Source organism: Helicoverpa zea, chromosome 14, assembly GCF_022581195.2.
Source record: "Helicoverpa zea isolate HzStark_Cry1AcR chromosome 14, ilHelZeax1.1, whole genome shotgun sequence".
NCBI lineage: Eukaryota > Metazoa > Arthropoda > Insecta > Lepidoptera > Noctuidae > Helicoverpa > Helicoverpa zea.
The window spans coordinates 2,945,277-3,017,365 of record NC_061465.1 but is presented as its reverse complement, the minus strand read 5'-3'; the positions used below and the strand labels follow the sequence as shown (position 1 = coordinate 3,017,365).

Genomic DNA, 72,089 nt, shown 5'->3' with positions numbered 1-72,089 from the left:
CAGCATCTGTTGTAGGTCCTGCAGCGTTTCCGCCATGATGACGATATCGTCAGCAAATCTCAAGTGAGAGATGTGTTCGCCATTGATGTTGATGCCGCGTCCTTTCCAGTTCAGCGTCTTGAACATATCCTCCATTGCATTAGTGAACAGTTTCGGGGAAATAACATCCCCTTGTCTCACTCCTCGATGCAACGGCCTTGTTTGCTGATTCTGTACTTGGACGGACATTGTAGCGGCTTCGTAGAGACATCTCATCACTTGGATGTATCGCCAATCTACTTGACAACGCTGCAGGGACTCCAGAACAGACCAGATTTCAACCGAGTCAAAGGCCTTCTCATAGTCCACAAATGCTAGACACAGGGGCTGATTATACTCTTCGGTCTTCTGTATAATCTGCCGCACTGTGTGGATGTGGTCTATGGTGCCGTATCCGCTCCGAAACCCAGCCTGGAGCAGGCAGGTGGTTGGAATTCGTCGAGTCTTCGCGCAAGTCGGTTCGTGATCACTCTTGAGAACAGCTTATATACGTGGCTTAGGAGGGAAATGGGTCGATAGTTCTTCAACTGGGGCATCCTCGCCAGGGGCTTTTCCATTTTTGAGCTGTCTCAGAGCGATCTCGATTTCTCCACTGCTGACTTCTGGCAGGTCTTCGGTGAAATTGCGTGTTAATGTGGCTCTAGAATCCTAATTTCCGGGATCAGGTCGAGATGCATGCGATGCGTACTATAACCAGCCATAGAAATTTTCCACTTCCGAAAGGACTGCCGGCACCGAAGAAACGACTTCTCCACTTGTTGTGGTCAGCTTCGTCAAGTGGCTTCTTCCAAGAGATTGTACGAACACCTTTGACCCCCGATTCAGCTCAATTGCTCTTTCAATGTCAAGAGTATTGGAGCACCGGAGGTCGCGTCGTACGTGCTTGTTGATCTCTTGGTTTAGAGCCCGCTGAGCTGACGAAGTGACAGGCGGGTTTTCACGTCGTTTCTTCATAAGCCCTAATGTCTCTTCCGAAAGCTTTGATTTCTTACCCTTACGCTACATGTTACAGAATTTCGAACCTTCCTCCCTGAGGATCCGAACCACATATTCGTGGTTCTGGTTAACGTCTGTTGTGGTTCCCACGGCGGCAAATCGGTTCTCCAAATTTGACTGGAACTTTTCAGATCCTGTCATGGTTTAGAGCAGTGTTGGTCGGAGACTGGCCTTCATCAGACGGGAACGCTCAGCCTTGAAGTTGATATTCAGAGAGCCTCGGACAAGTCGGTGATCGCTACCGGTATTAAACCTATTGATCACGGAGACGTCTCTGACTATGTGCTTCTTGTTCGTCGAATGAAGTCAATCTCATTTTTAGTCATAGTGTCGGGGCTTTGCCACGTCCACTTCCTTTGGGGCTGCTTTTTGAAAAAGGAGTTCATCAAAAAGAGCCCCTCGCGTTCGAGGAAGTTGACGAGCATTTGCCCCCTATGATTCCTGCTTCCAAATCCATGGGATCCTACTGCCGATTCGCCGCAAATCTGTACTCCCACTTTAGCGTTAAAGTCCCCCATGACAACGGTGTAATGGGTCTTTGTAGTGAAGTGGAGGGCCCTTGATATATCATCAAACATATCCTCCACTTCATCATCTGAATGTGTCGAGGTCGGTGCGTACACTTGCACTACCTTGAGGCTATACCTGTCGGTGAGCTTTATGATAAGGTACGCTACCCTGTTCGACACACTAGACACCTCCACAACGTTATCAGCTAGGGACTTATTAACCAGAAACCCAACGCCACCTTGGGATTGTTGGTCTCCCTCTCGGAAGTACATTAGGTGACCTGATTCGAGGGTTATGGTGTCCTCCCCCTCTCTTCGAACTTCACATAACCCTAATATATGCCACCTAATCTTCCCAAGTTCCACCTCGAGTTGCGCCAGATGCGAGTCAAGCCGTAGCGTGCGGCCGTTGTACGTCGCAAGAGTCAGTTGTGTTTGGTGGCCTCCCGTAACCCGGAGATTCTTCGCACCCCCTGTCCCGCCGTAACCACGGTCGCCACCGTGACCGGGAATAGCGGGACTGCCGGGAACTAGGGGCCGTGGCTTAATGGTTCTGCACATTGAGGAATTTAGCCTACTGCTATCACGCTGGCCAGATGGGTTGATAGAGGGTTTTTTTTCGAGTTTTCCTTCTCTCGCACGGAGTTCGGTGCATTTTTGACTCCATTAGTCGACTTCTACGACACCCACTGGAAGAAGGGGGTAGCGACATATGTATTCTTAAGCCGTCGCTACACGGCTAAAGGTTCAGTACTTTGTTACAAGTTCAATAATTAAAAAACAAAAATAAATCTACACAATAAATCGACAGGTTAATCTGTATTTATTTGCAAGGTCTTACAATCAATGAATTTAAACTCCGTTTTGATTAACGACTCCATAGTTTTCCGTAGTACAAGCGATCGCTCCTCTTCTTTGTTTCAATTCATCAATGCTTGCCATCACGTTCAAAAGTTTCCTCCTTGACATAACCTTTCTTACAAACAGTTTTGCTTCGTTTGGTTCCAATTCAGTACGAGAAGATTCCCTCGATGGAGGCAAGTTATGGTACATAATCAAGTAGTCTTCGTTCACTATTCTGACTACACCTTGGTTTTTCTTTTCCACATCTCCACATTTACAAGTGAGGTTCAATGCTGGCGTCACGTCCGTAGCTTCATCGACTGCCATAAAAGGTATGAAATGACGATCTACTACTATTGGACTTGTTGGGACCCTCACATCCATTTGAACTGAAGTTACGTTGGTTCCGTCAGAGAGCGTGCACTGCACATCTTCAGGGTTCTTAGAGAATTCGAAGTGAAAACAAGATGCTTTTGATGATGATGATGTAGATACTGGATAATAAGCGACTAATATCCAGTCACCGTATAGATCTTGAATGTCTGCTGCTTGTGTGACGATTAATATAACCGATAGACTTAAGAACTGCCACATGTTTGAATTTGTATGAAGACGCAGCCAATATTACCAGGTGTCCCACTAGCACTGACTAAAGTATGGAATGCCTTGCATTTAAATAAGGACCTAAATGGATAAACAATAATTAAAAGCACAGTTAACCCTTGCCATGCAGATGATAAATGTTATGCATAAGATATGCTAAGCTTTTAGAGTTCCACAATCAAGTTTAGAAACCTTTATTTTTGCTGTATGTGCCTTTTTTTCTTTCAGTTTACTTATTTGCAAGGTTAATTTATTAATTTAGTTTTCATTTACTTGCTGTTCAGTACCAGTAAATGATCTTTTATTTTGTTTTCTCATTCATTCATTGTAGATTCTTCACATAAAAAATTGATATAAAAAATACGAGAATTCTAAATATACGTACCACGACTCTAGCTTGGCTGCTAGTTAGAATAAGTATAGCTAATGGTGATACGGTAATTGAGGAAAAAACAGAAGGCATATCATTTCCAGTGCAAGGACCTTAAAGATATAATACTGGTCTGGTACTAAAATATCTGAGTTTGAGGAAGCACTGTGTTGAATTATAAGGAACTCTAAAATCACGACACGATATGCATAACGTTTATCAGAAGCATGTCAAGGGTTAAATGTAATGTAATGACTGGTTTTTCAGCATGATCTTTATTTAAATGAATGCGTTTTATATTTTCATCAGTACAAGCCAAACAGTACGTAACATCGGCTGTGTCGTTATATAATTCTTTAAACATGTGGAAGTTCATAAGTCTATCAGTCATCTTAATCGTCGCCCAAGCTACGGACATAAAAGAACTATATGGCAGCGACTGGGTACTTGCCGCCATTTACCCGGTGCCTCGTTTTAGTATTCCAATACATTGCACACGGTATAGATTCTCCAAGAATCCAGAAAATGTACAGTGCACGTTGTCTGATGGAAGCAGCGCTTTCTCAGTTCAAGCAGAGATGATGAATGCTACTGGAAGTTTATTGGATACTTCTACCACGGCCATGATGGTGGTCAAACATTTCTCACAAGTGACCCCTGCCTTGAATCTGACATCTGATTGTGGTGGCGAAGAACAGCCAGCTTACAGTGTAGTGAGATTTGTGGATGAAGATTATTTAATTATTTACCAAAACTTGGACTCATCTAACGGAGTGGACCAGAACCAAGCGGGCCTTTTTGCAAGAGATATTATGTCTCAGAAGAAAATAAACAAAGTAATGTCGACTATTGAAGAATTGAAACAAAGAAGAGGAGTTGTAACGTGTACGACAGAAATTTACGATGGATTAAATAGTAAGGATGGATTTAATAGTAACGAAAATGAAATAGATTATTAGTTGTAAGAAAACAGTTATGAAAACGTAAATATATTATTTGTTGTTATAGTAAATATATTTTTTTAATCATGTTATTTTATTTACCTTATGAGAATGACAAGGAGAATTTGTGGTGTTATTAGAGTGGATAGAATAAAAAATGTAGAATTAATGTGAAAGAATGTTACGGGTAGTCAGAAGCCAGGAAATCTGCCAACCCAAACCAAAGGTATCGTTTAAAAGTCAGAAAGGCAGTAGCTCCATGTAAAACGCTGGTACTCCAACATAGTTGGGAGAAGGCTAGGCAGATCAGGTGGCATGACTGCTCTATAATAACCTTATTAATTAGTTTATACTTGCAGATTTATCAGTGGCTTAAAGTACTTTTATTCAAATGATAACCTTAAATAATAGGTTATCACTAGGATAAAAGAGGCTTGTGGTCGTGAGCCGGGTCCATCGATGAAAAGGTTAAGCAGCACTTAGCGTGGATGATCCGTACGTCATCTATATCTATATCTATATACATATAATAAATCTGTAGAAAAGTAATTTTTGTACATTGAAGAAATTGACAAAAAAAATAGCCAGCATGTTAAAGGATAACTAACAGAACCCATTTCCATCATTTTTGTCATTTTTGTCTGTTTGTCTGTTTATCTGTTTGTTTGTTCGCGATTCACGTAAAATCTACGAATTAAATGCAGACAATGCTTATATACAAAAACTCTACGTAACTTGGGGTATTACTTAGTTTTTGTTTCATCGAAATCGATTCACTCTATCAAAAGATATGATTAATTTTGTGAATTCAAGATGTAAAATATTACGACACGCAATCTATTTGTCAAAACTGTACATTTGAATGTTGTACTTATATTAGTTGATCGGCCTATTATTAATCTTTACACAGAAAATCACACCTTTATAAGTAACTTCGGAAGAAAAAATAATAGCAGCGTTTTACCTGAAATAAAACGCATATTAAATACTTACCTTATTTGAAGCTTACTAGTTTGAGATAGGCACCTACGTGTTTTCCGCTTTTATCTCTGTCCTTTTCTACCCCATATCTTGCATCTCTCTCGCACACCGACCAGTTTCACTCCCCACCAGGCAGGAGGCGACGAGTGTTCTCGGCGGCCACAGTTCGTCATTGAGTCGAAAACACCAGGCAGAAATTAAAATGTAAGCTTCAAATAAGGTAAGTATTTAATATGCGTTTTATTTCAGGTAAAACGCTGCTATTAAATTCTTGACCGTTATTTGAAGCTTACTAGTTTGAGACGTGTTTGTTATCGCCTGGTGGAAGTGGACGCCAATGTGAGCAAAAGCACAATGAAATTGTGTATGTAAATAGGTACTTAGGTACACGAGTAATCACATGTAAGTATGTGTATTGCGTCCTGGAATACTAATGTAATCAAAGTTAACTGGTACTGGTACTCAGCTACATCCTGTTAGACTGGAAGCCGACCCCAACATAGTTGGGAAAGGGGCTCGAAGGATGAGTAATAAAAATTAAAAGAGAGATGCAAGAACAAAAGCAAAAATTGATTTCATTTTCTAATAGTAATTAACAAAAACATTGCGATACTTCTTAATAACAATAGTAACAAAAAAATATAGACATTAATCAGCTGGATTAATTAAATAATCGAGATAACTTGCTACTTCTATTTAGTGGGTATCTTTCCCTTCTGTAAAAATGGGCAAATGTATTGCCTGATCGCCAATTACCCTTGGCTAATATATCGTCCAAAGGTATATTGTCAACACAGATTTTGACGCTACCGCCGAGTGGAAGCTTCCTGGGGTTGTAGTTATTCCTGCCTCTTTTAACAATGTCTTAATCCACCCGCATCATCGTTCGGGTGCCTGCCTTTGGTTGGCCTCTAACGGATATAAATAAATTTAAGGAATTAGCCGATGTCCGTCTATCTTCTAACAAGGCTTTAGTCTTTCTGACCCAATACACTGGACTTAGATTTATATTTTCCTGATTATCCATCAAACAACAACCCGACTGCCTATGACTAGAACTGTCGGTCTTAGAGCCAAAGACTGGCCATAAGATTAAATTATCTTTGTTGTTTTTGAAATGTTCTGGGTCTATTGCAAGCAAGGAAAGATCATGGACTCGCCTTTCCGAAACAAGCTAGCAAAAGAAAGAGCAGCAGTGTGCCTGGAAGTTGCAAATGGATTATTCTCGTCTACGTTTACTGCACTTAAGTAGGTTACCAATTGGTCAATATTCCAGATGGACGGCTTCCCGGGGAACAGGTTTGCTCAGCGCTATTGATTTTAAAATGTGTCCGACTAGAACGTGTGAGCCTAGCTCTAGAGTGGTTTCTGCATTGCATAGTGTAGCTATAACTGACTTGTGTAATAAAATAGTATTGTATGCTAGTTTATTTACTATGTGTAAGTCCGCTAAAAATTGGGTAAGTATAGGTCCAAATAGGGATTCAAGGATTCATAGGATCCAATTTCATACTTTTCGCCCCAATTTAACCATCGACTCCAAGCTGATTGATGAGTGTTGCGTGTGGATTGAAGAAGACTTCAGTCGGAGAGACTCCTTGTCCCCCCCCCCCCATTTCCTTGACCTTGGCAGGGGGTATCCCCGTTGCTGTGTCTATCGGTTTCTGCTCGAGGTTCATCAGTGTGTAGGGTACTGCTAATGATCGGGACTTCAAATCTGCTCGCCAAAATACCTGGTGCCACCGAAGGAACTACTATGAGATTAACTCCCGTTCCTGAATTGAGATGACTGAGGACCTACGGTATAAGGTAAGGTGGCGGTAATACCCATGCTAGCGGGTAAGTCAAAACTTGAGAAAAATGCATCGTGGAACCCCGCTTTCGGGTCCTTCAGATCTAGGGGCACGTAGTACACAACTATGTGTCCCTGGGCTCGCTTCGAGGCAAATAGGTCCACTGCTGATACAAGATGCCACTCCGGTGGAGGTTTGTGTCGGGAGAGATGGTCTGCCTGACTGTTGAATAGGGCTGGTATATGATTCACGACGTGATAGATTTGATACAGCTCAAGATAACTGAATACTCTGTACGTCAAGTTCGGTAAGCTCCTTGATCGGGTGCCACCTTGATTTCTTAGATATGACACCACAGTCCCATTTCTGCATTGAAAAATGGCTGTTGATCTCTTTAGCAACTTGCCGTGATTTTCCAGTTAATACTGCAAGCATCTCTTTCAGATCGCAGTGAAAGCCTTTTTCTCTCTCGTTCCATGAACCCATTACGGGAGTTCCGTTCAGTTGTGCCCCCATCCTACATCGGAGGCGTCCGTGGTTATAAGGTGACAGGGAAGTGGCGAATGAATATCCAAGGTTTGGTGGCAGCTGACCAGCCACCACTTTAGATCTGCTAAGGTATCTGCTGGTAGGTTCAACATTGCTATACTCCATTCACCGAGCCGTAAGCCCACAATGTAACCAAAGAATGACACTTTTTCAAAATGGTGGGTATAACCCGACCGATGACAAAAACGTCACATTTTTATGTAAAATGTTCTTAGTATCTGTGGTCTTCAATTAAGTAGGGTTCTATGTATGACAGTCAAGACTTCTAGGTTCATTTTACATGTAAACGATTTACTACATATTTCATTAAAATTAAGAAAATAATTTACGGCATTTATCATACATATTTGATTTCAATTAAGTTTGAAAAGATTGCATAAGTTCCACAGACATCGTTCTAAAATATCATTTCTAATGTTGTCAGTATATTACTTTCGTAGTTATTTTTATAAAATATGATCATTACTTCAATCGTGACTTATAAGAACCCTTTTTATGGTTTGTTCACCGTTTGGCTCACGGTTCCATGAATAGGGTAGGTATAGATTGCTGTTCAACACTGCATTGAGGAAAGTGAGGAGAGCCCGGTAATGCAGTCTGCCGTATGGAACAACGAAAACTTGCGAAGTTTAAAAGTCCTATCAAGCTATGCAGGTCTTCTAAGTTTGTCGTGCTGTTTGTCACGTAGTGCGTTTTGTCATTATCTTGTTGATAATGCTTGCGATTTATTCACTTGCCATCCAAAACATGGTGCAAATGATCCCAAAGTAGGCAAATATATCTTGGTGAGCCACCAGAAAATCGAGATACACAATTATAAGTAACCCTTGAGTTTTCAAAGTTTGAGCCACCCAAATTGGTCACTGTGGCGAAGGTCTTGGGTGCCGTGCTTAAGCCAAATGGTAGGCACGTAATCTGAAGCAGTCTTCTTCTGTATACTAGTCGAAGAACATATCTGTGACCTTCGGCTACCGGAAGGTAGAAGTAAGCCTGGGCGAGATCCACTTGCACAGCCATTCGTCTTTCTGAAGAAACTCTAGCACCCGAAAAACATTTATTAAACTGAAGGGTTCCGTAATTATGAACTTGTTGAGAACCTTGAGATTGAGTATTGGACGGTTCTTTCCGTCGCCTTTTGGGCACAAGAAACATATTGGAAAGAAAGCTGGCAGAATTTGCAGCTATCAATAGAACTTTTTGTTTTATCATTTGGGATATGACGACATCCATCTCTTTGGACTCTCTGGTCAAATCTGGCATTATCTATCAAAGGTGGCTTTTGACCAATGGTATGCGATACCCAGTTATTATTTTTAACAAGAAAGGCGGAGCTCCCATTTCTTTCCATTGGTCTTGATATAATGTTAGGCAACCCGCCTGGAAAGTCATAACTTACGTGCCTTGTTGGACGCATCAAAGTCCGCCTGCGGTCCTGGACGCTTTCTGTTTCCTCTGTTGGACATGGTTTCTATTGTAATTTACTCGTGATATCCCAAGGGAGCTTTTAGAGTTTTGCGTCACACGCCATTCAGCGTGAGTGTGATTACCATTTCCCTTCGAGGGAAGGTTATAATGGCGACTCTTCGAAAGTCGATCCAAAAAGCCACCCTGCGAGGGTAGATTGCAATGATGGTACGACCCGCAACATGCATGATTGGTACCCTGCGAGGGTCCGTGATAATGAGCCGACCTCTGCGGGGGATGGCTAGTATACTTACTGGTCCCTGCTTTGTAATGATGCTGCTACTCGCAACATGCAAGATTGGTACCCTGCGCGGGTCCGTGATAATGAACCGACCCCTGCGGGGGATGGCTAGTATACTTACTGGTCCCTGCTTTGTAATGATGCTGCTACTCGCAACATGCAAGATTGGTACCCTGCGCGGGTCCGTGATAATGAACCGACCCCTGCGGGGGGTGGCTAGTATACTTACTGGTCCCTGCTTTGTAATGATGCTGCGACTCGCAAAATGCAAGATTGGTACCCTGCGCGGGTCCGTGATAATGAACCGACCCCTGCGGGGGGTGGCTAGTATACTTACTGGTCCCTGCTTTGTAATGATGCTGCGACTCGCAAAATGCAAGATTGGTACCCTGCGCGGGTCCGTGATAATGAACCGACCCCTGCGGGGGGTGGCTAGTATACTTACTGGCAGTCCTAGGCGGAGCGTACCAAGTCTTTCAAGGCCGAAAACCATCACACGCCGTGATAATGAGCCGACCCCTACGGGGGGTGGCTAACAGACTTACTGGCAGTCCGAGGGGAGCGTACCAAGTCTTTCAAGGCCGAAAACCATCACACGCCGTGATAATGAGCCGACCCCCATGGGGGGTGGCTAACAGACTTACTGGCAGTCCGAGGGGAGCGTACCAAGTCTTTCAAGGCCGAAAAGCTTTCTTGACACCACCAGCCCTCTTCAAGTGCGGTAGTGACCAGTCCGAACTAAGGAGATGCTGGTTGGACCGCACCTCACACCATTCTTTTTTGTCAAAAAGTTGAACGCCTTGCAGGATTGAACTAGGGCCACAGGTGCCTTAGGAACTTCGGGCTTGCTTTCTTTTCCATAGCCACGTGCACGGGCTGTGGTAGCTTTATTATTTACCGCATCCATATTTGCTTTATAAGTCACTCATTCTGAAAACAAATTACTGAAAAAAAAAAGTACACGGAAAAAACTCGTGACAAAAAAGGGGTAGGTGTACAAAATATTAACACTTGATTTCGCAAAATCGAATATCGAACGGTAAAACCGTTAACAAATTGTATAAAATATTATAAACTCACCTGTGTTCTGCGAGAGCACTGAGTTTATTTTTCAACGAAATACTACAGCGGTTGGTTAGACCAACCTTCTCGGGCGGAAAACAAGACGCCAATGACGAACTGTGGCCGCCGAGAACACTCGTCGCCTCCTGCCTGGTGGGGAGTGAAACTGGTCGGTGTGCGAGAGAGATGCAAGATATGGGGTAGAAAAGGACAGAGATAAAAGCGGAAAACACGTAGGTGCCTATCTCAAACTAGTAAGCTTCAAATAACGGTCAAGAATTTAATATGAAAATTTTGTTTAGCCAAGGTTAAAGTAGCTCCATCTGTGGTAAATAAAATACATCATCAATTTGTCAAAGGAGCGAGGTGGTAAATGACAATATTACCATACATTCTTTATAGAGGATTATTATTTCAACAGATGGAGTTGTGTATTTTCCGTAATTCACCATATTTTAACACGAAGTGTAATTTTTCGATAGACATTTCAATAGTGTTTGTCAGTTTGCCGTGCCACATCAAAATCCAACTATAATTATTACCTTGATGAAAGGAAAATTAATAGTTCTCGGCCAAATTTAAAACGGTGCCATCTAAATTATTTTTTGAACATTATGTCAAAAATGATGACTTTAGTGGAACAATTAATTATCATTTAAAGTTACAGATGGAGTTCATATCAGGATCTTTTCATAAACATAGTTTAGCTTATCTTCCACTAATGTGGTGGCCTTAAAACAAATTACTTTGAGTGAGTAGTATTAAGTAGACCTTAATTATTTTATTCTGATGCAAAATATGTAAACTTAATCCTAGAAGAAATGAGGATCTATCTCTCGCAAGCGCTGCTAAGCGTGAGGTAGGTAATGTAGGATTCTGTAGCTTTAAAAACAAGCCCAGATACAAAGTGCAGATAAGAAATGGGAGCTTTCTCGATTTAATACCATACACACGTAAAATGTTTTGTGCGTCTGAAAACGTACAAATTACGCGCCGCATACCAGAGACATGTTTACTTTCAACTTCTGATCGCAAATACACTGTTCACGATTACGAACAGTCTCAGTAAGACCCGAGCCAAGTCTAAAAAAACACCTTTTATATAAAACTACGTTTGATGTCATTTAATCACAAAGACAGAATTGTTCTCTGTTGCAAATCCTATCCACCTATATCCTATCCTAATCCAGAATGCATTGCAAGTGTGCATTGCACAAAAACCAATGGTATCCTATTCGAGAAGTCAAAAGACTTGACCTGCTAACGTCAGCTTCTGCGCTAAGCAAGTGTTCTTAATAGTACCATCAGAATTAGGTACATTCATCGTTGAATGAGGTGAATAAATTTTCAGAAACCACAATAACAGTAGGAGCCAAAGCGTATGATCGCTTCATGGAGCTCTGATTGGCCCCAGGTGACCAGGTCAGGTCTGATTTGTTCGTTCATCAGATCTTTGAAAGTGTTTCGATGGATACTTACTGTCGTCCTGTTTAAGTGTGACACAAAATATGGTACATAAACGTCCTCCGCAAGAGCGAAATTTTCCCGGTGTGCGGTAGTGACGCACAGTATAAAACACTTATGTTTCTTTTGATTTGCTGGCTCCACCAAGAAATGGCAAATTGCGAGCGTACATTTTGAAAATCTTGGCAAAACTGCAGGTTTCAAGTACGAACACATGAAGTGGACTCGCACAGATACGTTCATTTTGCCTATTCGTGAACTAATGCAAACATTTCGGTGGAATCCCGGCTTAGGCCACCACATTAGGCGTGCGCGATCCTCGGCCGTGTGAGTAGCGCGGGCGCCGCGCGTGCGTCGCGAGCGCGTTGCGTGAGCGTCGCGTTTTGCTGCCCTGCGGCATTTAACGGCGGTTTAACTGCTAAGGCGTTTAGCGGGCGGCGGGGATAGCAGGCGAAGGGGTAAGAACGCAACTCGAGCGCCGCGTGCTCGCCGCGAGCGCGTCGCTTGCACTCTTCACACATGCCGCAGGGCAGCAAAACGCGACGTTCACGCAGCGCGCTCGCGACGCCCGCGCTACTCACACGCCCGAGGATCACGCACGCCTAATGTGGGGTCAGCCTTACCATAGTGAGTAAGTGCACAGAAAATCCCCGTCATACAAGTGTTTCTCCCCAGTAGTGAAACTATCCTACCCTATGCGCCTGCTGATGATGATGACTCATTTTATCATCCATCCAGCTATTCCCCAAATATGTTGGTGTTGGCTTCCAGTCACCGAATCTGTTTGAGTACCAATATTTTGCTTGGAGCGACTACCTATCTACCTATCTTCAATCCAGTCAACTACACAAGACGATATCCATGGTAAGACTGACAGACTTTCTGGCTTCTGATTAGTCGCAGCAGCTGCAGAAAATGTACAAATGACAGCTTTGTCAGACTCAAAGCATATAGACATAGATTATAGCTGTTTCCTGTGAAAATTACTTACGCACCATACGTAATAATTTTCCAAATTGGCTGACTAGATCCAGAGATATTCACAACGTCACAAACTTTACTTCTTTTGTTTAGATAAATGGTCACATCCACAACACAACCTTGATCAATGAATCTATGCGACTGCTAAGTGCTAATCCTAATTATACTGTCACGTGAAAGAATGCACCTACGGGATAAGTAGTATTTTGACTATTCTATATTGCCCACGCAGACGAAGTTGCGGGCAACAGCTAGTATTATATACTTTTATGTCTTTGACACTTGTTACGGGCATCCAGAATACAGAAGAAGAATCATCGAGCCAGAATCTTGTCAACCAATCCTAACAGTAGGGTCACCGGCTAACGGATTGAAGAAGTCAGATAGCTAGTCGCTCCATGTTAAACAATAGTACTCAACTGCTTCGGATTAGGCTCGAAGTCAAGTCCAACAAAGTTCAGGAAGGGCTTAAGGCGTGTGATTTATGCTAGTAAAACATAAATAAAATAATTTAATTTATCGTTCATACTAAAAATATTTACAGCAGCCTTCAGAGTGGCAAACATCAAAAGCACTACATGGCATACAATAGATATTTGACAAGACAAGCAACATGCCTCCAACTATGTCTGTATCATACGAAAGATTTACAACTACAATAGATTAAAGAAATATTCCGTTAGTTGCTTTTTCCTGTACCTTAGTTTCTCGATAGTTTTCCTTCGTACACATCAAAGCTCCTCTCCTACCCTTCAGATTTTCAACGTTGGCCATGAATTTACCTAATTCTTTTTCTGGGACTACGTTCTTCATGTAGAGGTATGCATGATTCGGTTCTATCTCTGCAGGTGAGATATTTTGATACATGACGAAGTAGTTATCATTAACAGACCTGACCACTGCACGATCTCAAATGTTTTCTTCACCAAATTTGCAAGGGCCTCGTAAAGATGGCATCACATCTACAGGAGTATCGATAATCTTCATAGGCATTGCATAACGGTACAGTAAAATTCTATCAACGTCTGTTATAGAGATTTCTACTGAAGTTGCGTTACTTCCATCAGGGTACGTGCAGTGGTTATGTTCAGGTTTTTCAACGAAGGTATACCGTATGCAAACAGGAGTATATCCAGTGTGTGGTGCAGGATAATAAGCAGCCTGGATCCATTCTCCATAAATTGTGTCTATGTCTGCTGCCTGAGTCAGTACTAAAACAGCAAGAAAACTTATTAATTTCCACATGGTTTTTACAGAAATGTGAGATACAGACGGTTGAAGAGCAGTATTGTTACAATTGCTCTGATTGAAGTCTGGAATATAAGATATACACCATTACGTTAAGATAGATCAATTAACGTTAACATTATTTTAATTATTAAAAATACTATTAGGCTACGGAACCATTGACGAAAATAAGAAAACAACACAAAAATATAATTTGAATGCATTTTTTCTGTAAGGATAAATTAATATTGTATATCTTTTTGAATTGGTGCCTTGTGCAGCCGGTTTTTATAAACTGCATACCTAATGTGAAACTATGATTAAGGAAAAACTGACTGATGATGATGATACTTTTCTAAATCTTAAAGTACTCCTCACTATAAATAATAGAAATATACCAATTATAAGCTTCATAAAAAAGTGAGTCACCTATATAATTGGATATATTTCTTTTGTTTTATAGACAATTAACGGGACCTTTCACTACTGCTGATATGTATCTGTATCATATTGTTAACTATGATAATACTATTAGCACCTGCTGCTTTGTCTGTATACATTCTGAACAAAAAAATTACAAACAAGAACCTTCTTTCGTGAATTAAGTTAAAAGTGTGGTACACCAGCACAGATAAAATAGACCTATGCATCAGTCCATCAAACTTTCGATTTTTGCTTGGTTAAGCTCCGACAGTCGCATATAAGGTCAAATAGCTCAACAGTGATTAACTTCTAGATAATAATATTACGTGTGACTTTAAGTACCTACTACAGGTGCGACAATATTGAATATAAAAATAAGAATAAAATAAATGCTATTGTGACCTGGTTCGTTTTATGATAAAAACTGTAAGTTATTATCATTGTTTCCATTGAAATCGTTAGTATTCATATATCGAAATGTTGTTTTAGCCACAGTTTCTTAGTATTCGCAGCAAAATCCCAAAACAACAAGATAACACTCAGTATGGAAAATAATTGCTTTATCTCAAAATACGTCCAGAGAGGTTATGCTCTTACAACTCATGTCAGTGCAACTGTGACAACTCAGAATATCAGTAGCGTTCATAATTTTAATCATGTTAAAAAAAACATCATGTTTATTATTCCTCTTCTTGGCGGTGAGTCAGGCAGCGAAAATAGAGGAAATTTACGGAGATTGGGTTCAGGCAGCTTTTTACCCCGTTTCTGGGTACATCCCTGTCTGCATACGTTTCTCATTTAATAAGGCTACTGAAGATATGCAGTGTTTTTACTCTGATGGAAGTAAGGCGAATTCAGTCCAAATGTCTATGATAACAGAACCTGGTGCTTTATATGGACAAAGTAGTATACCTGTAACGATAGTTGACACTTATGAAGAAGTGATGCCTGTATTAAACCTAACTTGTAAATGTGGGGACAAAGAGGTTCGGGATGCAGTAGTAACAAGGATGGTTAACGAAGATACCTTTGTCATGTATACTAATAAATCGCCTGAGGGTTCTTCAGAGGACAACTCAGCTTACCTGTTTACAAGGGGTCCGGTGTCTTCGGAAAAATTGTATGGTTTGATGACTAGCATTGAAGAACTGAAGAATAGACGCGGAGCCATGATGTGTGCGACGGAGAATAATGGCGGATTTAAAAAGAATTAACAAGTTTTGTGAAGAACTCGCTGATGGAAAAGTTTGAATAGCATTTGTTTGTGTGGGAAACATAATTGTAAGTGCAATTTAATGTGAGCTCGTTGTGGATTTGCATCATTATTTCAATGACTAAATATATTATTGTTTGACTAGCTGAATGTTAGAACCATTAATGCATTTTATCTTATTTTCATTTACATTGTCTTAGCAGGTTGTATTTCAAAAAATATATTTAATAAAGGTCTCCTTAAACACTGAACACTCTCCTTAAATACTTGAACTAGTTCAAGAAAACACCTAGAGTTCTTCCACTTTACGAGCAAAATATTAAATGCTATAAAACTCCACTGTGTATGTTCTAACTAAACGATACTCATTTAGCTGACTGACTAGAGAACTTTTTTTTTATCAGGCGGAGAACATAATAACCACAGTTGATGTACCGAGGAGTTATAAATAAAACACCCATTTTTTCTTGAAGTTTTATTTGAATTATTCCTAACCCTTTCTAACTCACATAAAAAACTCGTAATCCAACACAACAACACAAAATACATTCTATGCTCACAAACAATTTAAATACCGCTATAATTACTATACACAATTTTTTTTCATTCAAATATTACACGTAATGTACATAGTTCAGTTTATCACAAAACAACGTCCTCCACTTTGAACCCACCATAATTTTCAGTTGCACACATCATAGCACCCCTCCTTCCTTTTAGATCTTCAATGGTAGTCATTAATTCATAGAGTTTCTCTGACGACACTGGATTCCTCGTAAATATGTACGCTGAGTTCTTTTCAGTCTCAGCTTCCATAGCCCGTGGGCTATTTTGGTACATCACAAAGGTATCTTTATTCAACAGCCTTACAACGGCCCTGTCTTTAACTTCTTTGTCTCCACATCTAGCTGTGAGGTTCAATGCTGGCGTCACTTCATCAGGAGTGTCAACTATCATCATCGGCATTGTAAACTGCTCTGTTAAAACATTAGAATCAGTCATCATAGCGACCTGGACTGAAGTAGCGTTGGTACCATCAGAGTACATGCACTGGACATCTTCTAAAGGCTTGGTGAACGGAAAGCGAATGCAGACAGGAACGTACGCTGATATTGGATAAAACGCAGCCTGGAGCCAATCGCCATAGAAATCTTCTATCTTCGCTGCTTGACAGTAGACTAATAGAACAGAAAAAGTTATCACTTTCCACATTTTTTATGCAGATTATTTTAAAGTCAACGCGGCTACTGGTTCGTCTGGTTTCACTTTTACTGATCAAATTGTGGAACGTCTGCGTTTATATTAGGATCAAACAAGACTGGTTGCAATAAACAGGGTTAGACTCTGAATTCTTGTTTGTTTTTTGATATTGTGGTATGGAACGACTGCCCGAGGATATATAATTATCGTGTCGTGATTTTTGTGGGTACCTGCGGTAATTAATTAAGGTATGAATTTCGGAACTAATGACTGATTAATGGTGAATTGAATCATTTTGATGGATGCAGCCTAAACCTAAACAGTCTGTTTTAATTTGTTACATCAAGGTGTTCCACCATTGGTGGTATTTTAGGCGAATAACTTGTTTAGAAAGTGTATTTTTAGCTTCACTTTTTGAAATAAGTGCACAAAACAAAATAGGCAAGTAAGGCAAAATAAATTAAAACAAAATAAACAGTATTTTTAGATTATTTATTTGGTTTATAATAATGACCAAGAATTACGCTTTCGAGTGGTAGTTTGCATAAATCTCTTTAGTACACCATTTTACACCATCTTGGTCCTTAGTTTCGTCAATTTCTTTAATCAGATCAACAAGTTCTTCATTAGTTGGTAATTCACTGGCCATTAGTATATTTTTCTCATCACTTTTAGTCGATAGCGAATATGTCAACAAAAAGTTTTCGTTCACAACTCTGAATAAACCACGATCTTTGTATATTTTTCCTCCACAGTCGCAAACGGTATTTATCTTCGGTCCATTCTCACTTAGTTTGTCAATCACTAGCATAGGTGTTGAGAATTTTGGCAGCGCATGTTCGATTCGTCCATTGCTGTCAATGCGTTCCAACAGTCTAGTTTGTACTAGAGTACTGTTGTATCCATCTGTGCAGGTACATTCGACGTTAGGCTCCTCTGGCGAAAACTCAAACGTTAAACACACACTCGGGACCCGAGTTACAGGAAACGTCATAACAATTGTGTAGTTGCCGTACATGTCGTTTACGGATGCCCCATAAACGACACTCAGCGTCACACTTAAGATTAGTATTTTCCACATTTTTAACACTTTAATTGATCAAACGAGCGATACAGCTGCTGATTAATTTGGTACTAGGAATTATCAGGTTAGGTTTTATATAATATACGCTCAGTTATTTTGACCTGTGATATCTTCAATAAAACGTGGAGCTATATCAGCAGTCAGAGTAAACAAAAAATCCCATATTTTCGATAACAAGTGATTCTAAAGTAAACTTAGGGACGGACGTAACAGTATTTTTTGACACTAACAATATTTATCGGGTTTACTGCTCCTTTTCTAATTAACCTTTTGACTTTGGGTAATTAACTATCAGGCAGATATCATTTAAAATAGAGTAACAAACCTAATTCACTTATGAAAGCCAAAAGATTCATGAAAAACCTCGGTAGTCAGGCAAATATCAATAATCCTGTATACCCTTCAAGTTAAAACCCACATCCAAAAAATATTATTGCGCAAATTGAAAAACGGGCTTCGTTGGACGACCGCCGAATTTCAAACAACGCGGCAATTTATTTTTCAATCGATACCCCTCTGTTGCAAAACGCAGCACTGCGGCCAAAAAGGTGAGCGTTTCAGCTATTGATAGGATTTTTTTTATTTCAACCCCCTGCATAGCACTGGTTTCAATTTCGAGGTATTTCAGGAACGAAAAATTCGCGTGTGAACGTTATTAATTTAGTGCATGTAGGTACAGAATCGTTTTTTTGTTGCGCTCCAATGATCTTTGTGAATTCGGATTAGATTGCGGAAGTCCTGGATGCATTTTTATTTGTGGTGCATGAAGGGTTAACTGAATAAGTTCAATGTTTCGGGAGGTTGGCTCTGGTTTGTTAGTTAACCTAGTTTCGTATTGTATGTTTGAAGGAATAGTTTTATTATATTATGCTTGCAGTTTTCTTGCGGTTTCATCAGCGTCCCGTGGCAACCACTGCTCGTACCGGGATAAAACGTAGCCTATGTTACTCAGAAAGAGTGTAGTTTTCCAACAGTGAAATATTTTTTCAAATCGATTCAATAGTTTCGATGCCTTTAGGGTACTATGGATGTATTAGGTATATAGTACCTATTCAAGTTGATTTGATTATTATTTATATGTATATTATTTTACATAGAATAGGCACCAATTTTAAGTAACAGAATGCTTTTGCGATAAAGTTATTTTTGGTTGCTTATTTAATTTTAATGACTAACTTTGTGTTATCTGTTTATTTTTTCATAATACAATATGTTTTGATTTTAGCTTACCTACTGAGAAATACGTATTTTTCTGTTTTGTGTTTTTAATTGGGTATTTACTTTCATTAAGTTCTTCGAATAACAAAGTTTTACACAAATAACTAGCCTTTTAGACTTATCTGTATCTATCTAACTATAGTTATCGGCACGAATCTTGAGCTCTGACCTACATCTGCACAGAAGGGATTTATTAGCAAAGAACCAATCCCGAGTGACGGCTATGACGCGATGCACTGCGGGCCAATCACCGGTTTAGCCCGCCCCCGCGCCTCACTTCACACAAAAGGAACCCAATAAATTACTTCTGCGCAGGTGAAGGTCAGGGCTCAAGATTCGTGCCGATGACTATACCTGCTAGACTACTTGTATCATACAAGAACCTAATGGTTTACAAAGTTAAGGGATTTGGGTAAGTATTGTTTTCAGACGAGTTTTACTACATAGTTCTTTATTTTAAAGTTAGTTATAATTAATGTAAAACTGGAATAACCACAATTATAATAATCACAACCTGTGGCCACAACCCACAATGAAATTGAATTAAAAATTTTCATAAGCGCCATCTGCCTCCTAAATGTGCAGTCCAGCATACAGTTCTCAGTTGCTGGTTTAGATGGCGCTACGATGCTTATGTGCGTGTTTTTAATTTACTAAAAAAGTTTAGGTTTAGTTGTAGTGTTTATAATACTATGTTTATATATGGGTAGGTATTTTACGCTTTAATTAAAACGAGAGCATCACGCACAATTATAGAGATATGGTATAACAATGCTATTTCCGATTTAATGAGTACCTACTCCTTTTGCCGGGGGTTGAATTGAAACCGTTAACACATTAAAGAAAAATATATCTATAGATAGTTCAACTCAGATTTGCGCGCGGCCCTATGTGTGCGTCGGCTTGTAAATATACAACAGAATACAACTTTCATTCGTGTGACAGTGACGTCGTCCGAGCATGACGTGTTCTTATCGCTTTTTGTTATGGGTACAGTCGTTTACGAAAATGTCTAGTTCTTCACGGAGAAAATGTTTAAGGAGTCAGGTAGCGTTTCAAAAAATGAAACAACATTCAAAGCTTTTTATTATTTACAGTTTTTCATTATTTTCTCATAAGTTTTTTTAAATTGACGTTGATAGTATGAGAAAGAAAAAAATAAATGAGGTGAAATATCTAAGATGAATTAAATACTCCTTACATATTTTCTAGATCTCGGGGTACGCGGACAATAAATAAAAGTGTGGACTAAGAATGTAAAAAGACGTATAATCTAGTATAATAATGTAAACAAAATGTGTGAGGAATTTTAAAAAATAATATTGCTTCGCATAATGTCGACCAAAATAAGACGGAAATAATGAAACTCATAAATGAACGTTTAAGTCATATTGATGAAGGGATGTTGGGTAATACTTGTCGACATGTACAAAAGAAAAAAGAAAAATACTATAGACATTTTGACATGGAGTCAAAATTTATAATTTACCTCGGTGAGAGTAGCGAATCCGAAAATTCATCATTTGATTTTTCAAGTAGCGATTCAGAATCATTATAAATAAATAAACATTAAATTACGTAATAACTGTTTTTCTTTAAACAGCCGTAACCCCTAAATAACTGTATTTGTACCCGACTGTACCTCTTGTCACGCACACAAAGTCACTGTGTATGTACAAGGGTTACCCACACATAAGGCCGCGCGCAAGACTGAGTTGAACTTACTATAATTATGTGTATATTGTAGACCTCATTACTATGCACCATAAAGGAAACAATAAAAGGATTCTCTTCGGTAACGTTCAATAAACATGGTAACTACCATCTGGTATTTTATGATTATTACAAAGCTCGTAGTGGCCTCGTCTAACCGAAATTATGCTATTCGTTTTAATGCTCGCTCTAACTGCCAATCTTTGTGCTGGCATTTTTTAATTTTCTTTTGTCTTTAAATTAGGTGTAATTTTTTTTTTCGCTACGGAGATTATTATGAACGGTAATTATGTCCCCAAAAAGGATCCTTCAAATAGCAGGTTTATCCTTAGGATTAAAATTTATTGTGATTGGTAAACAGTTGGTGGATTTCACATACCTTTCAACACAAAGTTTGTCTCTGGACTTGTACCGAAAATAAAAGGTGCTTGAGGCTATTTGTTCTATCGATGTCCAATACCAAATTATTTGCGGTCTCATGAACCTTGCTTTATTTTAGGTTAGACTGTGGTTTTTGTGGCAGAAACTTGTAATTTAAAACACCTCTTCCAGAAAGTGGTTTAACAGCTCAGTAATCGTCCCGGACTCAAAGGCCTCTTGTATATACAAATATTTTATCATATCATCATGTTCCTTTTCTGTCCGTTTAACGATAAGAGTTCCAATGACAAATTCTTTGGTATCGCCTTAGGGCGACTCCTACAATAACATGTCATTTTTAAAGGATCTGCCGTGACAAAGATAGATTGCTGTCCTTTCTGTAGAATAGTGTGTCCCCCTAAGTTTGTCATGTTTAAGGTGAAGGTAGTTATCTAAGGGATGCTCGAGGGACCATCATGGGTATGAAAGGTTCTAATGTGATTGTCACTTTTTTTTGCCAGATTATATCGTTGATATATCTTTGTGCAACAGAAGTGTAGGTAGTGTAGAGTTACTAACGGCCAGTTTCTTCATCAAAAGTTAAAGTTAAAGTAATGTCTAAAGTAATAGTAACGGTCAAATACGTTTTTTCAAGGCTAAAGTGACAGCAAAACTAATAGAAAAATTGAATTTGACCGTTACTTTTACTTTAGACATTACTTTGACTTTTACTTTGGCTTTAACTTTTGATGAAGAAACTGGCTGTTAGAGTGTAGAGTTTACTTTGGGTGATTAAACTTATGTTATTCGATTTTTTTTTTGCTGTAGAAAGGTTCTAATACAAAATCAACTAAGACGTCTACTGCAACATATCTAACTCTATAGCTTATTAAAATAATTCCCTCATAATATTCGTTATGATTTCGGAAGTCTAAAAAGTTAATCGGGAACCAGCAGAAGACCAAGATTAAAAAAAGGCTCAAATGAATAGTTTCAGAATACAACTGCGCCCAGAGGAGGAACGAAAAAAAGAGATGCAAGATAACAATGATTTAATGAACGCGAAAAAGTTTAAGCATCCCAGTTTAAATGCCACCCGCGAGTGTACTCAGAGGACTTTGTTCGCGCTTTTTGTACGGCTTTCTATAAACGGGTGCAGTGACAGCGGTCAGCGATTAGAAAGATCATCTTTTTGATTACATGTGTTAGGGAGCCAATCCGATCGCTGTTCCACATTCAATTTATAGTCTATAGCTTTGACCTTTTTGAAGTGAGGTTTTCACTTTGCTTTCAGTTGGGTGTTAAATACACAATACTTTTCATGGCCCTTCTAAGTTTAAATACCAAGTTAAGCGGTTCCAGCGACATCTGATCAATGTCTACTAATGAAAAATTACAAATAGCATTTCATCATTTTGATGTGTGAGTGGACGATATTGCTATTCCTCATTTATAGCAAAAATAACCCAAGAGTTTGTATACTTCAGTATATTTTCAAGAAAAATATTACCCAATATATTTTTTAGAGGTAAATAGATACTTCGGGACAACTAATACATTTTGGTATACTCCCTCATAACTGATGCTCTCCCATATGATCCAACGTGACGGGACTATAAAACAGGGGTCAGTATATAAAGTTTTTATCTGCTTCAGTCGTAAAACGCGATTGAGAGACCTGATCGTAAGCAACAGGCTACTGGGCAGGAGATTCATACACTAAAAGCAAAAGAATAAAGCGTTTACCAATATTCCTGCTTATACAAACTCCTTGGAGGAGCATTGTAAACAATAAATAGGGTCTTCTAAATTTAAAATTTAATTTGTTTCTGTACTGACAGTTATATGATTACTTGGCATCCATAGTGTGATACGGAAAGCATGATTTCTAGTCGTTTTTAAAAAAAGATTCTAAATTTAAAATGGTTTAGAATCCCAAATAAAAAAATGACAATGCAGTGAGTGATTAAGGTCATGTAAAAAATTTATGTGTACATTGATCTATGTATTCATGTGTGTATATGCACGTGTAGTAACCAATTTCAAAATCATTGATATACATTTGCTTTCCATGAATTTTATCCATGCACAGATTAAACAAGTATTCTAAAAGCCAAACTGAACAACTCTCGATGATTCAATACAAATATTTTTTATTCAATATTTTGATCGCTAACACTGAAAACATACGCGTTTTATTTGTACGGTGAGCAACGCAACGCAACAAAATGTATTTTGCTCGTATAAATGCCGGCTTACGTGGGAATAAAAATACCTAAATAGAATTATTGGGATAAAAAGACCAGTGTATTTTTCCTTATTTTTTTTCGGTTATCAACCCAGTGAGTTTGATTCAGGTGAGGTTTAGTTAATTTCGTTTTATTTAGACAAAATTAGTTCAGTTTATGTAAATATTTACATGACGTCATTTCGTTTAGAAAACAATATGCCAATAGTAGACTTTAAACTATAGACAAGTAACCGTCAATTAAATGCAGGATACCAACAGGATACAGTTAGATTTTTGAACGTATTTTTATCTGAGGACTGTTCAATGCTCATCAACAATGTAGTCAGCTATATGTACTTATATTATAAAGCTATTGAACGCGCTCATCTGAGGAACCAACAGAACCAAATGATTGGAAAAAAGTCAGCGCTGTAATACCCAAATAATACTAAACACAGAAAATAATAATTGCCAGCATAACTTAGCATCAAAAATCCACAACGCACGTTTCGCATTAAACTACAGAGAGTTGGATACAAACTAATTTATCCTTACAAACGGCTTTACCTGGTCCAAGAAAATTTCTAGAATACATAAGCATCTATTGATTATTCAAGGCAGCCATTTAGATAACGGTATTAGTCGGTTTTAGCCGGCTGAGCCTCCCGATCGTAAAATACAGGAGTTTGTGATTACACGTAATGTTGCCGAAGAAATGTACGAGAATCTCTTTCAAATCAATGCTGGATATACTTGGTAGTTTATCTACACTAATAATGTAAGAGTTTGTTTGTAGGGAATAATTTTTGGGAAATAATGTTTCGATGAGAACGACTCCTGCTGGGCCTCGGGATTGTTAGAGGGAGTTACCGCAGTCCTGGTACATGAAGGGTTTAAGAAGGAACATGATGGGTTTGAGTCAGTAAGAGTCTAACACTCCCTCATGCTGCACCCACAGCGAGAGAGGGGTCATTTCATAATTTTATTGAATAAAATTATGTGACTAATAGACGAACTATGAGCTAATCTAAGCACCTCAATTATCTCATGAATAAAATCGGGTGTCATGGTCTCGATATCGTGATCGAAAGCTAATCTAAATTACATGACACCCGATTTTATTTCTGCCAGTAGGTACTGTACCTACTAGTAACAAAATAATTTTGTGTTCTAAATACAAATTATGAGGCATACCGCACAATGTCACCACAAAAAAAGACTGTCGTGTACTCAAAACATTACGATTTTCTTTAATCACATTAGTTTTGTAGGTACAAAGAAGTAGTTATCTGAATAATTACTAAGGAACAGATATGAGGGTTCATTACAGTTAGTCCTAGCTGCAGTTGACTAATGCACGTTATTTCCTTGGCCAGGAATTAACTATGCCTCTGTTTTGCTCGTCTGTCTATGGTCTACGGGGTAGTTTATAAGCAGTAGCGTTTGTTTTTACACGCTTTTTATTAGCTTCACCTGTATGTTTGTATGTTTGTAACCGACTTCTTTGGGCGCGATTTTGACCCACTTTAAACGGCCAGATTTCGTTCAAACTTTGTAGATTTATTGAGGACCGATGACAATACACTAATTTGATAAAATTATTCCATTTTTAACCGACTTCCCAAAAAGGAGGAGGTTACACATACACATCGATTACTCAGAGGTTTATAGACCGATTTACGTGATTCTTTTTTTGTTCGACTCGGAATAGCTGCCAGTTGGTCCCATAGTTATCAGGTCAGGATCTGATGATGGAAACCCTGAGAAATCGAGGGCAACCTTCAAAAGTTGTAGGCATACATAGGGTAAAAACTTGACACTCAGGTGTACGCCTAAAAGCACTATTCAACTGTGAAGATTTGGAGCTGACCTGATGATGGAGACCAGGGAGGGTCGAGGGAACTCGACAACTGAATATGTAAACTACCTCGTGTTTGGGCTTAAATTATTTGTATTGACAAGACCTTTGCAATAATGAAGGTTTGGAGCTGACCTGATGATGGAGACCAGAGAAAATCGAGGAAACTCGACAACTGAATATGTAAACTACCTCGTGTTTGGGCTTAAATTATTCGTATTGACAAGACCTATGCAACAGTGAAGGTTTGGAGCTGACCTGATGATGGAGACCAGAGAAAGTCGAGGGAACGCGACAACTGAATATGTAAAATACCTCGTTTGGACTTATATTCTTTGTATTGATGAGAACTTCCCACTTGTATGGATAGTGACAACTATTCGTATCACTGAAAAGCTTTAAATAAATAACCTTTTTACAAAAAAATTAAACCGACTTCCCAAAACACTAAAAAGCAAAAAAAATACTAATTTTAGGTGCATCGGCCTAGAAGTCGGTGGCAAAATTAACTTAGTAACATCCATTAGACACCGACTTCTAGGCTTTTCAATTTGCAAAATATGATTTTTGTTAATTTATATAATTTTCATCTATAGTCGATAAGGTAAGAAAATTAATTAAAATTTTCTAGAATTTTTCTCTACAGTCGATAAGGCAGGACTCGATGTTAATTTATGTTTCCAATCATTATCTTTAGCCGTTTCCTCTAATATTGACAAATTTTTGTATACTAAAGAGAATTTTAATTCTACAAAACAAATAATAGTTTTAAAACAAACTAAAAAGTAGAAAATAAATAATAGTTTAAAAAAACTAAAAAACACGCTTTTTATAGAAAAACGAACTAAAAAATAGAGAATAAATTTTAATGAATTTAAATTAAGAAAACAGTGTTAAAAATTTCAATGAATATAAATTAATAATAGTGTGAATACAAAAAAAAATATTTAAAAAAAGCGTGGGGTGCTTTTTAAGATATTATCGAAATGAAAATCACTGTACTCATATCTGTCAATAAAAAAACTATTGACACCATGCACCCCACGCATTTTTTTAAATATTTTTTTTTGTTTTCACACTATTATTAATTTATATTCATTGAAATTTTTAACACTGTTTTCTTAATTTAAATTCATTAAAATTTATTCTCTATTTTTTAGTTCGTTTTTCTATAAAAAGCGTGTTTTTTAGTTTTTTTTGGTGTAATCTTTTTAGCTATAGATTACATTAGACAGAGTTTTTGTTACGAGTTTGGTGTAAGAATAATTCTTGTTTGAGTTTGTTGATGCCCCGGTTTGAATACATTTCTTTTAAAAGGAAAGTATATTCAGGGCAGCTCATACCACCAGCTGAAATCACCTAGATTTCTTTTAAATCAATTTACAACAATGATTGCTGTCTACTTGCAGACGGGGATGATAGATTTCTTTTCTTTTCATTTATAACTCCGTCGGTCACTAAAGTTCACACTCTGTGAATATCATCATTTCACATATCTCCGAACAGCACAAAAGTGTTCATAGTCATCACCATCATCCTCCTGCCCATATCCATTTTTTTATTTGGGGTCGGTCTGTTTTTTTCTTCCAAACTCTTCTGTCTGCCGTCATCTCACTTGTAACGTTATTTCTAGCATGACGACTAAAAAGACGGTCAGAATCATAATCGCTAAAATGCCATGACTTAGACCACACAGAGTTTCCGTCCGTCTATCTAACCGCTGCAATTTAAACCCATTGTCTTAATGAAACAGGCCGTTTCTACACATTACGCTCTCCCGCGTCATTTATAGAACAAACAACGACTTAGTAGAGTAGGCTCGAAGAAAATTTAATTACGTGTGAATAATTTAACTGTTTTGCAAGACTATCGTTAAGTTTTCAGATTCTTTGCAATATGTTGAAGTTTGTGGTCGTGAATTTTTAAATTTTGAAAGGACGGTCCTTTTTAACTATTGCCGTTATATTCTGAGTTAAGCTCTGGAAGTTGTGTCTTCCTTGTATTGCGACTTCTATCTAAACTTTTCTCAGATGTAGAAAAGAATGAGTAGAATACAGACAGTGTGAAAGTAAAAGAAAAATCTAAATCTAAATCTTCAATCTTGTAAAAGACACGAAAAGGTTTTATTTATAAGCCAAAGATCCAAGATTAAAAAACTAAAAGAATACCTAAAGTTAATTTTGTTTCCAGGCTTTATAATATTTTTCTAAAATTAACATTCTGTACCTAATTAGTTTAGTAAGTCGGCCTCTCAAGACTACAAATTATGTGCCTTTTGTTTATGCTAGAGATAATTTTGCCGGTGTAACTAAGCCTTAAAGTATGACTGTCTTATATTATAAGCATACCTAGACATTTTTATGTTCAAAAATTTTTGAAAATTATGTTTTTTTTTTGTGTACTTTCTCGCCATCTCATCACTATTAGAGTTAAATATCTTGAGTCTGTCTGTATTCTTTCAAAAGACGAGAAAAAACATTACAACTGGAAAATTATCGGTAAAAAATAAATAAATACATACAATCTTCAAACATGTAAAGGGCCCTCTCCAAAAGCAAACAAAATAATAACACAGAGCATTTTCATTAAAAAATAATAATTGTTAAACAAAGTTTAGAAGCTCCTAAACGTTTCGCAATTAACTACTTGAGCGCATATTAAGAAACATTTCCCCTAACGTAAGACTGTCGGCTCTTAAAGAAATTAATAAAATAATAATTGCTCTCTTATGAAGCGGGGCATAACCTTTGATTATCTGGTTACAACCGATGCCGAGAAATCGGGAACAGTATTTTATATTTTATGGGCTCAGTTACCATCAGTGAATACCATGTTTTCTATAAATTCTTTTGAAGTATATGATAGAATTAACTTGACACCACATTTTTTTTACATACTAACAATCTATGCCTTAAATCTTTTTACTATCTTGTCTGTTATTCTGTTGGACTGGCTCGGATTAAATACATTATTGGATATGCAGTAGTTTGTCGAAGCTAAAATGGTATCCAATAACAAAACAAATAAGTCAAAACGTATGTATAAGAATTTTTTATAATTCACGATACAATAAAAAAAATATATATTTTACGGTAAAAATAAAACGCATGCAAGCCAATTTAATTGCAAGTTAGTGTACGCAGCAGTGAGGGCGTATTCTATGTAAACTCCAGTTTGTAATATCTGACTCTCAAACAATATAATTTTGTTGATATAGATACATGTTAATATGTATCATATTAATTAATGCTGAAACATCGTAATTATTTCGTTAATGTGTAATAAAAGCTTGAAGTGCATTTTAACTAAATAAAGTGCATTTTAATTATAATTTTGCTTCCCTATCTGTTTTAAGTAAGTTAAGTGCCTTGCCTCGCTGTATAGGGCTTATAAAAGGTACGCGAATAAATTGGAGATTTTGAACCCTAATTGCTCAAAATGACATAGTTCAAATATTTATATTGATGATGCAATTCAATTGTAATTGAAAACTTAAAAATGATGTATTTGTAGCCACTGGTTGACGCGAAAGGATGTAATTATGGAGAGAAAACTTAAAAAAAATAACGCTGAAAACTTCCGTAATCATTGTGATCATTTATAAATCAAGCAGACTTTTCTTTTCATAACGTTAAAAATAACAGTAACTTCCACTTACGGAAACCACAGACTAGTGTACCAAGATTTTCCCCAAAAACATCGAACCAAAATATTTTCGATATCAACATCATTATGGAAATTAAGATCTGAAAAAACGAGCCTGCGCCTTATGTCTTATTTGAAGTGTCTACTAAAAGTCAAATGAGGGTACCTAGCTAAGTATGGCAGTCGTAAAAGGCAGGCGCCATCTTGGTAAACTAACGTTCTTTACTTGGCAGCTGTAATAATGTTTAAGACTCTCAATAGTGTAGGTGACCTCCACATTTCATTTAGAATGTAGGTGTATAGTTAATGTGTCATATATGTAATGTGTTCGACTGGTTAAATTGGACATTTGCTGAGGAACATAGGATTCAAAAAGGTAAAATTAAAGTGAATTTCCCATCAGAACTGTTATAAAAACGAGAAAGATTAGGTTTTTAAGTCTATATTTTTCTTGTATCTAATTCTTTTGTCCGATCTAGTTTTCGAATTTAAAATGGCAATACCGTTAGTACAATATAATAGTAGGTATTGTTATTTGTTACTAGAAAAGAATTCGTTCGAAAACTAAATCCTGCTCGATAAAAGATTCGATTAAATCCTCCTCGATAAAAAAAGTCACTCGATGATCGAAAAAAAAATCCTTTACATTTGGGATTCGATCAAAATGTCATGCGTTAGAGTGAAGTTTCGATGCACTGGTTTTGATCCAGCCCGATCGGCAGCGTACCAATTAAAAAGTTTTTCGTTACAACAGTTTTCGAAAGCTACGTCATTCTAGTCTATACTAGACCCGAAAATATCAAAATGTTAACATTCACTTGATTAATGTTACATAGTTTGACAGCTGGTGAGCAACCTCTTGAATGGATCCAACTGTTTTAAATATTGCAGAGTAGCGAAGAGGTTGGATATCTATTATAATATTATATAACTTTGAGATGTGGTGCTGGAGGAGGATGGAGAGAATTAGTTGGACGGAAAGAATTAGCAATGAAGAAGTATTAAGTAGAATAGGGAGTAGAAGACAACTATTGCATAGCATAGAGAACAGGAGAGGAAAAATTATAGGACACCTTATACGTCACGACGATTTTATAAAAAACATCGTGGAAGGGAAAGTCGAAGGGAAGAGGGGAAGGGGTCGTCCAAGGTACAGCTACATGAAACAAATTAAAGAGAAGGTGAATGTTGTGACGTATAAGGAAGTTCAGGAGTTGGCGCTAGATAGGCGTAAATGGAAGGAGCTGCACCGACAAGAGCTGGGCTCTTAAATTGAAGAAGATAAATATTTTTAAAATTAATGTAAATAGGTATTTGAATTAAATACATTCTATGATAATCAGCAAAATATAATTATTTAAGCTATTTCACTGTCCATATTAGCAGTAAGCGCTAAGATTTTTTGTTAATAAATTGGCGATTATTTATCGTCTTCTGTCATTTTGGTACCTTTCAATACATAGCAAATACATACATGGCAGCACTCAAGTTTAAATTAACGCCATCTATTTTTTTGTTGTAAACTAATTAGTTGTTCGTGGTGGTGGAAGTTATGAATCGAGTTGATTTTGCACGCATGCACAATATTATTTGTTGACCTTTTAATTCCTCTTAAAATTTCACAAATTAATTTTATTTGATTTGTTACATTTTTATTTGAATTAGAAACCTTAATAAAGCAATAAAATTATGAATATTTTTAACTTTCGAATGAGTTAATTAATGACCAATCAGAGGATTAGCCTTGAGCCGTCCTTGCGTCATCTTGTCTATGACAGTTCTTGATGTGACACTGTTTTGAGCGGGAACATGATCGAGTTGGATCATGGTGAATAGTGATTATGCAGAAAGTATAATCAAAGAAACTGTGGACATTTTGTTTTGTGCTCGCATTTTTCCCCAAAGTCTGAGAGAGACAAGAGTCTGCAACCATTAATGATGATGTCACTCAGAACAATGTTACACCGACATGCATATCAATTGAAAAGTACTCCAAGTTATCTCGTCCGTAAACTTGCAACTAATAAAGGCGTAGGTAATTTCATTTTATTTCTTTTTGGTACTAAACCTTCATTTGCAACAAAAATCCTCATCAACGTCCGACACTTACAATATACAGACGAATCTTAGGAAAAATTCTTCAATGTCTGTTCGAACTAAAATTGAATTGAAAAAGTTAATGTAACGTTCAGTCTAGGTACTGTAATAAACCTGAGTAGATTTCCTCGAGAAATTAGAAAACAGACCAGTAAGGAATTGTGCACACTTATTATTGTTATAAAGAAAATTGTTCTGAAAATTGTTTAATTATTCTACAACATTATTTGCTTCTAATAAGGTATGTGTCACATTCAATATCTCCAAATAAGCGTACAGCGAGTTTTCCTAATCAGTCAGTCTTTTGACTCATATCACCTTAATGATAGACAAATATTTATGATTTTCAGAGCCAGAACTACTTCATTCGTTTTTAGCCGAATTTGAAGAGGAGCAGATCCAGCTAAACTTTATCTTTATATTCCATGTATGATATGTAAAAACTACTAACACTTCTCCACTTTCATTTCATAAAATAGATCCCATAAAAACATGTGACGATCTGACGTATATTGTAGCTAGAGCTTAATTCGGCGGGCAAGCGAGATAGGAACATGAGTGACAGGTGCAGCGAAGTACCTAAAACGGGGGTATAACAAAAATTTTATTGGCCGACAGATTTACGGGCTATTTGCCAGGGATCAGTCGCCCTCGAAAAGTATTATAGATTATCTACGAAAAAGAATTACGATTGGAGTATAAAATTTTGTAGGATTTATAAAACGGCAATGAATGAAATTCGTGTCTGAATCGTAAAAAATATTCGTAATTTTATGTCCTTTTCTCTCTGTCTTTCAATTCACCTTGTAGGTACCTACAAACATACACCATTTTGTAACTTATGTATTTATGACATTGTAACATGTTCTGCTCAAATGTGTGTCGTAGAAATACCGTTACTTTTCATTTATTCATGAGCTATGGCTTTCCAAAACTGCACCTCTCAAAAGGCCATCAAACAAAACCATTCGAAATTCGTATAAAAATTATAATCTCAAAAGCACGAAGTAAGCGTAAGAGAATAATAGCAAGACTGTCAGTGTAATCCTATGTGATCCACTTTTCTCGTTACATACCAGTCGCCGTGCAAACGCACGGAAACACCGGTAAGCCTCTTACGTAAAAGTACAGCTTGCTTAAAAATATCATGTGTACCGAAAATATCTTACCAAGATACAAGCTTTGAAGGAAGAATTATGACGTAGGGTTGTCACGTAATTTCTTGTCCTAAAATAGGTCCCTATACTTCGCGATTACGTACTGATTTATGGCGGCAAAAATAGGTCTTGATTTTAACTGGATTATTCCAATTTTAATCTTATGAACAATATAACACTATTTTAAATGATTGATGAGGTTGGAGTTAAGATTCATACACATTACAGATGAAACGAAAAAGGACAATTTCCAATCCATCTGGCGTTTCATCCGATCCCTCATAAAAAAATAGTATTTTTAATGTAGGTAGGGTAAGAAGAACCTTTATTAAAATCCATATTGGAGTTAGATCTTTGTTCAGAGGTTTACTTAAACTTTTACAAAGTTACTAGCACTAGATCGCAGTTAAAAATAACACAGTGACGGCAGAAATTCATGTCTCAAGGCATAAGTTTCTCAGTTACGAAGATGGACGCTCTATTCTTGCAATATGCAGTAAAGTTTCGTAAAATATGGCTAAGACACGCCAACCGAGGAAAGATACTAGAAATCATTTGAATACTTTGGCTAAAGCTTAGTTTTTTGGTACATTGTGCGAGTGTCTAGTTTTTTTGTTTGCATGTTTACCTACTTTTAAGTATTTGGCTTCTTTACAAGGGACATTGAAAAGACTGTACTTAATAAGAAGGAATCGTCATTATAAAAATTGAAAAAAGGTTTTTACTGTATCTCTGTTAATTAATTTCGGCCACACCATAAAAACGGAACTTTCCTTAACATACGAGTCGAATTATATTATCAAGCACATAAGCAGTTCCTAAGATACCTATGTATGTTTAACTTAGCAAATAAACTCTTCAGTTTATAAGCAAAACAGATAGATTTCTAAAAAAAATAAGGCACATGAGGTTCGATACAATTTCAACAAACGTTCAAAAATTTTATAAAATTGTTGAACAACTAAAAATCTCGTTCTACTCATCCACTTAGCGCAAAGGATTTTTATGATGCAATACACTTACGGAACCAATTTGTAGAAATCAATGTCCAGACGCTTATGCCGTGTAACTTGATTCCAGAATATTGGAGGAGGCACCCGATTGTATATAGGTATTATTGACTTTTAGGGTCGATACATCATCATCAGCCTATCGCAGTCCACTGCTGGACATAGGCCTCTCAAAGTGCACGCTACTGAGAACGATTTTCGGCTGCTCGCATCCAGCTCCTGCCAGCCGTCTTGCGCAAGTCGATACATATCTGATGGAAAATGCGTCGCATTTAACGGTCGCGATACAAATATAATTCAACAAATCAACATGTTTAATTACCCCCTTTTATTATTTTAACGTATAGGCCTTTTACCTCTCATGTTGGGGTCGGCTTCCAGTCTAACCGGATATTTTCTACTGCAACATAACTAACACTGAAATAATAAAAAATACCGTATCAATAGTTTCTTAGCGGCATCAACTCCTTTCTTTTCCCAATAGTAATGTAACCTGGAGGCGCCCGTTTCAGTAGCATCTGTTCAATTTTCCCGTTTTACTAGATCTTGTTTCGGCACAGATAGAAAACTGTTCGCTGTTCAGCCTACGGATATTGGTGCTACTCTCATTATGCTAAAAGCTTTAATACCAACCTTTTTAGTGTGTTCACGTATAGCGCCATTTATGATCTCACTCACCTTTAATTTCAGTACCAGAAATAGTCTTGTATAACAATTCATTGATCGCATAACTGTTTTAAAAGATTAAGACTTTTTGCAGTAATAATGTAAAATTCCCTAATTGTTAAAAGATTTAACTGTCTCGTGAAAATGAAGGGGATTCAAGAGCAATAACTCGAAAAACCAATTTGATATTCATCCGGGACTGTCTTAAAAAGTTAAACAAAAAAGTTTGTGAGGTACCCCCAATCTTATTTAGGCAATTCCTTAAGACTTTTGTTCGAAATAAATCATTCAACCCTTAAGTATAAAGCACGTTTGGACCGATACTTCAAGCGGCTGACTGGTGAGGGTAACATTTAAAAATTCGACACAATACTTTTTTGAGGATTTACGGTAGGTTTGTGCAAATTACAAACTTTCAGAAGACACATTGCATCGACCGTAGAATTAATGCTACCGTATCGGTGTTCTATGTAAAAAGTTATCTTTGAACGAAAGTTTTACGGGAAACATCTCATGTTTTTCAGGCTATCAAGAGAAAGTTTTGAGTGTATTTTAATTTTTTCTTGCACGTAATTACTCTCGAAAATATTAATCAAAGATTAATCAGCAACATGCTTGCCAAGCATTAACCATCTTCTACGATATTCTACAATATTGGAATCAGTAGCCGATAGATATATACAACGATAGATACAATAGTTCAAAAGTTTGCATTTGCACAAATTGCCTTGACCATGATTTTACCAATATTCAAATGATAGTTCTTTTGCCTAGAAGGATTTTTTATTGGGTGTAAATCACAAAAACAATAATAAAACATCGTTTAATAACAAAGTAACAAATTGACTTAGCCCTGAAAGAAATAAAAAACACTCAAATCAATAAACATTAAGTAAATAACAATAACCATATTTAACTGAATCAATGTTTTTGATGGACGCGATATGTGGCAGTTTTTTTTAAGTAATGTACGTGCTTTAAATCTTACAAACCACATCGAAAACTAAATGAGATACTTTACGAATCACTATGTTATAAGTACATTGTCAGCCCTCTTGTGTGGACACGACATAGGAGTATATCTACCACACAAACTTTTTCTGTCTATCCACGGTCCAGAGTGCCTAGGACATTCTTCCAGCAAAATACACTTTGAAGTTTCTTCACACCACCCACAGCTGAATCTCTTATCCAAGGATTGACATTCCTCACAACTATTGGCCATATACTCGCACTTGTACACTATCATCAATACCATATTGGAATATGGTTCTGCACCACCCCACAGAAGTCTCACGTAACCCAAAGCAACACTTCGACTAATTCTCAAAGTCGTGACGTCACAGTACAGTGTATTCTGAGTAAGTGAAGCTTTCACTTTGACTATCATCTCTTCTACATGTATTTCACACCAAATATTACGTTTGTATATTGTTAAATCGTCTATTTTTAAAGTTAGTTTGATGAACCTCCTGATATTTGCGGGCACAAATATAGGATCACTAGACAAAACTTCGGTACAGAATCTTTCTAAAGAATTCTTGTGCCACGCATTATCGAGGTAGACTTTTTGAGGGCAGTGGAGACTTGGGTAATGAGTGCATCCAATTTCATGACACCAGTCGCATTGGGAGCCAGCCTTCTTGCATTCCCAACAGGTACTGAACGAAGTGCAGTAAGCCTGAATCGAGTCTATGTGGGACAACTGTGTGTCAAACTGTTCACTTAGTTCAATGCAAGTCATCATTATCCAGACTATTTTGCGTAAGCGCCACATCGTCTTGTTATCGAATTTATGATATGCTTGAATCATTTGGCCTTCCTGAAATACCAATATTTCTTTCCGTTATTTGCGCACCTGTATATCCAAATTCTATGCTAAGGTCGAATGTAGACTTCCATGAAAGAGAACTTCCACGAAAAAATTACGATGTTCTTTATTAATAACAACACTTAACGCCTTAGTTTTACTAATAATAACACTTAACACTAGCGCACTAAACGCCCACGAATAATTTTAAGAGTTGGAATTATTACTCAAGCAAGCACCTTCTCTAGAGAACTGGAACGGAACAAAATCGGTTTCATAGTTTCTTCTCTATTTATAACTTCAATGACCATCATATTTACAAACAAGGCTATTGAGATACGCCAATACTACGTTCATTATGAAATCACTGAGGACGGCACAATGATTGTGATTATTGTATTGTTTGGTACAGGTCTGGGAGCCAGGTGGCTCTCCCAAGCCGACGAAAAATTGCCACTATCTTACTTACGATTTATTGACTGATTCGTTTTGTTTTCTTGTAGTTTTCAGTTGATTTTATGACGATACAAACATATCTTAGAACTGAGCCGTAAAATTAAACAAATCTGTAGTGAAGTTTTATTTTAACGGAGACCTAAACTATATATTTTTTCAATATGCTCAGACAAGTTCTGAAACTGAATTGTAAGTATATTTTTCCATATGTAACCTTTTCGAATTGATAGTATCGCTTAAATTTAAACGTACAATAATGTCTTACCATAATTTTCACAAGTCAATCTATTTAATGTCCATTGCATCATGTCGTTGGAGCACTTGACCCCCATCACACATTTAGCTGTCTGGTCACACCACCCGCACCCGTACACGGACGGGATTATCCTACAAGATTCACAATCCGTCGCCAACGTTTCACAATTGTACACAATCAAAGGAACCTTGTTTGAATAAGGTTGAGCACCACCCCAAATAAGCATTAAAGTTCCTCTATCATTGTCCTCGAATTCATTGGAACGCGACTTCAAAACAGCAGGGTAACAGTATACAACATCTTTGAGTATCAACCCTTTTAGATGGTTCAGTTCAGTTCCAATTTTCACCTGGCAAATAATGTCTTTTTCATATAACGCTGGATCAGGGATATATACTTTGACTTTTATATTTACTCGAACACCGCCTGGAACTAATACTGGACCTTCACTTTCAATGTGTGGACAAGCTCGAATTTGTCCACTTATATTAGATTTGTCTGCTTTAGTTTCCGCCAAGGGACACAGTGCTCCAGGATTTTCAGTGCATCCGTAGTTATGACACCAACCACATGGAAACCACATACTTTTCACACATTCGTAGCAATTATTGAAAGAACGACAGTAACCGCTTGGATCCCTTATTGGAGGTTGAGGTTCATCGTCGTGCATATGGCTCATTGACAACAAATAACTCTTGATTTTGGACAATTCGTCGGGTTTCAAAACGTCGTCATCTGCTAATGGTTCAGCACGCTGCATCTTTCTTGACGTCGATGCGAAGCTGTCAATTGTTTTCATTTGCAAGACAATAAGTAGGAAAGGCAAACTGCTAACGAACATTATGACTGGTCCAATGAAGGATGTTACATCAAATAAACGATCATCGAAGACATTTTGGCTTTATATAACGCTTGCTGTTCGCTTGTTTATATTCAATTAATAGTCAGATTGTTTATATGGCCTTGGTTCAATAGGTCGTGTGAATATTTAGTCATAATAATTATGTTACAATGGTCGTACATTTTCTATAGATCGTAATAACTCAATGGGAAAATATTAGTGAGGGTTTATATCCTTATAATAAGGGTTTTTTTATTATTTATTTTAAGTGGTAAGCCGTAGTATTGATACTTTATTTTCTAAATAATTAATAGAACAAGCAAGCGTTTCGAAGAACTGATAAGAAATGCCCAAGAAGCAAGTCCTGTTTTATTTCATTTGAAACAGGACACTGGTTGAGAGAAAGTTATAGTTGACTCGAACAAACTTGTAAATACAGAAGTGAATTTGGCGCTATGTTGCAGGGAGTTGTAATGAAAAAGTTGCCAGCTTGTCTCGGGAACTCGAGGGCTGTTAATCTGTTACATCCACGTTTCCTTCACAGTTCGAGTTTGACCCTATACGTGTATTGGCATTTATAAACCAGTCCTGTTTCACCTTCAGATTATCTGACATGCGACTGTGACTACACTTACTAAGATTTTTGTTTAAGATATGGTATTAATGACCATGGCATTTTTTTTCAGAAATAAAAGAGATCACAATTCTGTATTCAATGGTATTGGTTAATTAACTAGCTGCTGCAGATAGTGTTGTTGCAGATAGTGTTGTTGCGGTGTCATCTGCAGCTGTACCATTTCCTGACTCTGCTCCTCCGCCACCTCCTTCTTCAGTTTTATTTCCACCAGTAGCATCACTACCTCCTTGAGAATCGTTTTTAGCCGCAACAGTAGTTTGTACAGTTGTAACCCGTATCCTTCTGGTGGTCTTAGGGAGATCGTTAGCACAACCTACGTATATGTTAACCGATATAGGAAGGTTGTACGTTGATTTGATCCGAACAGTTATGAACTTCTTACGGAGGCCACCACGAGTAACTGTTGTAAATGGTCCTCGGCCCATGCCTAGACGGTCTACTACCCTGAAGTATGTTATCTGCGAAAAGAGTTTTTTCATTAATGCCTAGAAGTATTTTTAATATACTAATGGCTGACATTGGGACAGCAGCCAGTGCAGTGGGACAGCACAGGCTAATAATAAAAAAAAAAAAATGGCTGACATAAAGCTAAGTTATATCTACTGGTTTTACATTATTATCTTTCAGTGTATTAATACCTGGAGTTAGTTATGTTAAGACAAATAGCTGCAAAATCAGGATATAAATCTTTACCCTGATTAACCATGTTCTCTGCAAAAGAGCTGTTCGAAAAATACACTCTTACCCCAAAATCACGAGGGTAGTATTGTACCTACACATATTGCTGATTAAATGATGGCAAACTTACAGGACATTTGAATAATCTCCCATATGACGCAGTTGTAGCACCAAAGTGTGAGGCTGGTTTATAAATTACATCCTGGGCAACCAGAAAATCATTTTTCTTGAACATGCCAAGGTAAAAGTCCCTGCATATTACAAAATGTGAATAGAACAAGACAGTTAATAGCAAGAAACATGCTTTCATGTTTAATTTAGAAAGAGATTTATTTTGAATGTGGATAATCAGTTTAGGTAATAAATTGAGCCCATTTATTACCCGTTAATTTTATAGTGTAGTTTATAAGGATTGTTAATTAATTTCGAATTATTAATTCCTATTTTCTTTATCACTTACGTCATGTAGTACTTAAATTTTTAATTCATATTGTGTTAAATTCGCAGCGTAATTATTACAGGTATGTCATTTTATCGCAACAACGTGTAATTTTAAATTGTAATTATACAGGTACGTTTTGAATTCTTCCTGCCGACCGCTCATGCCTCGTCAAAGAGTAGTAGTTTTTCGGTCAAACTCGTTGTCGTAGTACATAAGAACATGATTGATTGAACTATTACAGGACTGATGTAATCAATCAATGGAGTTGACCAAAGTGATTGAAGACAAGGTACAGAAATCAAAATTTAGTGGGCACGTAGCTCATGGGTTTATGATGGAACTTAAACTTTCACAATGGAGGATATTTTTTTTAATACGCCTACGCGTAAGCTAACAATTTACATAAGAAAGCAGTATTTTCGGTAAAACCGAGCGGAAAATCTGCCAGTCTGAAAACGCTGTAAATTACATGCTTTTTCGTCTAGCGTAAAATATGAGAAATATTCGCGTCATATCATTTAATTATTTTATGTTGATTTTTTGTTACCTCTATTGTAACAAACTTCTCACAGTTTATTCGCATTTGGGATAAAATCTAAGTACCCTGTAACCGGCTCTCGAGTACCACCTATCTCAATATAAAAAGTTCATCTCATTCAATATGAGATGTAAGGGGGCAAATCAACTGCCAACTAAAGTGTACGTGTGAGGTTGCCTTTAAAAATTACTTGATAAATAATAATCAATACTTTAAACATACATACAGAACATACAGAACATTTGCGTAGGCCAGAAGTCACTAGTAGCCAACTTCGGACAAGCAAAATTCTTACGATCTGTACGAATAGATCTCAAAGTGATCTGATCTTAATCAGAAACGCAAAGCTACTTAGAAAGAGCTTATTTTTAAAAATTGATGACAGGTACTATTAGCCTGCCTATGGTGTAAAAACCCCTAATCCCTCGTTTATTATACAAGTGCATATGAAAATGCACCCTCACGCAACATTAGCCGTTTCCCATTACGGTATTATCATCCCTACACATCCCCTATACGCTATTACATGGAAAGATAGAAAATACACGGTCAAATAATTTACGCGGTAAAGTTGCGTAAATGTCGACAAACGAATTGGCTAGGTAAAAAACAGAAGGCAAATTGAAGGAAAATATAGTAATGAATAATACGTTTTGTTACTTCTTATGCAGTGACGCAAAACGTTATCATGTGTTTAGATATTTAGCGTGTGCATAAGATTGGGTGTCACCTTTAAAGAGGATTATTTTCAAAGCCACGAAGACATGACTAGTAACTACTAATATCAGCTACCAATTTTCTGTATGTATTTTGAAGTATAATTGGAGAGTGTCAGCCGTTTTATATGCACGGAAAAGTGCAGCGATTTTCGAGCAAACAATCACCAGTATGTTTTCATAAAGGGTGGAAGGGGATCGTTTATAAATAAACACATTAGTGTGAAAGCCGGATTTTGATGGAGTTAACAATAACAATGGTATATAAGATTCATTGGGCGACGCGATACATTCAAATAGGTGATTAGATACATGAGTATTTGTTAATTATAGATCTGAGACGATAGATAAGATAAAAAATTGTGATGAAATCTTTAAAATATAGAAACACTTTTATATGGCACCTATCTAACATTGGTAATTATTTGTTCTAACAAAACAATATTATGTATACAGTCTTTGTATGTATAGTTATGTATTTTTTTAAGTGTGTATGGCGAATATTTTATGTTCCAGATATTTTCAAAACCGATCTGTGTTCATTATTCCATGGGTTCAATACATTATGGACATGAATTTATGGACATGTAGCTAAGGACTTATGAATATTCGATTGAATATCGATTGAGAATTTAATGCGTTAGCTCCGTTTAGTGTGTGTTCCTGGGAAGTTTGTTGTACCACTTCTTCCCAGCAAAAACACATAGGAGGTGGTGAAGGGTGGGCGTTATGGGGACTGTCTTTTGTAAATGACGTTCAAAAAGTGCTGTTTTGCAGCCAAGTTTGAATAAATGATTTTGAGTTTGAGTACACTGGCATGACTTCAAATAATTATTTTTTACAGTAAAAAGTTAAATAATGATCCGATTACGAATGATATTCGGTAATAAAAATAATAATCACTGTCTTCTGAGTTCTATTGATAATTACGAACGATGATATAGGTAAGAAAAATAAAAACAAGAATTCTTCATACTGCTATTGCACCGGTATCGTATTACAAGTACGAAAATAAATGCAAGCCAATGAATGAAGATATCGAAGGCTTGGTATGGCTCGAGTCCAAACATGGGATGGGATTGGGTCAAATATTTGCGTACACGAGGTCATGCAAATGTGGATGTTGGATAATCTGCGCTTTCTGGCTTCTGTTTAGCCTATTCGGTTTCTGTAGATAGGCTCCCACTTCAATTACAGAGCCTGCAAAAGGTAGTTGTACCTAATAGTTGGTTTTCAGTTTTTCGTAGTCAGAGTGGATGGTCAGTTGGTGCGTAGTTGAGGTCCCTTATAAGGTTATCTAGAGAACTATGGTATCTGCTTAGTTTTTAGATCATAAAATAACCGTACAATCGTAAGTATGTTAGGACATTTCATTAAAAAAGTTTGCTAGCAAGCAATAATAGTATTGTTCAATTGATCTTTTTTTTTAAACTAAGATAATTTTGATTCGCAAATAGTTTTGTACCAAATATTCGTAATAAATAAAGAAAATAAAAATAACATAGGGGTAGAGCATGAGATTACGAAATTTTCCAATTGCGGTGTTTTGAAAGCACCTGTGTTTCTTCATACCTTACGTTTTGGGTGCGATGCGATACAAAATGAATATTTGCCGACGATTCCTATGCAGCTGCCAACACCAGCTAGGAAATTGGTGAAAAAGCTGTTTCTTCATAAAATATTAAATGGAATTTTGTCGGAAATTGCAAACGAAGACGCTTTACTCAATTACGTGGATTTAACGATATTAATTTTATTAGATTATGGCTGAGTGATTTCTGTTTTTGGCCCAATGACGCTTAGATTTTAAAGGCATAGTAGGTATATAGGTCAGTACGTATATATGTATAGCAAATTAAACAGGCAAAGTGATTCACCAAAAATATACTTGTAGACTTGGTGCTATTATATTATGTAAAACACAAATGATTCCAGAATACAAAACTTTATTCTGTTTCGGTTATTATTCTTTATTGCACATTTTGAAAACATATTTTATTTCATTTCATTCGTACATAGACTAGTATATTATAGGAGTACATAAGAGCAATTTATTACTCAAGTAAGTACTGATGCTCAACATTTAAACAGTCGAGTATAAAAATCGTTTAAACTACCTCGCAACATTTACCGCATCGAGCAGAGTTCCTTCCACTCTAAACCAATTAAAAATCTCATATCCTCCCGGTTCCAAGAACCTATATATTTTCACTAGTACACTTATAGTTTTAAGAATGCTCACTGAAATAATTAGGTACCTATTATTTGACACTTAAAAGAATGGAATTACCACCCCAGACACTTGTGAGTTTTCTAGGAATTCTTTGGCTCTGTAATGAATTTCAGGAAGGGGCCTCTAAAAGTCCGTTTTTGTAGGAATTAACAAAGGAGGAAGTTTTCAATTTGGATGAAGCAAATTCTACTGTGGTTTATTATTATTATAGTATACAGTTTTAAAGTCTAATATTTAACAAGATAACATGCGGAAACTCACAGGACAACAGGATACCCAATAAGTATGCCCCTTTTGGCACTTAGCATCATCATCATCATCCTCCGAGCCTTTTTCCCAACTATGTTGGGGTCGGTTTCCAGTCCAACCGGATTCAGCTGAGTACCAGTGCTTTACAAGGAGCGACTGCCTATCTGACCTCCTCAACCCAGTTACCCGGGTAACCCGATACTCCTTGGATAGACTGGCGTTAGACTTACTGGTTTCTGACTACCCGTAACGACTGCCAAGGATGTTCAATGACAGCCGGGACCTACAGTTTAACGTGCCTTTTGGAACTTAGCAACAACCAATATAACTTATATAAGATTTTCATTACTCATAAAAAACGGTTAAGTGAGAACAATTTGGACAAGAGGAATAGATCTACTGCAAGATAAATCTATTTAAAAAACCTGTAAATCAGCTAAATGTGTTGCTTCATGGCTCCACTCTTAGAATGGAGATAGTTAATATCTTCTTGGTAGCCGACAACCGCTACGCCCGAAGCGGTAAAACGTTATTCTAATTTTGTATTATTTTTACGTAGTACTTTCATTTCCTTAAGATACTGGATTTAACTATGTTTTGTTAAAAAAAAACTGCAGTTTTATAAAGCAATGTACTTCATTTTAATACAGTTAATAGTCGATCAAATTATGTTTGACACCTTACTACGTATTTACCTATTGCTATAACAAGTGAAAAGCGGTTTTACAAAATCATATAAATTTTTGTCATTCAACCTTTTTATCCGGCGAATGTCCAGTCAATGGTTATCGATAAAGTGTTTTGCATAAATTGTGGTTCAGTTTAAATAGTTTCAAAAATTAATATTATGGAATTTACCATCCGAATTTCACAAGATAGCAATGAGTTTTCCTCAGAATGATAATAAGGATGCATTGCTATTAATATATTTCCTTTATTTTGAAGAACATAATAACAAAACGAAAAAGTATCTACGGCTACGTCCGATATTCGTGAGCTGTGAAATATGGCCGTGTTCCATCACATCCAGCCAACAATTTAAAAATAGGCGTGAAAGCAAAAACAAAAGAGGCCGAATACAAATTACCAATAAGACACTCGATCATAGTTTCATCTTGCAAATATCTCTGACACTGTACACCATTTCCCAGCTTTCCTCCGACAGGCGTCCGTCTAAAATCGACGCCTTCGTTAAATCCAGACGATATAATGCTGACGTCGATTCCACCTCATTTGCCACCAAAAGGGCTTCAAATAAATCCCTTTTTGACATTCTTTTTTTATTCCTGGCGTCTTCGTAATAATAATCCTTGGAAACAGAACAGCTCGTATATTTTATCGGGGTACCGAAATACGAACATATTGTAACTTTCTTTTGTAATGAAAAGGACTTCTAATGTTACAAAGGATCTGGAGTGGGATAGTGATTCTGTGATCAACCGATTGGTCGTCGTAATAAACCTTTTATGGGTTGACTTTTATGGTTTCAATGTTCCTCGTATTGGGTTGGTGTTGCTTAATTTTCTTTTTTGTTGTTACTATATAAATCTATACTAATATTATAAAACTGAAGAGTTTGTTTGTTTGTTTGAACGCGCTAATCTCAGGAACTACTGGTCCGATTTGAAAATTTATTTCAGTGTTAGATAGCCCATTTATCGAGGAAGGCTACTTTTTATCCCGGTACGGGAAGTAGTTCCCATTAGGAATATAGGTACAGTACATATACACGTAAGGCCATTTAGGACCTTATCTTTAAAGATATGCATTCTAACTCGTTGTATGCTGGTGCGTGGATGCACGCGAGACAGAATTGATTTTCTATTGTTGTTTAATTAGCATACAAGTGCATACATGTGCAGCATTCAAATTATTGGACGAAATGTGGCTAGAATATTTTTTATAGATTTATTCATTTCTGTAAGGCACATTTGACAATATGTAATGTGTAATGCCCTATCGAAGTATATCTATCGTAGTAAGTATTAATATCCTTTAAAAATGATCTTCCCACATAACTTCATACTCGAGGTGCGCTTGTAAAACTGGATTCGCGATAAATGTATACAAACTACACTAGCCTGAAGCCGACTTGGCCCGTGTTTTATGTTACATGATCGACAGTTTAATTTACTTGTCAGTTAGTGGCGAAGCTTTATGCAGGGTGATGTATCGATGCTAAACAGTAGTGCGGCTAGCCGGGAAAATTGGGAACTGTCCTATTTTAGATTATGGCGGTGTTTTTAGTTTAGGAGAAAAAGTCGTTGTTGGCCTATTGGATAAAGTAAGTTAAGTTTGTAAACAGTTACTAAGTATATCTTAGACATTAATGACTGTGTTTCGAAAGGTACGTCAAACTGAAGATCCCGGCTGTCATTTAACACCTTTGGCAGTTGTTACGGTTAGGTTAGGCTAGGTATAGTGTCTGACTGTTATTCGTACAAAGATTCGGCAAAACAATATAACATCTAAAAAGTGTTAGTATAAATGAGTCAGTTTGTAAAATATTCATTGTTAAAACAACTATACCTATAATATATATTTTTTACTGGCTTATATTCATGTGTTATTACACTAATGGATACATTGTACCTCTATAGAGTGATAATTAAATTAGCACGGTCTCTGATAGACATGTTCTTTCAAACAAGCTTTTGTTCGATGACAGAAAATAATATAAAAACCGGCGCGAAAATGCCAAACCTTTTAGCTAAAAATATCTTCAATATACCATGCACTTTTTATATTTCAATAACGTAAATTTTGATACAGGCTTTGTAAAATCATGCTTCGTTACAAACAGAATAACAAATTTTTAAAACTATTGAACGATAAAACCTATAAAATTCCATAGACCGTGGCATCGGCGAATTTGATAGAAAATTTTTAAAAAGTTTTTGACAAACGTTATTTGCTTACGGGCAGCGAACGGACTTTCCATTTATTCTGTTTTTTTACGCCGCGCAAGGGGAAACTGTAGGTTTTCATTGGAAATACACCCGGGGACGCTCGTTTTGGGGAATTATATACTATTATTTTATCAAACGACGACCAAAAGTATATTTTTCCATAAAAGTGCTGATAAAGTCGTTGAACTTTTGTGTTATTTTTATTAGAGAGTCCTGTTCCGAATATTAAAATGGCAATAGGGATATAAAGGATAATTTGTTTCAGTAATATGGTGGTATTAATATGAATGAACATACCTCTAGAGGTTCGTAATGATCGTTCGGTTACAGGGTTGAATAACACCAATAGCTCGGGCGGGTATTCATGACTTATTAAGAACGCTACTGATTACTTCAGTGTGTAGAAACCCTATCAAAGGCTCGGATATATCATCAATTACTACAAAGGTTTTGGTGGAAGTTAACCATTAATATTGAGCGACGTATTAGGTGTGACTCTACCTCTAATAATACGCCATCATTCATGTATTACTTATTCACAGAGGTACGCCCGAACTTAGTGAAAATAACGAAACGTTAAAGTATATTCTAAGCTTTACGTGTGGTACAAGTTACTAGAGATTTCTATGCGATTTTTGGTTGTTGAGTATGTTTCGTTCAGGTGCTACAATGTTGATGAATATTATATTAGTGGTCTATACAATAGTGTTGGTTAACACGAGAGTAAAAAAATAGCATAAATGGGATATACCTACTAACAACTGTCCCCTTGCAGAAACATTAAATATTAGTCCTAGCAGTAAAAAAATCTGAATTCGCCAGCTTACTTTCACCAAGCGTGATGATTAACGCTCCTATCTTCCCTATGTGAGACAGGTAGTATAGGACAGTAAAAAGTCTAATGATGAATTTCCGCTTTCTCTTTTAATTTGTATCCCTACTTAAACTGACAGAAACTTAAGCAGAGAAAAGCTAATCCGACGTGACAATGACTAATATAACTTTGCGCAATGCCGTCTCCTCTAACTCACTTGCTATTTTCTTTCAAATGAATTATGAATCACTAGCGGCAAATAAAACCGAACACTTTCGAACAAATGCTATTATTTTATTTACTTTGCTCAAGTTTTTTGCGTAGGAGGAAAATTCATTTTTTTTATCTTGAAGGATTTTGATGGTATCTTGTCATTTAAAAGTTATTTTAGAAACTTTCCTTATCAGGCGTGTATAGCAATTAAATTAAAATTATAGAACTTGGCATAGCATGCCTACTTAACGATTTTGGTTATTCAGAAACCTTATATTTATTTAAAACTACTAAGTACTGTAATAAAAACAAAAAAAAAAGCATTTGGAAATAGAATTTCAAATGGTATCCAGTTCCATTATTTTTTTCTAAAAATAAACGATCAAAAATACAGTCAGTTTTGAGCGATTTTCCCAGATAAAAGTATTTTCATAATACTAAAAATAAAAGGCTGTTGTCAGTTACTATTTTAGCTCAGAATTGTTTAATTTAATGGACAGTGAGAGTTAATTTTGTCTACTTCTAAAAGATTACGGTGTCAGGCCTCAGGGTGGATTCTTTATATTTTTAAAACGATTATTTTTTATAAAGGAAGGGGTGGTTCCTATACATGTCAGTTTGTGGATTAATGCTTTGACTTATGTAGGTACTGTAAACGGCTTTGCAAAACACGATATGAATATTCATAAAGCACATCTCTATTTTAATAGTAATATTAATAAACAGGAATGTCTTTTTTTTGTTTGTTTATTTATTTATTTTTTATACTTTGGGAAGCTACATATGATTATACATACAGGAATTAATTTCTATTATTACCTATCTATTTGTCACAGAAATTAGCATATAATTATTAATGTACACAGGAACTATTAATTGGCAACCTAAACCTATTTAGTAATGTGATATTGGAATTACGTATGTACATAATGCAATGAACACACGATATGCATTCCTGGTACGTCGACTATAATTCATAGGCCTAATGAAGTGTATCTAAATTAATTGCATTATGTTCCCTATGATATATGATTGGGATATGCAATGATTATGATGTTGTTATGAAACGTGATGGACATTGTCGTCGTGGTGGCCTAGTGGGTAAAGAACCAACCTCTCAAGTATGAGGGCGCGGGTTCGATTCCAGGTCAGGCAAAGTACCAATGCAACTTTTCTAACTTTGTATGTACTTTCTAACGCGGTGTCCTGCGTGAGCGACGAACGCGACGCGACGCGACGCTGCGAACGCGACGAACGCGATCAACTCAAAGGAATTCCCTACATGCGGCCTATGTGACAGTCTGCGGCGAGACGCGACGTAACGCGTACTTGTTTTGAGGGCGACCAGACGCGACACCGCGAACTATTCAGAAGCGTTGATTGTTGTGGGACAAAAAAAACATAAATATTAAAGAAATCGTTTATTAGTACAAACAAGTTGGAAGATTGTTGCTGTCTGTACTTTAAATATGAACTTTCAAGCAAAATTGTAACACAACTTCTCCATGATTTGAGAAGTAATGACCAAAATCACGTAGGACATCTGTCGCGTATAGCATCGCGTCGCATTACGTCGCGTCGTGTTGCGTCGCGTCGCGTCGCGTTCGTCGCTCACGCAGGACACCGCGTAAGTATATCTTAGACACCAATGACTGTATTTCAGATGACACGTTAAACTGTAGGTCCCGGCTGTCATTGAACATCCTTGACGGTCGTTACGGGTAGTCAGCAGCCTGACACCAGTCTAACCAAGGGGTATTGGGTTGCCTGGGTAACTGGGTTGAGGATGTCAGATAGGCAGTCGCTCCTTGTAAAGCACTGGTACTCAGCTGAATCAGGTTAGACTGGAAGCCGGGTAAAAGAATAAATAGGAAAGGAGACTATTGTTAGATCAGACAGTATCCATATTTTTAGTCTAGGATTCAATCAATAGGGAATAGGTAAACCGAATTTGATGACGATGAAATAAATGAGTGAAAGATGATGTCTTTTTTGACACCATACACAACTTGATATGAAAATTAATCAAAATTCTTGATAAATCATTTATTGTTCATGAACGGAATCAATAAAATATTAACGGAGTGAATACAAAAAAACTGTAACTGCTATAATTTTGTTAAATACAATTTTTACGTGTTTGAAATATTTCCCAATTTTCCTCTCTTACACATCTACCTTAATTATTATCATTACTTAATTTAAACCCCAATACGACGACAACAATAATATTTGCACAACGCTTTTATAATAGATAATTTTGCAAGAAAAGTACCTATAGAAACAAACATAAAGTTAAACCCAAAACCAGATTTTCCCTAGCCAAAAACAAACTACCTACAAGCATAACACAAACAACCATAATAGTTTTTAAAGTAGTACGACTATAAGGTTTACTTGTATCAAAACATCAGCATAAGTGCTCTAAACGACGACGATATTACTAACGTTACCCCTTTATACGGCATACTCCGGATATGAAACTTTTCATAACCACTTACGTAAGTATTTAGAAGGACCCAGTTAATTATTTAAACACAATGTTTGACCCCTGAAACCCAGGACTGTGGAGGACTTTAATTATCTCGATTCAGACCCTCGTTTTAACGATCCCCAAGTGCGTAATTGCTTGCGTAAGGGTGGCTATGCCAGTGGAGTGACTGAAAAAGGCTAGTTTTCGGAATTAAGTGCAGAGTTAAGAAGGTGGCGTCCGTTCGTTCCTTGAATATGCTGTTTGTGTTAAGTAGTTAATCCTTAAAACTTATTTACTCTGAAAGTACTAGAGAAAAAATATTAAATTTCATCGACCTGTTGTAACAACGGTAAATAGCTCTAATAATATATTTTTCATGAAGTGTATTTCAGCTTACAAAGTACTTAAGGATTTCAGTCTGAATTTTTTTATCAGAAGGTTACAAAAATGTCACCAGTCAAAGAAGAATCATTGTTGAGGTAGATCTGCTTCAAGCCAAATAAAATATAATTATTGTTAAGCTTCGAGCCACAAAAACAATCATTGTCCACTGCATTACATGTATTTTGAACCTATTAATTAATCTGTCCCCTCTATTCGATTCACAGATCTATGTCACAGCCAATTCTACATGATTAATGTTAATGAGTGTCTTAGTTTGTTGATCAACTTGTTTCGTAAAGCCTCTGATGTCAAATGTATTAACTTTAAGAGTTTCAAGGAGTCATTTGTGCCGATTGAGATCTATATTTAGATTTCGTCTAATTTAGTTACACAGTGTAATCAATGGCAGAAGGGTTTGGTCACCATTAGCGTTAATAAAAATAACTTTGTTCCATCCATTTTTTACTAACCTAAACATCTCTCGATTTGGTGGTATTTTAAGATCCTAAATCTCAAAATACTGAAATCTCAGACTGAAATCTTTACCATAAAACGTATTTGCTTTGAACTGTCACTTTGTAGGTCTTACTGTACAAGTAATTATTTAGTAATAAAATTTGAATTGTACTAGTTTTAGACGCGTAAACCGCTTATTGGTACATTCGAGTGAAACCTATGGCAAATATACACAAAACTAATATTATTGTCCAACCACCGTTCTGTGAAACGGAAATAAACGATTTCTCATTGGCAGTTCAAATCACAATGAAAATCCAATTCTATTACACAATTATAGTACCAAAAACTTGGAAAATTACCTAATATCAATCACGTTTAACAAAGCAGGCATTTTCCCAACACACTGTCAGTGGCGAAACCATATTTCAAACAGGACAATAGGTCCAATGTCCACCTCTGATCACGCCTATTCGGACTTAGGGGTAGTGAGAACCCACCCATTTATCCGAAACCTCACTGCTCCTGACTTTTCTTGGGGACAAAGGCTTATAAACGTTTTGCGTGCACCTAATTAGCACTACAATTGTGCCCTAATGGCTTCTACCAAAACAAAAACAGCGCTATCTAAAGAAAATTATTGGCACATCTATTTATAAGGCAGAGGGCGAAACCCGGCTCTTATTGTCAATTGTTTAGAAAACAAATGAATGAAAAATATAAATCGAATTGTTGGAGATAAACAAAGACATTTGCCCTTTGAACTTTGCGTATTTATGTGAAGAAAATCTAATAATTCATATTGTAAGCTCATCATGAATAATCAAATTTAATAACTATGAAAATTGTTATTTCTTTCGATTGTTTATTGTTCAGTGAGGAAATATGGCTTTTCAATTGAATATGATACCTTCTTTTATTACAATATCTATTTGCTTTTAGGTTTTATTGTTCAAATCAGTATACAGTCTTCTTGATTATGTATTTTGAGATCTACATAGAGGTATTTCCGTTATAGCTGAATGAAAGCTATTATCTTCAAGCAACAAACACAAAATATTAATCTTAAAATTCAGAACGTAGATCTAAATATTTTAAACCTATGTTAGCTACTCTATCTAACAGTAACCAAACAGTTCACTCAATGACCAGTTACAGAACTGTAATTTACACTCGAGGCCAACAAGAAGTGTAAATAACATTTCTGAACGCGACATTACACTAAGCGCTCGAACCGTAGCTATGCCAAATCTCTCGATATCAGTTGCTTATTCAATCGGCGCGATTTGAGCTAGCGAGCGAAAATACAGTTGGGTGCACTGAACAATTTACAATTCACTTGTGCCTGCCTCTATACCACTGGGGACAATGGGTGTGTGTGATTTGAGGTTTGATTTTAGTCTAGCGCCAGCTTGGCTCGCATTGTCAAACGATTTTGGTGACTGGGTCGGTTTTTTTGTCCGCATTTTGATTGCATTTTTGTTCGGTGATTGGTTTGTATAATATTTGAAATGGTTTTTATCGGTAAATGTTTTGGAATTTTTACTTTTGAATGTAGGTACCTAATAGCTGTACATTTTTTAACGAAAGTACATACAGTTCATAGCTCATTTATCAAAGAAGCACTTCAAGAGATAAATATTAATAGATTTGTTTGATGTATACTTAAAGGCATTGTCCTTAAAGGAGGTAAAATGATCATAAGATATAATTATAGGCTAAACTCATATGCAGACTTCGTTAATTATAATTACCTACTAGTCATGTGATGTATTTAGACGAAAACCAATTAAAATTATTCACGCGCGAGTAGACTTGAATGAGATATTAATTATAATAATTATGGCTGAAACTATAAGCGAATATGTCGTGCCTAGATATTTAGTGCCTACATTTCGTACTGAATAATAGAATGACTGATTACAGTTTGGATCTGAAATGTGAAATCTGAAATATTATGTGCTAGCTCATCTGTCGTGCATTCAGTAAAACGACTGACAGTTGTTTAATGCTTAAGGCTAAGTTAAGTTTGGTTTTTAATTTCTACGTAACTTAGGTACATATTTTTACTAATGACCCGAAGAAACTACTTCTGGCTCATATATAAAAATAGTCTATGAGTAAACCAATATATTGCGCGGTTTCCTCGAAATCTATATGATTGTTTTCTTAAAAAAATATAAAAAATGAGAGGTTTCTCATTCAATTTAGTTTTAAATCTATTTTTCAATAGCAAACATTCAGAAATATCCAGATTAAATTAACGTCGTCATATCCCACGATCCTATTCCAACATTCGATAGCTCCAATCTAAATCGCAACGAACAGTCTTCACCTGTTCTAAATTCAGTCTAAAGTGGACTTCAAAGTGTGATAATCTAGCTACCGTCGAACCGGAACTGTCAAATTGGGCATCAAATATACATACGTGCACCTGACACGCCGTCCTGGCTAGTAATGACACCTCAATATAGATTGCTTAGCGCTAGGACTGACCGGCGATTGACGGCCATGATATGGATATTTTGAGAAGACGTTTTAGTTTGTTCTAATTTTAAAATGGTTTCAATGTGTTGTCGATACCTCTAAATTCCCATAGCGCTATCTTACCAGCGGGTTTTGTAGGTAATACCTACTTTACTTGTAATTTTTGTGACTACCGCAATTCATCTAGTGTGAATGCGTTGTTAGTTTCCTTAAAGTTTAATAAAGCCTGTACAGGTACCTTTAAAGTGTTAATTTATACGATGTCTACAATCATGAACCGGTATGTTCTCCATTGAATAAGAAGTTTATATGACCGTCATCACCTGTTCTTGCCATGGCTTAAAGGCATAAAATTTAACTACCTATAAATAAGAAGAATTAAATAAATTTACTGATCTTTATTATTTATTAGACCAAACAAGTTGTTGAAGATAAATAGATAAAATCTGTATGTAACCAAATGCAATCTCTGAATAACCGACACTACACTCACTATATCCCTTTCATCATTCAGTACCTCCATAATCCCTTTACGAGAAAGTCCAACCAAAATTAATCCCTAATGACATAATTTCTGACAAAATATTATAACGTAATTGAAGATAAGGGCAACTACAAAAGAGAATGCTTAGTTGGCATCCATAAAAAGGCGGGTCTGATTAATGGATTTTCGTCTGTGCCCGTCCTTCTGCGTTAATCAAGTAAATAGTCGACAAGAGCCTAAATGAATTTCAAGCCAAGCGTTTTGGGGCATAACTGGAATAGTGTCTGACGATATTTATTAATTATTATCGTCGTTATTAATTCTTAATAGTATCGTGACTGTCTTTTTTTGTATACATGACTTGTGAAAATACATACCTTATTGTTTAAGCTCATGTGTGCATTGAGGAATGTTAATTACAATGTTATATTTTGCCCAAATAATATTTAAGTTCACGTATTTTCACTTATTTTATAAAGGGCGTATTTTGCCATTTACTATTTATTTCCAAACATTATTTAAACTCATGTAGCACCTCTAAATCATTAAAAAGTAGTTAGCCCACCCAATCACGTAATAATCTGCTTCCAAAACCTCATTTATATTTTTGACAACCATCTCAAAAAGAGAATCAATAAAAGACTTTTATAAGACAATTTATTAACCAATATCTGTTTTCTTGCTCGCACAATGCGAATACATAAATCAGATAGAATTGAACACAGCTTAAAACAAGACACGTAAAATGGCGGACAATTAAGCATAATTTATTGGTGTTACCAACTTTTGTTCAGTACATTTATATTTGTAGTTGATGTAAGCCGAATATTTTACGGCCTTAATTACAAACTTCTGAGGTGATTGATTTGTTAGTTGGGCTGGACTTACTGCGGTTTGTTTATGGATGGGTCACTGCAGTTGTCAAAACTTTTATTAGTTTTGTGATAGTTTTATGGTTGATTGAAACTTGTAGGAATAATAATGTGGCAAAGAAAGATAGCTACTCAAACCCATTAAATAATTTTGGTTATTATTGATAAATATTTTATTTAATCCTTTACTTTTAGCAATAAAAATGAGTAAAATGCACCAATTTTACATAAACAACCCAAAAACTCTTACTAAATTAGCGCAATTTGGAATTCTGCCCATTAAGTAAGATGCAGCATACAACCTACCTATCGGTGAATAAATAGTATTTCTTCGCGACACATTAGCATTGCTGAATAAACCACTCAAGTCAATAAAGGTTGAGACACACCACACAACACAGCAGAAAATAACATAAGCCGCTGTCACTAAAAAAAAACTGTATTTTTTTAAAACTATGTTTCTTGAAATCTTTACTTTTACGGTTTAAGTCCGACTATATCTTATATTCTTGACTTCCAGTGGTTTTTCTTAAGTACTAAGTAATTTATTCGGGGCAAGTGATGCCTAGGTGCATGGGTACTCCTCTCACTATGCACCTGTATTAAGTGTGCACCAACCCTAACTGTGGTTGCAGACATATGAATATGCAGTCTCTGCGATCGAGAGATGCTAAGTTCTACCGAATGAGGCGTATACTGAATTACTTAACTAAGTACCAGAAGATTGTTGGAACTTAACTACCAGGTGAGTAGGGTGTGTAGTTATGTAAAGTGGTTTGGTAAATCGATTGGGGAAAATATCTGTTGTTTATGTGGGAATTTGATAGTGATATTAGTAACTTACCTACTTGTATTAATACGCCTCCTTTTTTTCTATTTCTGCATATTAGGATGACATCCTTTTAATTTGTAAATATATTCCTCATTAATTAATTAATTAATTTTAATTCTTCAAAACCTACAGACATGCCAGAAGGATTTTGCAACCAACGGTCACGCTTAATAACTTTTGTATTGAAGTTTTTATTCTAGTTTATATGACTAATTTATTTATCTAAAACATTTAATTCTAGAAACAAAATTAATGAACAGTACCTATTGTCAAATTACTCTATCGATAATTCGATTTTGAAAAAACGAATTCTTCATGTATAAATGACCGCATGGACTATCGATCACATCCATATTTACGTGACAGGTATTGTATGAATACGTAGGTAAATAAAAATATAAGCTATATCCACACTGTATCAAAACCAGGAGTATGAACGTTACAGAGATTACGATACAAACTATACTGTTACATTCGATGTACAAAGTTTTTAGCTTGGCATAGGCTAAAAATGTTGGGGCGGCTTAAAGGCTAGAGTTATGTTTTTGAAATAAAATTGAAAACTAAAAATTGGGAGGAACAGTTTTTCGTATCCGTGTATTGTTTTTAGGTAGTATCCCTTCTTTTCAATACATGCTGGTTTTTAATTCCAATAATAGTTATTATGCATTAATTTTTATGGAACAATATAACAGTAATTATATAACAGTATTTTTAGCATAACAGCCTGTTGTAAAAACATTATAACTTTTACTAAAAATTGTCATGTTCTTAAACCCCCCTGTTATCATCTATTCTAATTAAACTGTATGCGGCAAATAAGAACTCTGTAACATATTGTACTCCTTGTCAAAATGAAGCACAGTCCAACCAATTCTTTGCTCTATACCGCTTACGTTCGCTGTTTTCCTAAGCTGACTTCTGAAACGTGCAGTGTATTACAAGTAACTAATATATGCTGCGATTTATTTCTTACAAGCGCTGTTATTATTTTTCAATGTGAGTCATGATATTTTATATGTTTTATTACTGATCAATGCACTTCTTCTATAGTGAGAGAGTGTTAAATGAATTTTTTTTTGTACAAGCATTTGTTGTCGGTTTTCGACTAAGAAATAAAATAACGACCTTATCTTTCAAATTAGCACGAATAACTTCTTCTTTTTGTTATGGTTCCTCTTCATTCCTGAAGGTTGGTCTTCAGGTTTTTGTAATCCTCTCTCTACGTAGCCAGCCGGATCAATTGTTTGATGAAGGCAATGCCCGTCCACTCCTAGATATTCCTCAACCACGACGTACGAGTCCGGCGTACGAGTTTGTCATGCAGTAAAAATTGCTAGGAACATAAAAAGAATGTGGTTTCATTTTGTAGAAATCATCACTAGGATCATTTATCAAAATATACTCCGTTATGAAGTAGACTACGAAGTGTTAGTAAAACTTTCTTAATTTGTGTACATTTTTTGTTGTCTGTACAGCCCTGCTGCAGATTGTAAACAGCTGATACAGCTGAGCTAAAAGATCTGGTTCGTGACTTCTTTTGTTTAGTTTTCACATAACATCGATAGATACCAGTAGGTTCACTTAGAACGTTAGACATGGACTCCATGTCTCGTTTTGTTCTCCATGATGGAGTACAAAAAGACGAGCGGAAATCTCCTATGAAAGTAGTTCGGGGGACGAGGAAATTACTGGCTCCACCGTCAAACGCCATCTTTGGAATCCGCACATATTGTGTAGAACCAAAAGTCCTCGCCAAATATGTCAAGAAACCGAACGCCTCGTTTGTTCACGAGGATCAGAGCATTTTGGTCACACCCACAGTACTTTATATTTTGACAAATGAAATTCTTTCTGGAAAACTGGCAGCTGTCAACTGGTCAAAACATTCAATACTCCTAACTTTATCTCTGCTTTACACATGATGATGTAAATTGTGAAAACGAAAAATGACTCCTGTGGACTCCTGTGGACTCCTGTGGGCTCCTAAATATCCTTAGATATTAATTAGATCTTGAATTCACTGTGGTATTTCTGTATTTTTTCTTACACAGCGACTTCTTCTCGCACCAGTACCACTCGCAAGGCTCACAGCTTAAACTGACATCTAAACTCCTAGATTTCTGTCCTGAGTTATTTATTAGACTCGACTACAAAGAAGCCTTGTATCAACGCTGCAACAACTTTAATCTCAAACTACTGGAGCTAAACAAAGAATGAAACAACTTGATTATGTAGTTTTTTTTATTATAATGAATATTCATGGAAATAAAAATTTCGTTTGAAGAGTATAAATATTATTCTTCTATCAAATATTCTACTTAATGTCTGAGGTCTCAAACATCTAAATCTTGACTCAAGTATGAATTCTAAATAGTTATAACTATTTCAAAAATAATATTTATAAAAATTAAATAATCCTAAAACAAAAACATTTGAATAAAATTCTTGAAAAAAATTACCTCACATAATAATAATCATCATTTTGACAAATGGTACAATTCAAATAGTTTTCGTCGACCGTAACATAATTTCGATAGTCATAATTCACTTCTATTCGTCTTGACAGGCGAATAATCGTGGTTACTTCTCTGACAAACGGCCGTCAATTTGTTGCGTCCCCAAAATTGTTTCAAATTAATGCAAGATCTAATAGAGGATTTGGAATATAGATACTGTCTGATCAAACCTTTGAACTTTGGACATCGAAGGGCTGAATTGGTTTCAACTAAGCTTTATTGAGAGTGTCGGGATTAATTTGAAGAACCGTGTGCTCATCGGCTGAGAATAGATTAATGGCTTCGGATCAAACTATTTATGATGCGTCAATTTAAATTTATAGTTGAAAACTAATGGGAAATCTATTTTTCAGACGTAAGAAATACTCTGCTATGTAAAGCTGAAGTCTCACTCTCGCAGTCTTTGCATTAAGATGTAACATTCTACCCTAACGAAAACACAGAGTAGGTAAAGTTCGATAAACACGTAAGTACAATATTACAAGGGGCAAGTTAACTTTTATTAACATACGTTTTATTTCATCTACGAACACATATTTCATGCTCTATAAATGCTATTTTGGTCTTTCTGAGTAATCTGTCAAAACTTAAGTTACCACTGATGTAAGTGTTTTATCACTATTTGAGCAAAAATAAAATTGTTAGATAAAAACATTTTACCATTTCCATTAAAAAAGGAGAAAATATAAAAGTGACTTCATTAATAACTCGTAAATCTTGTTCCAGTGTTCGCGCCATTAAAAATCTGTCGAAGCAACGTAATGGCGTCGGGATGCAGCCAGCAATTACTGTCACTCACTCCAATGCACCCATTCTCAGCGAAATTCGATATATCTATTCCATCGAATTAGCTTTTTAAGAAAGACTTTTTCAACTTTGTTAGAGAACCTTCTTTGAGGAATTTCTTTTTTATACGTGATTGGTTTTCAAGTAGGTAAGCATCAATACGTATTCGGTTTTTAATTTGCAATCGAATGTTGACATCGTTATTTTTTGTTTGTGTTTGCAAGTTCTGTGTAGGTTTGAAGATGAAAGTCTATACATAAATGATAAGTTTTATTTTTGAAGTGTTTATTGGTCAATAATGTTAAAGTATTTTGTAATATTTTATTTCGTACTAGCTGACCCGGCGAACTTCGTATCGCCTTTTCCTTATTTGCTCACCGTTTAGACCTACCCTGGACTACGACAAACATTTTATAACCAAAATTAGCTCAATCGGCCCAGCCGTTCTCGAGTTTTAATCAGACTAACGAACAACAATTCATTTTTATTTATATAGATAGATATTTTATCATTGTGAACATAAAGCCATAGAAGCCATCTCCAGCCTATCTTCGCACCTAAAAAATATTTACGTACATAATCATCGATGGTAGTATTGGGAATGTTTCCCATAACCATTATCTCTCCTCTGACTAGTTATAATAATTGCATATTTACCAACTTTATTGGCCACAGTTGGACTCCGATAACGTGCATAAAGTTGAATGGGTTATACCATTTACATAAACGATTGGAAAAACAGTATGATTGAGCTCGTTCTGGGTATTGGTAGTATGTTTTCTTTGATCGCGTTCCTTGGGGAACTGTTGTGCGTTTTAGGGGCGTTTGTAGCAATTGCGTCTTTGAGTCATCTTTTCCATGTACATATTTATGGTGTTGTGAAGCATCATTCTTCGTTTTTGTCAAATGGCTGAATACTTCATAATTATGTATGCAGAAGGCAGTAGGACTAATGGAACGGAGTAAATTATTTTCGTTGTTGCTATTTTCTTTATGTTAATTAAAATCTATCTAAACAGTTTTCACAGCATTACCAGATGGGCAACCAAAATAAAGGACTTCACCAAAGCGGAACAATATTTTACTGCTGATGAAATTCGCGCCAAACTTCGCGGCTTGCAAAAACTGGATCAGCTGCTCAAAAAAAGTAAAACCTTATTGGAAAAATGCTACAATAAATCAATCTAAAAAGTATACTCATTTGTTTCTCCGCGTATTGAATTTTCGCGAGCCAAACTGTATTGTTGTAACCGGGTGTATTGTTAGGCAAAAGTTTGATAGTCTTATTTTTATTTTGTTTTTTGAACCTCGTTAAAACTATCCGTGGGGCCGATGAATGAAGTTTTTCGATACAGATTTTACCGTTCGATAGATTGACGCAAATGAAATAGAAGCCTGGTTATGGAATGTTGTGCGTAAAAACAATGGGGCTGTTTGCTGTTCATGGAAGCTATTGTAGCGGATTTGGGATTGAATGTATTCAGTTTTTTATAGTATTTGTTTTGAAAGTTTATAAATCATTTCATATAGACAGTGTTTTCATTTGGACGGATTTAAAAGTGAAATATATGTTGTTTCATATTGAGTGCTTTTTTAAGCCTTCCAATACCTACCTAAAACATTGTGATTTTTATAAAGTGTGAATCTTTCGTTTCTAGAAATCATAAGCTTCATGTCAATCCTGCATAGGTACAATTTTTGCAAATCGCAACTTCCACAAACATTGTAATGAAAGATCTAAAAGGCGACATTTCTAAAATAGCCAAAAGAAATTATAGCACCAACAAACCGCCTATTTAACTTTTCAATATGGCGGCGTTTCCGAAAACGGACGTCCTGACTTTTCCAATTCACTATTGCAACTAATTAAAACTTTAGTTTAATCCGAGATTCCCATTATACTTTCAGAAATGGCGACGGGTTAACCTAGAACTGCTAGGAGGGTGATCTCATTGGCTGCTTTTACACCGTAACGTAATGCTGTAGGGGAACGAACAAAGAAACTTTGTTCGTTCGTAAAGGCTCGTCGGGACTGGTACATGAGCTTTTTAGAGGACGGTTGACCAATGTAATGAAGGAGGTTAAGATGGTGGATGTGTGTTTTAGAATTTGTGGTATTTATTTAAAAATTACTATCTGAAGATTTAAATATATCTGAAATTGCTTTTGTGAACAAAAAGTGTAGCAAAAAATCTGGCTTTTAGGCAATAATTTTTTACGATTTTTTGGTTAAGTGTTTAGTTAAGTTACGTGTTTTTCTTTCGTTATAATTATTAAAAACATTTGCGTTAAAGATTTTCATCATTGCTTTGTTGGCTGTGTCTTTTATTAGTAATCATTGAGTCTTAAAATTGTACTACTTACCTCAAACACAGGCCGTGGCATAGAAAACCACTTATCGTTTTTCCTCCTTATCTGAAGCAAATTGTTGTGCATTACCATTTATCTCTCTTTTCTTTCCTTTCAATGAAGTGGGACAAAGCGCATAAAATACCGCTGATCCGGCTATATGATTATACTGAGGGGTACTTAATTAGGGATCCGAACCCAAAGTATCCAACGGGACCCTGTTACTAAAACTTTGCTTCCAGTTTGTCTGTTCCTTTGTCACCAGGCATCTCAAGATGTGAAATATAAATCTGGCGGATAAGATGTAACCAAACGTTCTCTTGAACGAATCGAACTGGCAATTGGTTTTTAATTTACAACCACATTTCTAAGAAAGGTTGAAGAAACAATCGAAGGTAAAGCAGTGTTCGAATATCTTTTGTTTATACTACATAGTCTATTTAGAACATGGAGATGAAGGCGCGGCTCCACCGCTGTGCACGCTGTGCACGGACACGCGGCGCATTTTAGCTGCGTGTATTCATTTGTTTGACAACGTGGGTCTACGTTTCCACTGAAGTACACGAATATGACCCACGACTATGTATAGCGTGGCACGGCGCACGGGTAGACCCACGCTGACAACGTTGAGCTACGTAACCGCTTACAACAACTGCTCTGCGATAACCGAGCTGTACATAGTCGTGGGTCTTATTCGTGTACTCCAGTGGAAACGTAGACCCACGTTGACAGCGTTGAGCTATGTAACCGCCTATTCGAGCAAGCCACGCGTGTATCAATGACGTCAATTCATGCGTAGCCTCTCCGTGGGTTGCAGTGGACACAACCACATACATTTTCTTACAAAGCGAAGCTTAATACACGTGCGTAGCCTCTCCGTGCACCGCGGTGGAGCCGCGCCTTCAAAATGACGAGCGGAGATTTCATAATGTAAAATCTTTTCAATGTACGCAACGTTTCTGGCTCCGCCTTCATATGCTTTCTTTGAAATCCACCCATTGTTTAAATCCAAAATTAAATCCCCAACCACACAAGATCAAGTTTTAAACAGATATCTCAAAGAAACCGGACGCCTTGTTAGTTCACTAGTAAGTCATCGTCTTGGTAACTCCCACCGTACGTATTTCATCTTGAAGAAAGCACCGGACCTACTCGCTTTACGGCATCTCTGCTCATCTTTCCTTCCTCTGTGATATGGAAGGACGCTCTATTTATGGCCAAACGTAATTGACAAGTTCTGACTGAGTTTGAAGTAGGAGATTCCGAGTAATGTATCGTTTTGTCTTTAATGTAGAAGTTTCGAGTGTTTTTGGATGACTGTATTCATACTCAGATATAAATGTGGTAGAACGGAGAATGTATAAAAATAGGCAGAATAAAAAAAAATGTAGACACAGTAATTTTGCCAAAGAATATTGATGAATTTCTTTAGTCTACATTTGATTTGCTGTAAAATTCGTCATCATCGAGCGATGATAATTCATGGAATATAGAAGCTTGATAACTTTAACATTTTCAAGAGTAATAGTGTGCGTGTGTCCGAGTTATTCGCGAATTTACTTTGTAAAATTCTGACCTCCAGCTATAAATTTTGTTAGCTACATATAAATTGAATAAAAACAACACTTCGGTGTGCAAGATTCGCTAAAATCTACATAGCAGAACGAAAACAGCAGGATTTAAATGGTTTTCTCTTTGTCGAGCCAATTTAGTAATGTGCTTATTTTCACCAGTTGACATCTGATAGTGGATTCGGCTATTCGAAGTACCTAGACTTTGTAGTTATGGGTTCCAAAAGTGGCTTTAATGAGTTTAGCCTTTAGCGATCGAGCGTGTTCTGTTAAATGAAAAAGAGCTTTAAACCCTCAGTGGTAAAGTTGAATGTTGACTGTCAGATTCTGTGAAAATTTCTCGGAAACATTTTCGCAGTAACTAAGATGGTTTTCTGAGAGCAAGAAAAGGAGTGACAGAGCTCTTTGTTAGGTGTGAAACTAATATTGTTCCTGAAAAGTTTGTCTGACGATAAGGTTCCTATTTTAAATCAATCACGTATTCAATTGTTTTTAAAAATCAAACAAGAAAATTTAAAAATGGAATACATATTCTGGAGTCAGCAAAAGTTTTATAGCCATTCTAGAACTAAAACTACAGAAAAAAAGTAAATAACATTAAAAAAAGAAAGAAAAAAACACGTTCGCCGTCCCGTTCGAAATTCAAAAGTGGTGCGCCAGTAGCAAAAGTTCAGTTGTTATGAACGTACGTGACCCTCCATACTTTGCGGTTGATGTCCATAATAAGCGGGTAAACGATGTAGTAGGTACCGGTAAATTTTTCACTAACATGTACAAATTGTATGCTTAGTTTTTTTTATGAAGTTATGTGTGAATAAGGGGATGTTTGTGTATCTTTTTAAACAAAAAACAAAATATGACAGATCATTCCAAATTTTTTTTCAGTTGAGATGACGAGCAAAATCTTTAAAGAATTCGATGCCCAGAAAATGTAAAATTAAATCTAAAAGACAAAGAAACCGACACTGTTAAATTCGTGTGAGAATATTTTACCATAGATCTCAAAGAGCCGTTCAGTTTTTCCTTAATGAAACAAAAAGGGTTTTAGTTAAAAGAATTCGCAGTATTCCACAGAGCTCAAAGCTTTTCTCTCAATCGCCACCATTGTTTTAAAATGTTTGTTTACTTTTACCCTTCCATGTAAATTGACGTAATGCTTTAAAGTAATGTGGTACGTAAAATGCTTTTATTCTAATTCTGAAAAAGTTAGAAATGGGTGCTTAGATCTTTTTGTTTTTGTTATGTTGCTAACGGGGTTTTGACGACGGAAAAAAATCTGCTAGATGAAATATAAAAATAATATTTTTATTTCTTATTATAACGCCTTTATAATGTCTATAATATTTTGGTATTATTTACACGGTATAATATGTAAGGATTTTCTTAAAGTAAAATCTTAGCATCAACGAACCATTTGCCGATCAGATTTGGCTCTCAAGTAATCAGTTGCTTTCTTTTAAATGCAATATTATTTTTGTCATATATAACTTTCATACAGGCTTATAAACTTAACAATACTTTTCCTTCAACACTCTTCTCAAAATCTTTCCCGAAGGATTCTTTGGTAGTTCATCCAAAAACGTAACATCTTTAACTCGTTTGTACTCTGCTACTCTTTCTTTAACAAATGCAGTTATACTATCAGCGTTAGGTTTACTTCCTTCTTTCAGTACTACGAATGCTCTAGGAACCTCTCCGGTTTTTGCATCTGGAGCCCCAACTACAGCTACGTCTAGAATATCTGGATGTTCTTTTAGTACGTTTTCTAATTCTGCTGGAGGTACTTGATAGCCTTTTACCTGTAAATGAAGTTAAATTATTGTTTTTATTATGTCAAAGTCAAAGGTTTTTATTTCATATCGACCTGTCACATTAAAGGCTAAATCATCATTCAAAAGCAAAAATCTTATCAGCGTTCAATTACATAATATTATTTTATATTTTTTATCTCTGTAGCGATACTATAACTCACAACGCCGCCATCTACACATTCGGAGACGCAACTATCCTGCATCGCACATGCAGTGTTCGCGCGCACAGTTTATACAGATAGATCACCCCGACAACAACTGTCGGGCAGTAGCCCACCGAACAAAACTCCTGTCCGGTCGGAGGATCCGCCCTTTACTGCGAGGTATGATGAGCTTTACTCTCTGCTCTCACACCTCCACATCTGTATAGGTATGTACCGATGACAATTTCAAAATTCCTAATACAATATCACTCTCGTATCTGGACTTTTTAATATTATATAATCCTACCTTAATCAGTTCTTTGAGTCGGTCAGCAATAGTTATTTCTCCAGTTTCATCGATACTTGCAAGATCACCAGATCTGAACCAACCGTCATCAGCAATAACGGCTTTTGTAGCTTCTATGTTGTTTCTGTAACCTTTCATCACTTGGGGACCACGAATTAATAGTTCACCTTTCTGTGAAAACAAAAATATTGAAAAGTTGACTTTAAAAATTTATACTTTTCACAGGCTGACTTATGGATTTAGGCGTTCTCTACAAGTCAACCTTTAGGTAGAGGGGAAATAGTCGTGGCTTAGGTACCATGCAAGTAAAAAAAGGATATTAAAAAAATGTCTATAAATATCCTTTAAAAGACTCGGGATGTAGATAAGATAGTCTTCTAATATACCTAAATAGTTTTCTAAGATGCTTGTGAAGCAGGATCTGATAATTTCTTTATACATGAGGTTAGTATTTGTACACAAAGTAACATATTTTAAGCACATTTTATATGTTTTCATGATGCATTCAAAGTCATCGTAATAAAATTAATATGAAAATTGTAAATAGACATACCTCATTAGGTCCCAATGGCTTATTTTCAGAATCTACAATTCTTAGCTCCGTAGTTGGTAAAGCAAAACCGGCTTTGGAATAATGGTCAGAACCCGGTAACGTTAATGTTGCCAACGGCGATATCTCCGTCAAGCCGTAAAGTTGTAGAAAATCTATTTTATGCTGAAAAAATAAAACAGCTATATTAATCTGAGGAAGCATTTTTGTTGGTTTGTTAAGGCTCCGAAACTGCTGAACTTGTTTGAAAACTTCATTCAATTCTGGAAAGCTACATTATCGAGTAGCATGGGTTACCGAAAATTTCTTTTTACTTTAGGGAAGCTACATTATTCCCGAGTAACATGGGATATATTTTATCCCGGTACGAGCAGTTGTTCCCCGGGACGCGAGTGAAGTCGCGGGAAAACGGCTAGTTATTAATAAAAAGGTCAACGATTGAAGATTATATTTTTTTGTTGTGGGCGTAGTGAAGACTTCAGGGAGATATATTTAAGTCTTTCTTTTGAATGCTCCAGTATTAATTAGCCGAATAATTAGCGAAGAGAGTTTTTAAGGTAAATATAGCTAATTTTAGACAATACACTTTATAGTCCAGTGACTATGTTTCTCAGAATACTTAGGAGTAGGTAATTTAAATTATATTCAGGCTGTATAATCTGCTTTTTAAAAATACATGCTTCAACAAAAAATTTGAGACTCCATGAAAATATAATAAAAGTAAATAGGCCATTCAGAAGAAAATAAAACTCTATCTAGAAAAAAGACTTTGAAGGATATTAATGTTACTAAGTTTCAACTAATTTTATTATGCAAAGCAAGTTTGGATTATTTTTTGTTTTCTTCATTTATCTTCTGAAGAATTGCTCCGTGAGGATTTCTACAGTTTATTTTTATGAAATATTTGTTAAGGCCGTTTGTGTTAGTGGATTCTGAAGTACAAAAGTCATTTTATTTTACGAATCAGTTGAAGTTCTTGTAACTACACTGCAATTAAAGTTAAAAAAAAAAGCTTTCATAATTTTAACAAATTAATATAAATAGTAGGTATTATGTTTAATATACAAATACATTCAGGTTCATTAAAAACAATAATTTGTGATTACGTTATGCAATACTGACTATGTCTAGTTGAAGTCACAATTGCGAAACGTCATAAGCCTTAAAAAGCGTAACACATCAAATAAAATTATTTTATGAAAAAAGTATGATTGCATAAAAATACTTAATAGGAAAGATCTGTTTGTCCTTAACCGACGACTATATTATGTTTTTACCTTAGCTTTATTCAGTACTTTCATGACGTCATTTCTAGGTAGTGGTGCAGCCCCACATACAATAGTTTTTAGTGATGATAGATGCTCTTCTGTTACTCCAGCATATGAACCCAGGAATAGCACTGAAAAAGTATAAGTTTATTTTTATACCTTTTTTGAAGGAGTGTCAGACTTACTAACTTACTGACTAAACCCATCATGTTCCTCGAGAGCCGCCGTAACTCTTTCGAACAATTAACAACCCGCAACCTTTATTTATATCATATCAGGATTTCAGGAACGTTTTATACAAAAATCTGTCGTCAGTCAATTATAGGATATTACTTTATTTTTAGGTAAGGACTGTAGTGGTATTTACAATAGTATTAATTGGAGGATCAAAGAAGTGGTTTTACAACAGGCAATTGCAATTCAGTTAATGCTTTTATTTTACTGATAGCTGGGTTTTATTACTAACACTTACCTAAAGGTGGTGCAGCATATAGCAAGTTTATCCTGTGTTGTTTCATCGACTCAACGAAAGAGTTTGGTTGAAACTTTGGCAGAGTAACTATCTTAAATCCCAATGACAGTTTATGTATCATAATCACAGCTAAACCATAAAGGTGGTAGAATGGTAACACTCCAAATGTAGAATCTTGACTGGTTTCTGAAAATATGATTATTCGAATTTAATAAACAAGAAAAGCTTCCAACAATATTTGACTCAAATCTCTCTACAAGAGGATTTTGTGGAACTAGGGAAATGTTAAGTTAGCAATCTTAGCTCATCAATATAGACGGTGATGTTATAGTAGGTATACCTAATTATAAAAAAAATGAATTTGAATCAAATGAATTACTTGTTTTGACATTATATCACAATTACTCATAGATAACATGACAGAGATCTGTTTTAGGGATCCAATTACAGCACAAATTCATCATATACTTTTGATCCTAAACAAAGCATACTATAAAAGATAAAACTCTTAGTGTGGGTCCACACTGCAAGCGCGGTGACTGGAGCCTAGGCGGGCGCGGCGAGCGGTGGCGTGGGGTGGCCACAGTGAAGGCGCGAGCTCTTGTAGCGGTATGACGTACATCAGGAGTGCAACATCTTGACTTATAGGAAATTGTTCTTTTATTTCACTCCATAACTTTCTTGTTATTGTGCGATTATTGTGGTTTGGATGTTTGCTTTGCCAGAACGGTGGTTTAGATTGAATTGCACTTATGAACGATTCAGTATTCACCGCCATTTTTTAGACAAACAAATATAAACGCACAAACGCCGAACGACAAGATTGAACTGGTTTGTTACCCCCGCCGCCCGCGCATTGGGTCGCTCGATGACTAGGCCCGTAGTGTGGCCAGAACGCGAAGATAGAAGCGTTTGAAACTTACGCGCGCTGACTCGCTCAGTCCCATCGCACTAGGCTTCCGCCTTAGTCTCTTCAATATGGACGCAAAGGCGAGTTTCGTCGTTGTCGTCGCAACCGCGCTAGGCTCGCAGTGTGGACCCACACTTAGACAGTATGGAATTCAACTAAAAATCCTCATAGTCATAACTATAATATCTAATTTTGTGTCCTAACATGTTATCACAAATGACAAAAGCAATGCTGCATTAATTTAACAAAACACTATCTTATCAAACAAGCCGTTCTACTCACTGGTTGTGATATCATAATGTCGAATACTATCAACGTCCTGCTGTATACAATTCACAACGATATTTCTATGTGTTAACTCCACTCCTTTTGGTAGACCCGTAGTTCCACTAGAGTACGGTAAAAATGATACATCATCAGGTGTTCTGGAAACTTCCTTCAGTACACTGTGGTCAACATTGTCAGCTAAAGCGAACTCTTGGAATGAGATCGTGTTAGCTGGTAGTGGGTTGCTACCGTCTTTTAAGCAAATGATTGGTATGTCTTTCTTAGCCAATGACAATGCTTCTTTGAGGATAGGAACTAATTCTGGTATGCCGATTAGTACTTTAGGATCTGATTGTATTAGTTGGCGTTGCACTTCGTCTGAAAAAAAAAAAAACATTTTTGGTTTTAGTTTGCTGGTCTTCATATACAGGAGTAATTGTAGATAATGACAGACGTAAAGTAAATCTATAGGTACTAATATAGGTAATAAAGAGGAAACATATTTTTGTTTGTACCCTAAAGGATTCGGAGCTATTGAACCGATTCGAAAAAATCTTTCAGTATTGGAAAGCTACAGTCTTCTCGAGTAACATAGGTTATATTTTATCCCACCCAAAACAAAAATGTGAAAGGCTGCCAAGTTCGATAATATGGGAATACTTCGCCTATAAAAGAAGTGAGATCTGAATAAGTACCAAGTTCCATACACATACCTCAGTTAAAAATAGTTACTTTTTAATGATGTTACTTGACAAGTTTTAATAGAAAATTATATACTTGAGTGAGTGAGTCAGTCAGTCAGTGAGTGTATAGTAAAAATAGCGATTTTCTGACGTCAATATCTCAAGACCTACAATAGGTATATTAATGAAATTTTGTATTTTAGATAAGTGGGGGTCTCAACAGATACTATAAATTTGATATGCGTAAATAAAATAGATTTTGAGTTATAGGGGGTCGAATTTGGCCCGAAATGGTTCGTGTAATATAGCCCACGGCCGGTGTGTCGCTTTTTTTTGCTCGAACTTGGCAGACACACTGCCGTGTGTCTAGATTTTATCCCGGTAGTTCCCATGGACTAAGGGTGAAACCACTTGAAACCAGGCAGAAACTATATGTTGTTGCAAATGACGGTAACTTATTATCGTTTTTACTGAATGAAAATAGAAGTGCTATCTCATATGTTGCAAATGTTATATTTGTCTTTTCCTTTATACCTCTAGATAACTAACCTAAACCATGCGGCAGAAGATAGACAAAATATCATGATAATATTATCTTCAAAGTTGTATGTACGAATAACAGTAATTACGATAGCATATTTTTATCACACTATTGGGGTTTTATTAAATAATAGGTACCTACTGATATTTATCAATACAAGTGTTATATGATTGCTGTTTTATGTGGTAGTGACAGATTATTTAATAGCCTATAAGTTACTTATATAAAATCATTAACCATACCTGCGTGAAAACAATACAATTAAATGGATATTTGAAAGAATGAAAACGGAAAACACATTGCGCCGACTCCAAATAACTTGTCAAAAGGTCAAGAAGTCTGTTGTATCTATGCTTTGTATCATAGAATGCAATGATGCACTCCGATGATTTATTTAATCCCCACTGATTACTGCGATCAAATAAAAATATGTATTGTGGAGACCCATTGTCATGGAATTCTTTTTCATAGATAAGACGTACAAAAACAATCTACCGAAATACGTCCAACCAAGTTACAAAAAATATCACTTTTAATATTCTTCATCGCAATTTTCACCTCAATATCCCACGACCCGATATTTCACCATCATTTTCTTATAACTTACATGCAGTATACATAGGGTTGACAGTTGTGACCTCTGCTCCAGCTTCCAAAGCCCCTAACGCTGCTATAGGATACTCCGGAGAGTTGGACATCATGATACATACGACATCTCCATCCCTTATCTTCAACTGCGTGCGTAACTTTGAGCCGAAATTTCGAGAATATTTGTATAGTTGGTGGTAGGTGTACGATCTCCCTGTTAAGCCACATTCCTGGAAATATCATTGATAAATTGATATTATTAAAATTATTTAATACCTAGATATATTTATTTATAAGTTTTATACATAAATGGCATTGATAAAATCAGAAAAATATAAGAGCACAGTACAAAGAAAACTTTTTACTGTGCTCTTATATACTTTTTTTATCTAATTTTGTCAATGCCATAAATGTAACTAATTAACAAGTCACGTTTTCCACATTCGCCAAAAAGGATTTAAATGCGCTTGAAATATCATTAAGATTAGCCTATGATATTTCTTTACTATTACTTTGGCCTTAAAAAATATTAAAAAAAAAAAACGATACATACCATCGCAATTTTATCAGCCCATATTTCCATGTTCTCGAAAATATGTTCGGGGACTGTCCTATTTGGTATCTCAATGCCTTTGTGTGGTGATTTTACTATGTTATCAGATGTCCAAAGACTAGCATGTTTCTTGATACTCAAGGAAATATTTCTGGTTGTTAATAACCTTTGAGCGGTTTTTGATAAAAGGTTTCTGGCCGCCATGGTTAACTGAAACAATTAATTTGCATCATTATCAAAGTTATTTTGGTTTAGCATAATTGCATCGCTGCAGCAAGATTTGGTTTTACTCACACAAAATATAAGGTAATCTATTAATACCTCTAGAAGTTCTAAATACCCTGATTGTAAGAAAAAAACACAAACATGTTCAAACAAGAATAAGTTTTGAATGCTCTGTTGATAACTTTATCAATTTTAGTGCCGGCAATAAAATCGTGAAGACGTAATTATTAAGTACCTAATATAAAATAATCTTTATTATTTAAATATTTTACCTTATAAACTTTATAATCCCAAAATTCTCCTGCACTTGCATAAAGCCACAGACAACTGACCAATGAAACACTATAGCTTTGGTCGACTAGATTCCCACCAAAACCGTTACTAAGTATACATACATACAAACGTTTATATGGGGCATATTAGTATCTATTACACTAGCTGTTCACGCGGTTTTATCCGCGTCCTTATTTACCCGGAAAAAATATAGTCCATGTTACCCATAGATAGTGTAGCGTGCAATGGTGAAAGAATTTTTCATATAGGTTCAGTAGCTTCGGAATATTTATGGTACAAACATCATCCTCCGAGCCTTTTCCCAACTATGTTGGGGTCGGCTTCCAGTCTAACCGGATTCAGCTGAGTACCAGTGCTTTACAAGAAGCGACTGCCTATCTGACCTCCTCAACCCAGTTACCCAGGCAACCCGATACCCCTTGATTAGACTGGTGTCAGACTTACTGGCTTCTGACTACCCGTAACGACTGCCAAGGATGTTCAATGACAGCCGGGACCTACAGTTTAACGTGCCATCCGCAACACAGTCATTTGGTGTCTAAGCTATACTTAGAAAGTACATACAAACTTAGAAAAGTTGCATTGGTACTTGCCTGACTTGGAATCGAACCCGCGCCCTCATACTCGAGAGGTTGGTTCTTTGCCCACTAGGCCACCACGACTTTTTTTTATTTATGGTACAAACAAACAATCAAAAAAACGGTTTGACCCTTTATCATATTAGTATATTCAGAGTCATTATTTGCTCTAAGCAGTAGTTTTATCTTTGGTTCGTCAAGTAGGTACTAGTTTTTAAAAAGTATTAGTAATGTTATCTAATGGGCTATTATTAGTGTCATTTATAACTAACAATCTAAGAGCAATTTTTATTCTGTTATCTCATCTTCGTATTAACACAATACTTAGTAGATACGTGTATTTGAATGATAACTAATAGTACCTATATTTTGATTTCTTTGTGACTCTTTAGTGCTAATATAGTAGTATGATGAAATTAAAATATCTATGTGCCACACTTTAATATGAAATACTAAAGTTTGTAAAAAATCAGTATAATGACGAGTGATAGGGAGGAATGGAAGCGAAGACTTCAAATAAAATTGGGAACAGGGCAGGAAGAAGAAGAAGACTAGAGTTTGGAAAATTGTATAATACATTCGTTGTTGAGCAAGTAGAAGAGTATGGAAGGAGAAGACATGCTGCGCTGACCCCAAATAAAATTGGGATAAGGGCAGGAGGATGATCATGATGACATTCACTGTTGAGCCTCGATTTAGGTACACCTAAAGGCCCCAAAGGCTCTAATAACCCCTAATAACCCGACACGGCCCGCATTGTCAGGAGGTCTCTCTCTATGGTGCCCCGGCTTCGGTAGCTTGGACCATATTACCGATGCTGGGACATTTTATTATTTGAATTTTTTATTTTAAAATATTTAAAAATGTAAATTCATGTTAAATAAATGGTCATCAACTTTAACAGTTATATCACGTTCAAGTGATAATCTATTGTTTGCAATAGTTAAACAATTACGT

General features: G+C 36.2%; 4 protein-coding genes across 6 annotated transcripts in view; 1 reads left to right on the top strand and 3 right to left on the bottom strand.

Moving 5' to 3' along the window:
* The first annotated feature begins 3,662 nt into the window (after positions 1 to 3,662).
* LOC124636331 lies at positions 3,663 to 4,385 on the top strand. The gene has a single exon (XM_047172385.1). It carries the CDS (start codon positions 3,723 to 3,725, stop codon positions 4,317 to 4,319), a length of 597 nt encoding a protein of 198 aa, XP_047028341.1. The 5' UTR covers positions 3,663 to 3,722; the 3' UTR covers positions 4,320 to 4,385.
* A 13,034-nt stretch (positions 4,386 to 17,419) lies between these two features.
* LOC124636636 lies at positions 17,420 to 37,300 on the bottom strand. The gene is made up of 2 exons (XM_047172801.1): positions 36,469 to 37,300; positions 17,420 to 17,805 (listed from the first exon to the last, which is right to left on the bottom strand). The coding sequence occupies exons 1-2, from the start codon at positions 37,298 to 37,300 to the stop codon at positions 17,420 to 17,422; spliced, it is 1,218 nt and encodes a 405-aa protein (XP_047028757.1).
* Positions 37,301 to 38,024: 724 nt separating this feature from the next.
* On the bottom strand, positions 38,025 to 38,925 carry LOC124636551. The gene is made up of 2 exons (XM_047172683.1): positions 38,746 to 38,925; positions 38,025 to 38,395 (listed from the first exon to the last, which is right to left on the bottom strand). Exons 1-2 carry the CDS (start codon positions 38,923 to 38,925, stop codon positions 38,030 to 38,032), a joined length of 546 nt encoding a protein of 181 aa, XP_047028639.1. The 3' UTR covers positions 38,025 to 38,029.
* A 24,301-nt stretch (positions 38,926 to 63,226) lies between these two features.
* The window catches only part of LOC124636430 (4-coumarate--CoA ligase 3-like), a 10,210-nt gene continuing 1,347 nt past the window's right edge, over positions 63,227 to 72,089 (bottom strand). For 2 of the 3 annotated variants that reach the window (XM_047172518.1, XM_047172517.1), the window contains exons 2-9: positions 70,036 to 70,245; positions 69,502 to 69,712; positions 67,686 to 68,048; positions 66,494 to 66,679; positions 66,031 to 66,152; positions 64,757 to 64,918; positions 64,204 to 64,374; positions 63,227 to 63,741 (exon numbers count right to left, since the gene is read on the bottom strand). In XM_047172518.1, coding sequence (XP_047028474.1) covers positions 63,451 to 63,741; positions 64,204 to 64,374; positions 64,757 to 64,918; positions 66,031 to 66,152; positions 66,494 to 66,679; positions 67,686 to 68,048; positions 69,502 to 69,712; positions 70,036 to 70,239 — 1,710 coding nt within the window. In that variant the 5' untranslated portion in view covers positions 70,240 to 70,245 and the 3' untranslated portion in view covers positions 63,227 to 63,450. Of the gene's footprint in view, positions 63,742 to 64,203; positions 64,375 to 64,756; positions 64,919 to 66,030; positions 66,153 to 66,493; positions 66,680 to 67,685; positions 68,049 to 69,501; positions 69,713 to 70,035; positions 70,246 to 70,329; positions 70,346 to 72,089 lie in introns of those variants that run through there. The other variant, XM_047172520.1, reaches the window with a different exon arrangement.

What these genes read in the sequence shown, in the direction of transcription:
- LOC124636331 (XM_047172385.1), top strand. Translation starts at nt 3,723, where the DNA reads ATGTGGAAGTTCATAAGTCTATCAGTCATCTTAATCGTCGCCCAAGCT.
- LOC124636636 (XM_047172801.1), bottom strand. Translation starts at nt 37,300, where the DNA reads ATGTTCGTTAGCAGTTTGCCTTTCCTACTTATTGTCTTGCAAATGAAA. An exon ending in ATTGACTTGTGAAAATTATG is followed by an intron (nt 17,806 to 36,468) that starts GTAAGACATTAT and finishes GTACCTGCACAG; the next exon opens with ATGGATACAACAGTACTCTA.
- LOC124636551 (XM_047172683.1), bottom strand. Translation starts at nt 38,925, where the DNA reads ATGAAAGCATGTTTCTTGCTATTAACTGTCTTGTTCTATTCACATTTT. An exon ending in GGAGATTATTCAAATGTCCT is followed by an intron (nt 38,396 to 38,745) that starts GTAAGTTTGCCA and finishes CTCTTTTCGCAG; the next exon opens with ATAACATACTTCAGGGTAGT.